We start from the raw sequence: 72,089 nt of genomic DNA on the forward strand, positions 1-72,089 counted from the left end.
AAAACTCAGCAAACATTACAAATACTTTCATGGAAAAACCCTAAACTCTTAATTATTTTGCAAAATAGTACCCTCCTTTCAAAGCTTATGCTTCAAGGGTCTCAAAAGTACAAAAATATTCAAGAAAAGCCATAAAAATCACTTACTTGTGAAGGCTTAAATTTACTGAAATTTCAAGCTCTTAAAACCCCATTTCTTGCTAAAAATTTCGATTAAGAAGAAAGAATAGATGAAAAAGATGAAGGCTAGGCACTTAGGCTATTATTATATTACACCTTATGTCATCAACATACCTAATGTTGACTTTTCAACATTTTTATCTCCCATGGTTAGCCAAACTATTATAGTAGGGTCTAATTGCCCTTTAAAGACCTCCAATTTTTATTCTCTAGCTATTTGGCACCTTTAGCAATCAATTTAGGACTTTTGCATTTTATGCGATTTAGTCCTTTTTCCCAATTGAGCTCACGAACGTCAAAATTAACCCACCAAATTTTTCATACACTAATATAAACATGCAATGACTCAAAAATAATAAAATAATTTATTCGACTTCAGATTTTCCGTTCTGAGACCATTATTCCAACTAGCCCCAAACTCAGGCTATTACATTTCTCCCCCTTAGGGATTTTCGTCCCTGAAAATATTACCGACGAACGGGTACTGATCTCTCATAGTCTCCTCGGGTTCCCATGTGGCTTCCTTGACTCCATGTCTATGCCACAAAACATTCACTAGTACAATACTCTTATTTCTTACCTGTTTGACTTCCCGAGGCAATATCTTGACTGACTCTTCATCATAAATCATATCTGGAAGAATCTCAACCTCTGTTGGCTTAATCACATGCGAAGGGTCTAATCTATATCGACGTAACATGGACACATGAAACACGTCGTGAATCTTTTCCAATTCAGACGACAAAGCCAATCGATAGGCAACCGGCCTTACTCTCTCGATAACCTCATATGGTTTATGAAACGAGGACTCAACTTGTCTCTTCTACCAAATCTGAGGACTTTCCTCCACAGGAACACTTTCAGAAATACCTTATCGCCGACTTCAAACTCAATTTCCTTTCGTTTCAAATCTACATAAGATTTCTGTCTATCCGAGGCAGCATTCAAACAGTCACGAATCACTTTAACTTACTCATCAGTCTCTTTGATTAAATTGACCCCGTGAATCTGACCCTCTCTGAGCTCAATCTAATATAAAGGCGTTCAACACTTTCGCCCATACCAAGCTTCATAAGGCGCCATCTTCAAACTTGTCTGATAACTGTTGTTGTAGGTGAATTCAACCAATGGAAAATGCCTTTCCCAACTGCCTTGAAACTCAAGAACACAACACCGTAACATGTCCTCTGAAATTTGAATCACTCTTTTCGACTGGCCGTCTATTTGCGAGTGAAATGCTATGCTAAAACTCAACTTTGTTCCCAAAGCCTCTTGTAACTTTTTTCCAAAACCTTGAGGTAAATCTCGGGTCCCTATTTGAAACAATTGACAAAAGCCACTCCATGTAGCCTCACAATCTCAAAGATGTACAAGTCGGTCAGTTTCTCGAGAGAGTAATCAATACACACTGGTATAAAATGTGCCGACTTTGTTAGCTTATCCACAATAGCCCAAACAGTATCCTTTTTCTTCAAGGTTATCGGAAAACCCATCACAAAATCTATAGTGATCCTATCCCACTTCCACTCGGGGACCATGATAGGCTGAAGTAGGCCTAAAGGTACTTGGTGTTCAGCCTTCATTTGCTGACACACAAGACACTTGGAAACAAACTCTGAAATATCTCTTTTCATCCCTGACCACCAGTACATTTTCTTCATGTTGTTGTACATTTTCACCCTAGCCAGGTGGACAGACAAACACCTTTTATGTACCTCATCTAAAATTTTTTGAATCAACTCGTTGTTCTTAGGTACACAAACTCTATCTTTGAACATCAAACATCCATCGACACCAACATGAAACTTGGATTTATTTTCTTCCTTACACTAAGCCATTTTAGCTTGCAACTCTTTATTACTTTTTTAGCTTTGCGGATCTCTTGTAGAAATGTCGGTCTAGTTTTCAACTCTGCTAGGACCGAACCATCGCTAAACATAGACAACTAAGTATTCATGGCTCTCAAAGCAAACAATGACCTTCTACTCAAGGTGTTAATGACTACATTCGCCTTTCCTAGGTGATAGTTAATTATCAGCTCATAATCTTTTATTAGCTCCAACCACCTTCGATGCCGTATATTCAATTCCTTCTATGTCATTAAATACTTGAGACTTTTATGGTTAGTGAATACTCAGCATTTCTCTCCATACAAATGGTGTCTCCAAACCTTCAATGCGGACACAATGGCGGCCAACTCTAGATCGTGCGTCGGGTAATTTTTCTCATGTGGCTTTAGCTGTCTTGAGGCATAGGCTATAACCTTTCCTTCTTGCATGATCACACACCCCATACCATTCAAGGAGGCATCATTATAAATCACAAATTCCTTACCCGACTCCGGTTGCATTAACACTGGGGCTTCAGTCAATAAAGCCTTTAATTGCTCAAAACTCTGCTGGCACTTTTCTGTCCATTTGAACTTGACATCCTTTTGCAGCAGTCTTGTTATTGGGGTAGCTATCATAGAGAATCCTTGAACAAAACTTCTATAATATCCGGCCAAACACAAAAAGCTTTGGACCTCTGTCACATTCTTCGGCGGTTTCCATTCAACAATAGCCGAGACTTTGCTTGGGTCAACTCTATTCCGTCATCCGACACAATGTGTCCTAGAAATCCAACCTTCTTAAGCCAGAATTCACTCTTACTGAACTTGGCATACAATTGTTTGTCTCTAGGGTCTGTAATACAGTTCTCAAATGCTTCACGTGCTCACTCTCATCACGCGAGGAAATCAATATGTCATCGATAAAGACCACCACAAATTTATCCAAATACAACCGAAAAATGCGATTCATCAAATCCATAAACACTGTCGAGGCATTAGTCAAACCAAAGGGCATGACGAGGAACTCATAATGCCCGCATCTTGTCTGAAATGCAGTCTTTGGTACATCCTGTTCTTTCACCCTTAACTGGCAGTATCCTGACCTTAGGTCAATCTTGGAAAATACAGTGGCTCCTTTTAACTGATCAAATAGGTCATCGATCCTTGGCAAAGGATACTTGTTCTTCACTGTTACCTTATTGAACTGTCTATAGTTGATGCATAACCTCAGCGACCCATCTTTCTTTTTCACAAAGAGCACTGGAGCACCCCACGGGGAAAAGCTCGATCTCGTAAAGCCCTTGTCCACTAAATCTTGTAGTTGAGCTTTCAACTCCTTTAACTCCGTAGGAGCCATCCTATACTGAGCAATCGAGATGGGTGCCATGCCCAGTATCAACTCAATTCCAAACTCTACTTCCCTCACTGGAGGCAGTCCGGGTAATTCCACTGGAAACAAGTCTGTAAACTCACAAATCACTGGTACCGATTCAATCTTCAACTCAGACACTTGAGTATTCAACACCAAATCTAGGTAAGCTTCATATCCTTTTCTCAAATACTTCTTAGTAGTCAAAGACGATGCTATTATCAGCAAAGTATCCAACTCATCTGGTCCAACTCGAAGAACAATTCCGTCTTCACATTTTGATTCAATAACTTTTCTCCCACAATCCACTACAACATTATGAGAAGTCAATCAATCCATCCCAAGAATTACATCAAATTCATTAAATGGCAACAACATTAAGTTCGTCGGAAAACAATGACCCCTAATTGTCAAAAGATAATTTCTACACACTTGGTTTACTAGGATTGGACACTCTTATCAAAATTTCAGTGGACTCTACTATCATGTTCATTTGAGGTATCAATTCCATACAAATATAAGAGTGGGTAGACCCCGAATCAATTAAACAACAACAGATATATCATGAATAGAAAAGGTACCCATGATCACGTCTAGCGACTCTGCCTCTTCACGGGCACGAAGAGCGTAAGTCTTTGCAGGCACTCTGGCCTCGGACCTCACTACAACATCTCTTGGCACACCCCTGCTAGTAGCCCCCCTTCCAGAATTATTTTGTGGTCTACCCCTCAATGGAGCACTACTTGTCTTCACTTCTTGCTTTTTCTCTCTCTCTTCCATTTCAGGTTAGTCTCGGATGAAGTGGTCCAGTGACCCATATTTGAAGCACCCTCTTTCTTTACTTCAGCACTCGCCAAAATGGCATTTACCAAATTGTGAACATTCTCGCCTATCTAGCCGAGCACTACCAACACTCGTGATAGAAGTGGTTTGGGCTCTAGAAGTTGTGTTCCACCAGTTCTTATCTCTACTCAAAAACCCACTGAAGCATTTAATTGCGTAGTGAATTCCTTCGATCTCTTAGATGAGGACTGATGTGACTTCCCCATCTGTCTTTTCTTTGAATCTCGCAACTCAAAAGCCGTTTTCCTCCTCTCTTTTACCAGCTCCTCTTCCTTACATACTCTCTTAACGAGCACCAAAAATTCTCTTAGTTCTAGGATGCCAAAAAATACTCGAATATCTTCATTAAGACCATTCTCAAACCTCTAGGATGCCAACGAATACTCAAATATCTTCATTAAGACCATCCTCGAACCTCTTACACATAGTGGCTTCTGAAGACACGCACTCCTGCGCATACTTACTGAGCCTCACAAATTCACATTTGTATTTCGTCACTGACATTCAGCCTTGCTTTAGCTCTAGAAATTCCTTCCTCTTTCGATCTATGAACCTTTAGCTAATATACTTTTTTCGAAACTCTTCTTGGAAGAATTCCCAAGTTACTCTCTCTCTCGGTACCATAGACAAGAGAGTGTTCCACCACTGGTAGGCCAAATCTCTCAAGAGCGATACTACACACTTCATGCACTCTTTAGGCATGCACAATAGTTCATCAAATACTCTGATGATATTTTCTAACTAAAATCTGCTTTCTTTGGGTCGTCATCTAAGTTAGCCCGGAAATCCTCAGCCCCTTGTTTTAGAATCTTGTCTACCGGAGGCTTCTCTCTCCTAATCAAGTCTGCGCCCTGCAGAGCTACCAGGGCATACTAAGGAATCGAAGGAGGTGTGGGAGGTGGAGCGTTCGGATTCGCATGAACAAACTCAGTGTACCAAGCATCCATCATTCAAAGATAGGCTTCTCTAGCCCTTCCGTCTTGGCCCATAGTCACGGGCTCACTCTCAACTGGCACGGTCCCTTCAGCGGGAGCCAGCGCGTTACTCTCCACGTCATCCACCGTAGCTCTATCAAGATCCATTTACTATATGAAAATACAATTTTATAATCGTCAGAAGTCGTCACACTATCAATATACAGTTATGGCATGTATTGCTAGACTCGTGCTCTTGCTATGTTAGTCCTAGAACTGACTAAATCATAGCTCTAATACCACTAAATGTAACATCCGACACCCGTACCCTATGCATAGATAGAATACGAGGTGTTACCTAAATCGGTCTCATACAAACAGTCTTCTTAGTTATCATAATTTAGTCAAATTTAAAACTTTTCTGATTCTTTATCAAGGACTTCATAATAAGGGCCTATGAGGTTCCAACTGTCATTTAAAATCATTCGGGAATGATTCAGATCTTCCCACAAACTCTGAAAAACATTACTAAATACAGGGGCACACGCTCGCGTGAGAAGGACAACACGCCCGTGTGGGAGGGGCAACATGCCCGTGTGACTAATTCGGCATGGTCGTGCTGATGGCCTGTGCGGCTCACACTGCCTAAGCTATTCGTGGACTCACCTCTATCCTCCACCCGTGTCGAACTGATTCTAAATGCACACTTACAGCAGTTTTTACACGGCCTAGCACACGCCCGTGTCCCTGGCCCGTGTCCTTCACACGGCCATGGCACGCCCGTGTCCTAGCCCATGCACAACAATATGGACATTCTGTTTCACTTCTACATCCCCAAAATGTCACATGGCCAAGGCACACGCCCGTGTGCTAGGCCGTGCCCATCACACGGTTGAGACACACGGTCGTGTCTCTACCTATGTGTTTTCTATCATGCATACTGACTTGAAATCTTTACGTGCAGGGGACACACGGCCAAACTAGATGCCCATAGGGTAGACCGTGTGTCACACACAGCCTAGAGACACGCCCGTGTGCCTACCCGTATGGACAATATAAGGCTATTTGCCAAGTCCCTTTGCCACTCTTATTTACACTGCTTATACATTAGGAACAAAAACCAATACAAGGCTATCTTGTGCAGCCAATTCAGCCACAATAAGAAACACTCTATATGTGCATTTTACTCACTATGAAAATAACATCTTTGTATACAAATCAAAATGAATGTTAGCCATCATTCAAGGCTTAATACAAAATGAGGGATTTATCCCAAACCAACACATTTGGCCAAACTTATAAAGACACAAAACATAAGTCTAGTTCCCTATACATGCCACATTCAAAAATATAAATCAAACTATACCAAAAGCTTTGATTGATAGTGTGATCGATATCTCTAACTTCTGTTGATCCTTAAGCTAGATAGGCGACACTATAAGAAAATGGAAAAGGAGAGGGAGTAAGCATAAAGCTTAGTAAGTTGCACATAAATAATTATACAACATAACTTTGCCATTCATCAACAAGTATCATAAAACACAAGTGGCATAAGCAAAACTTACTCATCAATAGTCAATACACCTCATATAGCATATATTGAGTTCACATCTCATACATACTAATTAGGTACCTGTGTCACTCATAACAAGGTTATACTTTCCTTGTTAACTTGACATCATACTTTTACCGTTGAATTATTTGGAACATTATCAGATACTCATTTAGCCTCAAACATGGGTGCAGGTGCTGATGCCATGTCCCAGACATGGCTTTACACAAGCTCTAGCATATCTGTATCGATGCCATGTTCCAGACATGGTCTTACACTAACACCTCTCATAGCCAATGCATATCCCAGACATGTCTTACACTGGCTTACGTCTCGAGGTCGATGCATGTCCCAGACATGTTTTTCACTAGCACTCATCTCAATGTGATGTCGTGTCCCAGGCATGGTCTTACACTGGCTCTCATAATGTGGTCGATGCATGTCCCAGACATGCCTTACACTAGCTCACAATAACCCATATGTTATGACATGAATATTTGATTTATTTCCTAAGTTCAAACGAGAACTCTACTATCTCTATTATCATCATGCTTTCTTAATTCCACAATCGAACAATTCATGCTATATTAATCTCAAATACAATTCAACACATACAGTAACATTGTAGTTGTATTATTTACATACAACTTTCCTCGGATTACAAAATGTGGCAACTAGTCGATTTAGTCGATTTGCTTGGCTTTCCCCCGGTCTAGGTTCAGATTCGGCATTTCCTGATCTATAATAAAAAAATTTCACAAATTTAATCACTTTATCAATCTAGGTATTCAATAACCTATATTTTGGAAAAATGACCATTTTGCCCCTAGACTTTTGCAAAATGACCATTTTACCCCTGGGTTTGAAAATTGATTTTTATCGAATTTCTTCACAGCTTAAGCCTATATGAACCTTTTCTACTCTTATAGCAACTCCAAATACCCACTATTTCATACACTTATCATCTATTTTACAACTTATGCAATATAGTCTTTTTTAGGTGTTTTCATACTAACACCTTTAACAAAAGTTGGTCATAAGACACCCAAGACTCATTTTCTTCCATAAAAACTCAGCAAAAATTACAAATCCTTCCGTGGAAAAACCCTAAACTCTTAATCATTTTGCAAAATAGTACCCTCATTCGAAAGCTTATGCTTCAAGGGTCTCAAAAGTACAAAAATATTCAAGAAAAGCCATAAAAATCACTTACTTGTGAAAGCTTAATGTTTCTAAAATTTCAAGCTCTTAAAACCCCATTTCTTGCTAAAAATTTTGGTTGAGAAGAAAGAATAGATGAAAAAGATGAAGGCTAAGCACTTAGGCTATTATTATATTATACCTTATGTCATTAACATACCTAATGTTGACTTTTCAACATTTTTACCTCTCATGGCCGGGCAAACTATCACAATAGGTCCTAATTTCCCTTTAAAGACCTCTAATTTTTATTCCCTAACTATTTGGCACCTTTACCAATCAATTTAGGACTTTTGCATTTTATGCGATTTAGTCATTTTTTCACAAATTGAGCTCACGAACGTCAAAATTAACCCACCAAATTTTTCATACACTAATATAAACATGCAACAACTCAAAAATAATAATAAAATAATTTATTCAACTTCAAATTTTTAGTTTTGAGACCATTATTCTACTAGCCGCAAACTCGGGCTGATACAGCTTCAGATAGACAAAAATCCTACGCATATTTGAAACGATAAGAAATTGAGTTTCAAGTCAGTGATAAGATATTTTTAAAAGCATCCCCATCGAGGAAAGCCCTCAGATTTGGTAAGAAAGGAAAATTAAGTCCACGCTCTATTGGACCTTATGAGGTGACAGAGAAAATTGGACCGGTAGCCTATCAACTAGCCTTGCCATCTGAGTTAGAGAAGAACCACAATATTTTCCATGTGTCGATGTTGTTCCATTACCGTTCTAACCCTTCACACGTTTTTTCACCAACAGAGGTTGAGATTCGATCAAACATGACTTATGGCAAAAAATCGGTTAAGATCTTAGCCCGAGAAGTCAAGCAATTGAGAAATAAAAGTATAGCACTCGTGAAAGTACTGTCGCATCGACATGGGGTTGAAACGGCCACATGGGAAACTGAGGAGACTATGAGAGATCAATACCCTAACCTTTTCACTGGTAAGATTTTAGGGGACGAAAATCCTTAAGGGGGAGAATTGTATTAACCCAATTTTGGTCCTAGTCGGAACAACAGTTTTGAAACAACTAACCTGAGGTAAGGTAAATTATTTTTTATATTATTTTATGTGTTGTAGCATGATTATATGAGTGCATGAAAATTTTGGGGAAATAATTTTAGCGATTGCATGCTTAATTGCAAAAAAAGGACTAAATCGCATAAAGTACGAAAGTTTTGTTCTACTAGCTAAAGGTGTCAAATAGCTATGGAACATTAAACTAGGTTTCTTTATTGAGTAAATAGACCACAAAGTTGTTAATAGCTAATCAAGGGACAAAGAAATTGTAAGGTCAAAGTTAGGTGAAATTGGGTGACTCAATTGACTAGATTTATAATAAAATAAAAAAAAGAAAAAGATATCACCTTTCATGTTACTCCTCTCCATTGAAAATACCAGTAAAAATAGGGTTTTGGAGCTTCAAAATTTTAGCCACTCTTTACCCATACAAGTAAGTGATTTTGATGGCCTTTCTTGATAATTTTTGTACTTTTGGGACCCTTGTAGCATAATCTAGCTAATGAGGGGACTATTTCAAAAAATGATTGAAAGTCTAGGGTTTTTACATGAGATTTTTCATGTTGTTTGCTAAATTTTTATGGAATAAAATGAATCATGGTTGTTAAACAAATAACTTTGGTAAAGTAGTTTTCATGAAAAGCCTAACTAAGGACCATTTGGCATAAGTTATAAATTATGTTGTGAATGTGTGAAATAATGGGAATTGTGGGCTGCTTCTAGTATAAAAAGAATTTATCTAGGCTTGGGACAGATAAAATTTGATAAAAGTCGATTTACGAGACTAGGGGTAAAATAGTAATTTTGTGAAAGTCTAGGGGCAAAATGGTAATTTTGTAAAAATAAGAATTATGTTATGCATTGATTAAAATGATGATTAAATTAGTGAATTTTTATCATTTTAGATCAAGAAATACGAAATCCGAACCTAGATCGGGGGAAGGCCAAGCAAGTAGACTAAATCCAAATAGTCGTCCACTTTTTGTATACCAAGGTAAGTTGTACGTAAGTAAAGCAAATTTATCATTATTATGTGTTGAATGTTTAATTTTGCGTAATATGGTTGAAATTGCTTATGAATAATGCATGATGAAATTCAATGTAGTAGAATCCCGATTGAACATAGGAATAGATTAGATATCTATGCTCTGACATTTGGGTGATATGAGTGCCAGTGTAAGACCATGTTTGGGACATGGCATCGGCATTGATGTGTGTGCTAGTGTAAGACCATGTCTGGGACATGGCATCGACATTGATATGTGCGCTAGTGTAAGACCATGTCTGGGACATGGCATCAGCCTCGACATGTGAGCCAGTGTAAGACCATGTTTGGAACACGGCACTGGCAATTCACCCTCTTGTGTAAAAGCTTTTCAGATATCATTTAGTATTCTAAATGGTTTAACGGGTTATTTTAAAAGTTTATGACAATGATATAGAATGATATAATCATGTTGTGAGTTGTACAGGTTCTTATTCGAAACTCATGAGATATGAGTCTAGTTATGTTGCCTTGATGGTAAGAATGACATGAGTAACTTCTAGCTATGAAAATGATCTTGGGACGATATTGGAATCTTTGGTTTATGCTTGTGATATATATAATCATGTAATGATATTTACCTATGTTCACTCAAGAATGTTGTGTTGATTTATAACATGCATGGTTGATGCTGTTACTTATTTATATGCAACTTACTAAGCTTTATTCTTACTCCCTCTCCTTTCCAATTTCTTATAGTGTCGCCAAGCTAGTATCGGGGATCCAGGGTAAGGGTGGCAAAAAGGCTCGGTAAAGAGCCTTATTTTTTGTTATACGTGTTCTGGTTGGATTGGTTTTGGTTGATGTTGTATAGGTTGGTGCAAGTAAGAGTGGCAAAAAGGCTTGGTAAAAAGCCTAATTTTTGTCTACATGGGAGTGTGACAAGGCCGTGTGTGACACACAGTCTGCCCCAAGAGCGTGTAGTCATGCTGTGTGTCCCCTGCACCTCAATTTCTCAAGTCAGTATGCATGGTAGTAAACACACAAGCAGAGACACGGCTGTGTGTCTCAGTCGTATGGATGAAACAACCTAACACATAGGTGTGTGCCTTGGCCGTGTGCCCTTAAGGGGTTGTTGATGTCAGAAATAGAATGTCAAGGTTTTAGCACACGGACTGCGACACGGGTATGTCATGGCCGTGTGGGGGACATGGGTCATGGACACGGATTTGTGCCAAGCCATGTGAAAACCCCTGTAGGTTCGAATTGAAAAATAAATTCACATGGGCTAGGGACACGGGCGTGTCTCGATATGTTCAGGCCATGTGAGTCACACGGGCCTTCAACAGAGCCATGTTAAGAAGACATACGGGCATGTCGCCTTTCCACAGGGGCGTGTCGCCCTTCCACACCTGCGTGTGTCCCTATTAGCTTGAAATTTTACAGACTTTTCTAAAGTGCACACATTAGTGCCGAATTAATTCCAAAGTGTGTTAGGGCCTCGTAAGCCTATAGTAAGGACATTAAGGTATTGTTAAAAGTTTTAATTTGGAGTGAGATTTCATATCAAGGAAATGAATGTTTGTATGTGTGTAAGTCGGGTAACACCTCGTATTCGGTTCCGGCGTCGAACTTGGGTAAGGGGTGTTACAATTTTCTCTTTAAAATTTTCATACGTGTTTTCTATCATAATACAGAGCATGTAATATTATTAAAATAAATTTTCTTATTGTCTCTGATTTGTGGTCCCAAAACCACTGTTCCAATTTCAATGAAAACGGGTTGTTAAAATGCTTCTTGAAAAGATAAGATTTCTTGTCCTCTAGATTTTGAAACTTTAGCCGAATTTAATGTTGCTTATCTACAAACAATAATCATTTGGCAATGGGTTTATTTCTTTAAAAAGAATTCCTTTCACCCATGCCAACCTTCATCAACCTTTGTATTTCATTTCTTTACTTGAACCTGACCCCTCCAATGAGACCGTTGTTGCTATCAACTCCTATCTTTTGAATACTCCTATTTGTCTCACCCTTGAAAACTTTGGAGAATTTTTAAAACTTCATCCCAATGGTGAATCCATTTAGAAAGGTCCTTCGAATCTAGCCTTAGTCATTCCTAGCTAGAATGCTTCTGAGCTTAATCTTCATGACCAATTTCTTCAACTTATTCTCACTTGGATTTTAAAACCTATTTCAAAACATGTTGTCCTTTGAATTGTTTATTATTGGTGGCTTCATTGTTTTTAAAATAATAAGTGTCTCGACCTTCTTTCATCATGTTTAACGACATTACCAAGGTCGTAGGAAAAGAGTTGTCTAGCACTTTAACCTTACATTTCGGAACCCATCTCTTTTTTATCTTCAATGTCTCAAAATTCCCACTCAAGTTAATCCTCCTTTAACGTTGACTTAAACACTTGGTGTCGGCTCGCTTCGACATCTTGGATACAAGAAGGATACTTGTACTAGTGCATGGGTAAAGTTTGGCCATGTGGAACTCCGTGATGAAGATGCTCAATTTGCAGCTGAGACTTTAGCCATCCTTGGAGCAGTTGGGCCATTCCGAGATGACATTGGCTCATTATGAGATGTAGTTAGTGTCATAAATGTTAGGATGTCTACCATGGAGGAACACATAGCTTATCATATATCATAATTTCCTCCACCGCAACCTCCTCAAGATAGTTAGGACTCATCTTGCATCTCATGCATTTTCATAGTTTCATTGGATATTTTACATTGTTTTCATTTCCTGCTCCTATGCTTGTTTCACTTAAATGTTAACTTAGTATTTTGAGATACTTTGGAGTTTCGTGTTAGTTCTTTGTTCTTTATTTTTTATATTTATCATTGGCCAAGAATTTTCTTTCTCTCTTAAGCTTTATATTGTTTATTTTTGCTATAATAAAAACGGGGAGAAAGGTGGTTAATTTTTTGGTATATTAATATATATATTCATGACCATTTTCAAAACAAAATTGAGCCTTTAATTGAAATTGCTTTCTAGTAAGAGGGAGTACTTTAGTTAAAAACAAAATTTACCAAAGTGTTTTGTTATATCAAAAAGGGAGATTGTTAAACTAAGTTTATTAGATAAATGTTTTGATATAACAGAGATAATGTTTTTGAAAAAAACTTGTTCAATTTCAAGTGACAATTTATTTCAAAATATTTCTAAGACATAAACTTTTAAATCTACACTTGAAACACTTTTAAATGGGTTCAAAATGGATATTAATTTTTTTTTCAAACATTTTTAACAAGTGAAAATTTCTTCGAAGGATCAAAGTACCGATACCCTCACTAAGGTATCAGTACCTTAAACCAAGTATCGATAACCATGCGTGGTATCGATGCCAAAATGAGCTTCGAAGTTCAGAAATATTGAGCAAAAATCAAAAGTATTGAAACCTTTAACAAATTAACAATACCTTCCCCTATTTTTATTGATACATTTAACAAAGTATTGATACCTTCCCTATTTTATCGATACCCCTACCTGGTATCGATCCTAATTTAAGCTTTGATGTTCAAGAAAATTAAGCAAAAATAAAAAGTATTGATACCCTACTCAGTATCGATACCGTTTTGAGGTTCGATGTTTTGAAAAATAAAAGAAATTTTTCTTGAGTATCAGTACCCTCCCCAAACTATCAATACCTAGTAGCAAGTATCGATACACTCCCTATTGTATCGATATTATAAGCTTTAATAGTCACTGAATTGAGGCATTAAATTCCTAAAGTATCGATACCCCTCTAAAGGTATCAATACCTTTTGTTGCAGGAGTCATTAATGCTCTGGTTTTTACACCTCCAATGACTCTATTAATGGATATAAATATCAACTTCCAAAGCTTCTACAACAAGAAGAGAGATTACAAAAGAGACAGAGTTATCAAGAAAGATAAAAAACTCTTGTACCAACTTTTTTTTCTTAAATTCTTCATCCTTTTCTTGTAAACACTTTTGAGAATTTATTGTATTTTCTAAGCTTAAGTGTTTTCATTGGGTATGTATTTAACTTGTAAACATTCGACTTTTGAAAGGATTGTTTCTCTGTTTTGTCATTTGTTTACTCTTTTGAGAGGGTTTAAATATTAAGATTTGAGTAAAAATCTTAAGGGGGTTATTAGGTAAAACCTTGTTCTCAAAGGTTAATCAAATTAGTGAATTTGGGAAAATCCTTAGTGGGGGAATGCTAATGTAGTGGAGTAGGCAATTGGAATTGAACCACTTTAAATTATTTACGTACATTGTTTCATTTGTCTTATCTTAGCTTCCACGAAATTTTTAAAAGCCAATTCACCCCCTCTTAGCTATTATGATAGATCAATTGAGCTAATAATATATAATAAGGGAGAGTTTAGTCATGATACTTTAGTGGAATGATTTTATGACTAAATAATGTTGTAATTAATAGGCACAAATCTAAAATTTAATTAAAAATTATGTGAGCCTTAATTATATATGTTCAATCGATCCCTTCGCTTGTGACCGCTTATAAACATGTTATCGTTTATAGTTAAATAGAGCACCAAAAATATAAGAATTAATAACGACAATGTCCGCAAGTGCACGGGTCAAATTGTAATATACTCTTGTACAGCAAAATACTTGGAAGTATTCCGAGTATCGTACCTAAGAGAGGATGGAATAAATAATGAAAATATTTTTACAATGATAAGACTAAGCAATAGTAATTAATTCCTATATTACTATAAAACATAAAATAGATTAAGGGAATAAAAATAAATAAATAAAAAGAAAAATAAATAGATGAATTATATCAATAAACAAATTGCGAATTAATTCACTTCAAGGTTTGTATGTAATAGCCCATTTTTGGTGAAATCGGAATAGTGGTCACCAGACCACAAATTCGAGCCGAAAATAAAATTTATTTTTATTTTATTACATGGTCCGTATTATGTTTGAAATGTCATGTGAAAATTCTGATAAGAAAATTTTACCGATTATATGCTTAATTATGGGAAGGACCAAATCGCATAAAATGCAAAAGTTGAATTCTAGTAGCTAAAAGGATTAAATTGTAATAGCCCGATTTTAGCTAAATAAGAACAGTGGTTTTGGAACCACAAATCCAAGGTCGTAAAATTATTTTAATATTATTTTTTATGTTTACAGCATGTGATTATATATGTGTGAAAATTTCGTGAGCTAATTTTATTGTTTAATAGCTTAATTTGATAAAAGGACTTAATAGCCTAAAATGCAAAAGTTGCATGCTACAAGTTAAATGTGCTTAATTGCCATGGCTTATTAAATCAAAGGTCCTTATGTTTTTATTATGCCATTGACAAGGTTAATGGACATATATGGTCTTATCATAAGGCATTATAACTGTTTATGAATAAGGATAATTTTGTAATTTAGTTAATTATACATTATTAAATGATAAAAATTTTATATCATCTTTCTATGTTAATCATCATCAACCGAACATTCAAAAGGAAAAAAGCCATTGTTTTGTATCTAGGGTTCGGTCACTTTGGGATTCAATTGGTAAGTGATTTTTTACCCATTTTTTATGATTTCTATGTTTTGTGATTGTTTCTTTTAGTACTAGCTAGCCCGTGCCTTACTTTTTGAATCTGTTAGAGATTTTGAGAGTTTTCATTGATGAGTTATTGTAACATCCTGAAATAGGGCCTAGTCGAAATAGTGGTTTTGGGACCACAAATCCGACATCAAAATATTTATTTTATGGTTATTATGAGGCCTAGAATATGAGTATATGCATGTGTTAAAGTTTCATGAAAAAATTCTTTGACTAAGGTGTTCAATTGGAAATTAGGGACTAAATTGAATAAATTGCAAAACTTGAATTCTAGAAGCAATTTGTATGGAATTGCTTTGGGTTATGAATTAGAGGTCTTGGAGAGTAATTTTCCCAATTTCTAAATTTTTGGACAAAAATGGGCTTGCATGGATGAAATTTTAAAGAAAGGGCATGAGGGCATTTTGGTTATTTGGCTTTTTAATGAAATAAAATGGGAAACAAATCAAGCCAAAATCAGCCATCTTCTTCCCCATAGCTTTTGGAATTCTCTTGTCACCATAGCTAGGGTTTTCAAACATTTCAAGCTCAATAGTAAGTGCTTCCAAGCCCCATTTTTAATGTTCTTTGTATTTTTGGAATCCCGGTAGCTTGTTCTCTTCATTTCTACCCATATTTCATACTAGGGATCATGTTTAAAAATTTGCCCATGCATGAGTTGCTTGTATTTTATGGATTATGGAGGAATATGAAAGTTGAATGTGTGTTAAACATCTTTTCCTAGGTGATTTTCATGAAAAACCCTTGTAGGGACCATTTTGCAAAAGTTGTAAAATGTGTGGTAGAAATGAGAAAATAATGGGAAATGTGGGCTGCCATAAGAGAGAAAAGTGTTCGGCTAAGCTTGGGTAAGATAGAAAGTGCATGTGCTTCATTATACGAGCCTAGGGACTAAATCGTAAAAATGTCAAAGGTTAAGGGCAAAACGGTCATTCGGACCAGGGGTGAGAATTAGATTTCTAATGTATAATGTGGGGTATTAATGATATAATTTTGTTGTTATAGACCCCGAGGACCAAATTCTGGAGGTCGATCCAGGTAAACACACGGTTCTGGAATAACCTAAACACAGCTCCGAAACAAATACCAGGTAAGTTCGGGGAACTTAAAGTAAAATCCTAACATGCACAATTGTATGATTTATGAATGCATATGATTGCATTTATTATTTGCATGAGATATTACCAAAATGCATATTTGATGGTAACATGTGAAAAAATATCTCGGTTGGGGTTAAAAAGGAGAATTCGATGGATAACCCCGATTGGCATGTGAATTAAGATCCTGCATGTGTTGCAGGATGGGTAATCCGTGATCTCAAGTATGAGAAGGATCTAGCCTAGACAGGTGTTCCTTGAATGATCGAGCCTCCCGAAGAATAAGTGTGCATTATAGATTTAGCCGAGATAAGCAATCTGATTAGGGTCTGAATTTAGCCTGGACTAGTAATTCAGATCTGAGCTCATTAAGAGTGCTTGTCGTAATAAGGGATTTAGCCTGGACTGGTAATCCCGACATCACCTTATGATTATATAAAATGGGGGATTTAGCCTGGAATGGTAATCCCGCCATAGGATGTGAGGCTCGCGGGAGAGCATATATGTGAAATGATCATTCGTATGAATTGACGGTTAATGGGTATCCCATCGAGATTTCCTAGAAACTCAACGAGATTAAAATGAGATGTTGAATGATGAGCTCATCTAGTTAAATTATATGATGCTTGATTATGTTACTAACTTATTGTTTAAGTGCATGTAATAGGGAACCATTTCATAATTGTTGGTTTCCTTATCTATCATGGATGCATGTTAAATGTTTGGTAAGTCTACTTTCCTGTTATTCGAGCTTACTACGCATGTAAATGCTTGCCCCCTTACTTTTCCCTATTTTTCAGAGCTCAAGGACTCGTAAAGATTGGAAGACGATAGGAGAGTCAGCACACTATCAAGAAGCCCAGCTTTGGTATATAGACATTTCTATTTTGTTCAATGGCATGTATAGGGTTTTGAGTATTTTGTTATATGTGTCATTTTCTTTGCCAAATGAAGGCATGTAAAAAAAATATATGTTTATTTCTTTTTATATGGCCATGGAAATTGGCTTAACTGAAGTAGGCTATAACCTACGAATCTATGCATGATTTTATTTAAGTGTGATAGGTTGTTACCAATTGGCAATGAGTTGCATGAACGAGCTAATTTCGGACGAATTAAAGTGACATGGAAACCCATAAACACTAAATGGGAAATAACCTTTCATGTATGAAACCAATGATATGAGGTTCCCAAACAATAAGATTTATCAAAAATTTACAAATGCGTAGTCATGTTTGGTTTCAAAAATTGGTAAAAGGCTTGGAAAATAGCCTATTAGGGTACACATGGTTAGACACACAGGCGTGTGTCTAGGCCGTGTGAGACTAGGTCGTGTGAGACACATGGTTCTTTCCCATGGGTGTGGGCTATGGTCGTGTGTCCCCTGCACTTATAATTCTAAATCAATAGTGCACACGGGTAGGCCGCACAGGCGTGTGTACTTGCCGTGTCTAAAAGACAGTGTTGTCCATAGGCAGGCAGCACGAGCATGTGCTATGGCCGCGTTGATAAGTCAGTGTTGCCCACGGCCAAAGGGCATGGGCGTGTCCCTAGTCACACAGACGTGTGTGACCACACGGCCCATCAACACAGGCGTGTAACACTTTAAGATAAGAAAAATTTTCTAAGGAGCCTAAGGGTTTTCGAATGTGCACAAATTAGTCCCGCACTGCGTCTAAGTATGTTTTAGGCCTTGAAGACCTATGTAAGGAACGAAATATTCATGGTTAAAGGGTTTTAAATTTGAGAAAAAATTTGTGATCCCAAATAGTGTGATACAAATGTAAAGTCCCGGTAAGGCCTCGAACCATATCCCTGCGTCGGATACAGGTGAAGGGTGTTACATTTAGTGGTATCAGAGCTACAGTTTAGTCCGTTCTAGGACTACCGTAGAGGATGATAAAGTTCACTATACATCCCATTATTCAAATGTTGATAGTGTGACATCTCTTAATTGTTTAAATTGTTTTGAATATAGTAAATGTCTTCCAATCAAGCACAAGATGAGTCCGAGGGAGCCGAGAGCCACGCTCCAGCTTCTGTACAATGAGCTGTATCTAGTAGTAGTAGAAAGCTTATGTCTGAAGGCTGGGAAGAGGCCCGAGTTGCCTTTTTTGATATGATGGACAAATGGTTTGAGGATTATTTAAGAAATCGCCCCAATATACCAAGACCTCCCCCGCCCCCTAACCAACCTGATGAAGATGTACCACGAGGTTTAACACCAGTGAGAATTGGTAAAGCCCCTGTTGATAAGCTTAGAAAGTATGGGGCTGAGGAATTCAGAGCGAAAGTTGATGATAATGCTAAAAGAGCTGAGTTCTGGCTCAAGAATACTACGCGGGTGCTAGATGATTTGTCATGCACACCCGAGGAATGTTTGAAGTGTGTTGTGTCCCTTTTGAAGGACACTGCATACAACTGGTGGAAGACCGTATCCTCGGTAGTGCCGAAAGAAAATATTACCTGGGATTTCTTCCAAGTAGAGTTTAGGAAGAAATACATTAGCCACCAATTTTTGGATTCGAAGTGAAACGAGTTCCTGGAACTCAAACAAGGGAATAAAACTGTAGCAGAATATGAGAGAGAGTTCGTACGACTAAGTCAGTACGCATCTGAATGGGTCCAAACGGAATCGGAAATGTGTAAACGCTTCGAGGAAGGTCTAAATGATGACATCAAGTTGTTGATTGGGATCTTGAAAATATGGGAATTCGCCGTATTGGCCGATTGAGCCAAGAAGGCTGAGGAACTTAATAATGAAAGAAAATAAGCTAAAAGAGAGGCTCAAGTTGCGAGCAAGAGGTTTAGCGGTAAAACACTCTCGTTCTCCATGAAGAAAGCCAGGAGCCAGCATGAACGCTCCACTTCATCAGTGGGATATTCAAGTAAAGCGAGAAGCTCTAAGCGACGAGGTCAAAAGTCTTCCTCCCCGATGCTGACTAGTGTGGGGAGTGTAGATGACCAAAAACTGAAGTGTACGATCTACAATAAGTTTCATTTTGGAGAGTGCCAAATGAAGAGTGGCGCATGTTTTAGGTGTGGTTCTTTTGACCACTTCCTCAGAGATTGCCCAGAGTGAGTTGAAAAAGAAGTGGATGTAACCCTGAAATTGAGTACTCCTATTCCTCGGGGTAGACCTCTGAGATACCCTGGGAGTGCTAGTGGTAGTCGAGTTGTGACTAAAGACGCTACAAAATCAGAGGTTTGAGCCCCAACAAGAACGTATACAATATGTGCTCGAGAGGAAGCCTCTACTCCTAATGTTATTACGAGTACTTTCTCTCTTTTTAATATAAGTGTTGTTACTTTAATTGACTCAGGGTCGACGCATTCATATATCTGCATGATATTGGTGTCTAGTATGAACATACCTGTAGAACCTACGGAATTCATCATTAGAGTGTTGAACCCGCTAGGCAGATCAGTCCTAGTTGACAAAGTCTGTAAGAATTGTCCTTTGACGATTCAAGGTCATAGTTTCCCAGCTAACCTTATGTTCTTTCCATTTGATTAATTTGATGTAATACTTGGTATGGATTGGTTAGCCCTGCATAATGTAATTGTAAATTATGGTAGTAAGTATATTAAATTGAAATGCCCGGATGGTGAGATTTTACAGGTCGAATCAAGAGAATTGGGTTCGTCGCCGGTTGTAATCATGACAATGGCTGCCCAGAGATATATGAGGAAAGGATACGAAGCTGACCTTGTATTTGTGATGAACACTAAGGAAACTAAATTGAAGATTGAGTCAGTGTCATAGTATGTGAGTATCCAGATGTGTTTCCAGAGGAATTACCCGGATTACCTCCTAAAAGGGAGATAGAGTTTGGTATTGAATTGATACCAGGGACAACTCCTATTTCTATTGCTCCTTACAGAATGGCACCTACCGAGCTGAAGGAGTTGAAAGCACAGTTGCAAGAGCTGACGGATAAAGGATTCGCGAGGCCTAGTTTTTCACCTTGGGGTGCCACCGTATTATTTTTAAAGAAGAAAGATGGTTCAATGAGATTATGTATCGATTATCGGCAACTAAATAAGGTAACCATCAAGAATAAGTATCCTTTACCAAGGATAGATGACTTGTTTGACCAGTTGAGAGGAGCCACTGTGTTCTCCAAAATAGACTTGGGGTCTGGCTATTATCAACTACGAGTTAAAGACTCAGATATACCCAAGACAGCTTTTAGAATGAGGTATGGCCATTATGAATTTCTTGTCATGCCGTTTGGGCTGACGAATGCACCGACCGTTTTTATGGACCTAATGAATAGGATTTTTCGGCCATATCTGGATAAGTTTATCATTATGTTCATTGACGAAATTTTGATCTACTGTAAGGATAAGACAGAGCATGTGAAGCACCTGAGAATTGTATTACAAACCTTGAGGGAAAAGTAGATGTATGCCAAGTTTAGCAAGAGTGAGTTTTGGCTCCAGAAAGTCTAATTTTTGGATCATATTGTTTCGGGTGAAGGCATCCGAGTTGATCCAAGTAAGATTTCTGCAATTGTCTAATGGAAACCGCCTAAGAATGTAACTAAGGTTAGAAGCTTTTTGGTTTTAGCCAGTTACTATTGAAGGTTTGTGAAAGGATTTTCCATGATAGCGACTCCAATGATGAGGTTTCTACAGAAAGATGTTAAATTTGAATGGACAGAGAAGTGTCAGCAAAGTTTTGAGAAGTTAAAGACATTGCTGACCGAAGCTATTGTTTTAGTACTACCTGAACCTAGAAAAGAGTTTGTGGTCTTTAGTGATGCATCCTTAAATGGATTGGGTTGTGTACTTATGCAAGATGGCAAGGTGATAGCCTATGCTTCACGGCAATTTAAGCCTCACGAGAAGAATTATCCGACCCACGACCTAGAACTTACTGCTATTATTTTTTCCTTAAAGATTTGGTGACATTATTTGTATGGTGAAACTTGTCGCATCTTCACGAACCACAAGAGTTTGAAATACTTGATGACTTGGAAAGAATTAAATTCAAGACAAAAGAGATGGTTAGAATTAATTAAGGATTATTATTTGATTATCGACTTTCACCCAGGAAAGGCGAATGTAGTCGTTGATGCATTGAGTAGAAAATCCTTTTCTGCTTTGAGAGCCATGGATACTCGTTTGACATTGCTTGATGATGGTTCAGTCTTGGCAGAGCTGGAGGCTAGGCCGACATTTTTACAGGAAATTCATGATGCTCAGCGTAATGATGATGACTTGCAAGCAAAAAGGGCTCAATGTGAGTCTGGTGTTGAGTCAGATTTTCAAATTAGTCCTGATGGATGTTTGATGTTCAGAGATAGGATTTGTGTACCCAAGGATAATGAACTTATTCTGAAGAATTTGCAAGAAGCACATAGTAGTCGTTTGTCTATTCACCCGGGAAGTACTAAGATGTACAATGATTTAAAGAAAATGTACTGGTGGAACAGCATGAAAAGAGATATTTCTGAGTTTGTATCAAGATGCCTGATATGTCAGTAAGTTAAAGCTGAACATCAAGTGCCTTTAGGTTAGTTACAACCTATGATGGTCCCCGAATGGAAGTGGGATAGAGTTACTATGGATTTTGTGACAGGATTGCTATTAACTCCGAAAAAAAAGATGCCATATGGGTTGTAGTGGATAAGTTGACGAAGTCGGCTCATTTTATTCCAATAAGAACAGATTACTCTCTTGATAAGTTGGCTGACTTGTATGTTTCTGAGATAGTAAGATTACATGGAGTACAACTGTCAATTATTTTAGACAGAGACCCGAGATTCACTTCGAGATTCTGGAAAAAATTGCAAGAAGCCTTGGGTACGAAGTTAAGCTTTAGCACAACTTTTCACCCTCAGACTGATGGTTAATCTGAACGGAGGATTCAGATTCTCGAGGATATGTTGCGATGTTGCATCCTCAAATTTCAGGGTAATTAGGAAAATACCTGCCTTTGGTAGAATTTGCCTATAACAATAGTTTCCAAACAAGTTTGAAGATGGCACCTTATGAGGCCTTGTATGGTAGGAAGTGCCGAACTCCGTTGTACTGGACAGAACTCAAGAAAAATCAGATTCACAAAGTTGATCTGATTAAAGAAACTGAAGAAAAAGTTAAAGTGATACGAGATTGGCTAACAGCGGCATCAGATAGGTAAAAATCTTATGCAGATCTGAAAAGAAAGGAAATTGAGTTCCAAATTAGAGATAGAGTATTCTTGAAAGTATCTCTATGGAAAAAGCTATTAATATTTGGTCGGAAAGGTAAACTGAGTCCACGATTTATCAGACCGTATAAGATCACCGAAAGAATTGGACCGCTAGCTTATCGTTTGGCGCTGCCATTAGAACTGGAAAAGATTCACGATGTGTTCCATGTATCTATGCTAACGCGATACTGATCAGACCCCTCCCATGTGATTTCACCGACTGAGATTGAAGTTCAACAGGACATGACTTATGGAGAGGAACCGGTCAAGATTTTGGCTCGTGAAGTTAAACAATTGAGGAACAAAAACGTGGCTTTAGTAAAATTTTTATGGCATCGGCATGGTGTGGAATAGGCTACCTAGGAGCCAGAAGAAACCAAGAGAATTCAATATCCGAATCTGTTTTCTGGTAAGACTTTCGAGGACAAAAGCCTCTAAGGAGGGAGAAATGTAACATCTAGAAGTAGGGCCTAGTCAGAATAGTGGTTTCGAGACCATAAATCTGACATCAAAATATTTATTTTATGGTTATTATGAGGCCTAGAATATGAGTATATGCATGTGTTAAAGTTTCATGCAGAAATTCTTTGAGAAATGTGTTCAATTGGAAATTAGGGACTAAATTGAATAAATTGTAAAACTTGAATTCTAGAAGCAATTTGTATGACATTGCTTTGGATTATGAATTAGAAGTTCTTGGAGAGTAATTTTCCCAATTTCTAAATTTTTGGAAAAAATTGGGCTTGCAAGGATGAAATTTTAAAGAAAGTGCATGAGGGCATTTTGGTCATTTGGCTTTTTAATGAAATAAAATGGGGAAAAAATCAAGCCAAAATCAGCCATCTTCTTCCCCATACCTACCGAAATTCTCTTGTCACCATAGCTAGGGTTTTCAAACATTTCAAGCTCAATAGTAAGTGCTTCCAAGCCTCGTTTGTAATGTTCTTTGTATTTTTAGAATCCCGATAGCTTCTTCTCTTCATTTCTACCCATATTTCATGCTAGGGTTCATGTTTAAAATTTTATCCATGCATGAGTTGCTTGTATTTTGATGGATTATGGAGGAATATGAAATTTGAATGTGTGTTAAACATCTTTTCCTAGGTGATTTTCATGAAAAACCCTTGTAGGGACCATTTTGCAAAAGTTGTAAAATGTGTGGTAGAAATGAGATAATGAGAAATGTGGGCTTCCATAAGGGAGAAAAGTGTTCAGGTAGGCTTGGGTAAGATAGAAAGTGCATGTGTTTCATTAGACGATCCTAGGGACTAAATCGTAAAAATGTCAAAGGTTAGGGGCAAAACGGTCATTTGGACCGGGGGTGAGAATTAGATTTGTAATGTATAATGTGGCATATTAATGATATAATTTTGTTTTTATATACCCCGATGAACAAATTCCGGAGGTCGATCAAGCTAAACGCAAGGTTTCGGAATAACCTAAACACAGCTCCGAAACAAATACCAGGTAAGTTCGGGGAACTTAAAGTGAACTCCTAACATGCACAATTGTATGATTTATGAATGCATGATGATTGCATTTATTATTGGCATGAGATATCATAGAAATGCATATTTGATGGTAACATGTGAAAATATCTCGGTTGAGGTTCAAAAGGAGAATTCGATGGATAACCCCGATTGGCATGTGAATTGAGATCCTGCATGTGTTGCGGTAAGGATTTAGCCCAGACGGGTAATCCGTGATCTCAAGTATGAAAAGGATCTAGCCTGGACGGGTGTTCCTTGAATGATTGAGCCTCCCGAATAATATGTGTACATTATGGATTTAGCCCAGACGGGTAATCCGATTAGGGTCTGAATTTAGCCTGGACTAGTAATTCAGATTCGAGCTCATTAAGAGTGTTTTTCATAATAAGGGATTTAGCCTGGACTGGTAATCCCGACATCACCTTATAAGTTCATAAAATGGGGGATTTAGCCTAGATTTTCCAAATGAAGTCATGTAAAAATATATATATGTTTATTTCTTTTTATATGGCCATAGAAATTGGCTTAATTGAAGTAGGCTATAACCTACGAATTTATGCATGATTTTATTACGTGTGATGGATTGTTACCAATTGGCAATGAGTCGCATGAACGAGCCAATTTCGGACGAATTAAAGTAACATGGAAACCCATAAACACTAAATGGGAAATAACCTTTCATGTATGAAACCAATGATATGAGGTTCCCATACAATAAGATTTATCAAAGATTTACAAATGCGTAGTCATGTTTGGTTTCAAAAATTGATAACCATTAAGTATAGATGGTAGAAAGGCTGACCAAAGGCTTGGAAAATAGCCTATTAGGGTGCACATGTTTAGACACACAGGCGTGTGTCTAGGCCGTGTGTGACACACAGTTCCTTCCCATGGGTGTGGGTGACAAACGCCAAATTATACATAGTTTTACCCCAAATACTTAGAATATTTATGGATGTTTACTACTAGATTTGTGGATTTTGGTGCTCTTAATTTGATTATTTCATGTTTTGTACTCAGGAGAGCACCAAGAGTCAAAAGGAGCCAAAAACGAGCTAAAAAGGGACAAAACGGACCAAATTGAGAAGATCACACGGCCTAAGCCTTGCCACACGGGCATCTCACACGGCCGTGGCCTTCGGCGGTGTCGACCAAGGTTTACACGATTCACACGGCCTGGCCATTAAACCCATACGGCCATGGTAATTTAACGGATCGAACACGGCCTGGCAATCACATCACACGGCCGTGGTACACAGGCGTGTCCCTTTTTCAAAGAGTTGTATTTTACACAGAAATGGGTACTTAAGAAGGAAGAAATCGAATCCAAAGCCTATATAAACACCCTAAGTATGACCTAGAGAGGGAGGCCTCTTCCAGAACATTTCTGGAATACAGAACCACACGCCAGGAATTACTTGAAGGAAGCCAGATGATCCATCCCAAAAGCTGGAGCTACTCCAAGACTGAAGACTTCTCTCAAAATTCCTTCAGGCGTTTTAGAGTTTTCTTCATGTTTTGTTATTTTTATACTTTTGAGATGTACTCTTTTTTTATTATGAACTAAACCCCTTAGATACCTAAGGGGAATGAAACCTAAGACGAATCTTGTTATTATTTTTGAATCATATGATAAATATTAAACTTGTTCTTAATTATGTGTTCTTAATTCTTGTTTTGATATCCCAAGATACTGATTCAAGACACACTCTTACTCAGAGGAGGAATACACCCTGTTTAAGAGTACATTTTCCATAATTAAGTGGAGTTGATTGCGCGCCTAGAAATGGGGTGACAAGATTTTGCCAGATTAGGGTGAAACCTAATAAGGGGATCCATAGATCGGGTTAATGCAACCCTAGAGTGTTAATTAGAGAAAAGTCTTGGTTATTCAATCTAGGGATTAGACTTTATTAGTCTTGAATAAGGATAATAACATAACTTAGGGATCTCTACGGAACAAGTTGAATGAATAAATCGTTAGATTTGGAGCTAGAATAACAAGTAAAGTCTAGGTGGATTTTTACTTAGGTATTGTCTCAAGTCAATCGATTTTCCCAAAAGCAATTCCCCAGTTCTTTTCTCTGTGCGTTCTTATTTTAAATAATTAGTTAATTAAAACAAACCCTTTTATTCTTAGGCTAGATAACAAAAAGATAGTTATTACTAGTACTTTTGGTTCCCTTGGGTACGATATCCTGGTCTTGCCATTACTATACTGTTGTTCGATAGGTGCGCTTGCCTTTTCGATTTGATAATAGTTAGTCTAGGTTTGATCTTCATTATAAATATTTATTACTTGTTACGAATCACGCGATCAAGTTTTTGGTGCCGTTGCTGGGGAACTGAAATATTAGGAACACTAAATTTTTATTACTTTAGCCATTTATTTTTCTTGCAATTTTATTTTATTTTATTATTTATTAATTTACTTTTACTCTCTCTTGGCAGGTTTTTATAGTTTATGACTAGAAGAAACCCGTCAGAACCATTACTTTTTGACGAAGAAATTGATCGTACAATTCGCAAAAATCAAAGAGAAATAAGGCGTAGCTTACGATACACGGAGAACGAGCGAGAAGACGATACTCAAACCCCAACTGACAACATGGCTAAAAACTAAGGCAATTAGCTACCTCCTGCAATTGCGGCTAATCAAAATCGTGCTCCACGTACTATGTATGATTATGCTAAACCTTCTTTAATAGGAACTAAATCTAGCATAGTTAGACCTGCTGTAGCTGCAAATACTTTTGAATTAAAACCTAACACTATTCAGATGATACAGCAGTTTGTTCAGTTTGATGGTTTACAGGATAAAGATCCTAATGCTCTCTTAGCAAATTTCCTGGAATTTTGCGATACATTCAAAATCAATGGCATTTCTGATGATGCCATTCATCTTTGGTTATTTCCCTTTTCACTGCGAAACAAAGCTAAATAGTGGTTGAACTCGTTACCACGAGGGTCTATCACTACTTGGGAACAAATGACCGAGAAATTTTTACTAAAATATTTTCCGCCAGCTAAAACGGCTAAATTACGTAATGATATCTCTTCTTTTGTCCAGATGGATTTAGAAACACTTTACGATGCATGGGAGAGATACAAGGACTTACTGAGAAGGTGCCCTCACCATAGGTTGCCGCTTTGGCTTCAAGTACAAACATTCCACAATGGCCTGAATCCCTCGACTTGGCAAATGGTTGACGCAGCTGCTAGCAGAACCATAAACAACAAAACACCTGAAGAGGCTTATGAATTCATTGAAGAAATGTCACTGAATAACTATCAGTGGCAAGTCATGAGGACTAAGCCAACAAAAAGAGCCGGCATTTATAATGTCGACTCAGTTACTATGCTGTCAAATCAAGTAGAACTTCTCAATAAAAAGATTGATAGTTTTCTTGGTTCTGCACAGGTACATCCAATAATGAGGTGTGACTCAAGTAGCGGAGGTGTGCATACAGAATACCAATCCTTCAGTCCTACAACTGAAGGAGAACAAGTCAACTATATGGGTAACAATAACTTTCAATCTCAAAATAACTCATATAGTAATACCTATAATGTAGGTTGGAGGAACCACCCAAATTTCTCCTGAGGTGGTTAAGGGAATCAAAAGCCACAAAATCCTCAGAGTTTTCAACAGCCACCTTATCAACAAGAGAAGAAACCAAACCTTGAAGAGATGCTTTCTAAATTCATCTCGGTGTCAGAAACCTATTTTTAAAATATCAAGACAGCACTTAAGAATCAACAAGCATCAATCCGAGGACTCGAAACTCAGATAGGCCAGCTATCCAAACTAATCTCTGAACGACCACAAGGTAGCTTACCAAGTAATACTGAACCTAATCCGAGGGAACACCTCAATGTAATTAGCACTTAAAATAAGGACTGACTCATTGCACCCGAGCCAGAAATACAGTAAGACAACGCGATGAACAAAGGACGAGAAGAGGTAAACAATAATGATCCCAAACAGGTAAGTACGAATCATGAACCTCGTGTGCCATATCCTAAAGCGATAACGAAAGACAGAACAGAAGAACAATTCAGTAAGTTTGTCAAACTCTTAAAAAAATTACATATTAACTTACCCTTTTATTGAAGTTCTTTCATATATGCCCAACTCAGCAAAATTCTTAAAGGAACTTCTGACCAATAAAAGGAAATTAGACGTTGCATCACATATGGAACTCAATACAGTCTGCTCAGCTATTCTAAAGAATAAACTACCTAACAAATTGAAAGATCCAGGGAGTTTTACAATTCCTTACTTAATTGGTAGTTTATCTGTGAATAATGCTTTAGCTGATCTAGGGGCAAGTATAAATGTTATGCCATATAAAATGTTTAAATGACTAGGTCTCAGTAAACCCAAACAGGCTAGGATGAGCATACAATTGGCTGGCAAAACAGTTAGATTTCCTAAGGGTATTATTGAAGATGTTCTCGTTAAAATTGATAAATTTATTTACCCAGTAGACTTTGTCATCTCAGATATAGATGAGGATAACGAGCTACCTTTAATTTTAGGATGACCCTTTTTAGCAACTGCCAGAACCATCATTAATGTAGGCACAGGAGAGTTAACACTTCGTACAGGTGACGACACAGTAACACTTCAAGCACGCGACTCAGTCAAAACCTCTAAAACTCAAGATAATGCTATAAAACCTGTCAATGATAAAACTAATACTCAATCGTCCTTGCAAGAACCTCCCCGAACCAAGACAACAGAGACAGTGCACTACTATTATGTAGAGAACAAAGACACCCATGAGGAATGAAGGCTTTAAATAGAGGAGCTAGATGAATGGCGAGCACACAAACCGAGAACATATGATAAACCGAAACTATGCCAAAACCAGCCCGATACCTCTCCTAATCAACTTTAGGTTGGCGATAAAGTATTACTAGATGCCACAGATCCCCACATTGTCACTACCACACCAAATAAGGAAATCTCTCTTATGGCACTTAGTATTTTCCCATTCCGTACGGTTGAGGTGAGTCATCCCAAGTTCGGCCCTTTTAAGGTAAACAACACCCGATTAAAACCTTATTTTAAGATTGACAGTAGGAATAAGGAGTATGAACTCCTCAAACCACCATGATAAATCAACGGAGAGGTAAGTCGAGCTTAGACTATAAATAAGCGCTTCTCAGGAGGCAACCCAAGCACTAACATATTTTGATTTCTTTATTTTTAATCTCTAACACTTTGAATCTTTAACTTAGTCTTTGAATTATAAAGTTTTTCAGCACACACGGCCAGGCACACGGGCGTGCAGCCGTGGCCAAACAAGGGAAGAGACACGGCCGTGCGATACGGCCATATTGAAGCAGGACATGATTTCCCCAAAACACGGGGTGTGATAAATCCCCACAGCCGTGCGACATGGCCGTGGGTGAACTTGATAGGAAAAACACGGGCGTGGGGATAGAAAACCACGGGCGTACCAGGAACAAGGCTCGATTCTATTTCTTCAACATGCTCGTACCGTTCAGCCATGTACAACAACACACGAGCGTGCTACCATAAAACACGGGTGTGGAAGAAGCGAACAAAGCTGGGCACGGCCGTGTGACATGGCTGTGTTTTACACATACCCAAGAGACATGGGTGTGTGACAGTAGCCGGGCACGACCTAACTCTCAAAATTCAAAAAACACGGGCTCACCCTCAAAGTACAAGGGCGTGGCCCTAGGCCGTGTGCCCCTCCCCTATAGAAGCAAACCACTGTTCATCTTATTCCTCCTTTCAAAACCCTAGCCGAAATCTACCCTCCCCCAACCCCTAATCCCTATTTCAGCCACCATTCTCTAGATTCTCACTTTCCCAACCCCCAAACCACCATCAAATCCACTCCCCATGCATTAATCCCCATTTCCCCTCCCTATACCCTCCATTTTACCCACCACACGGCTTCATCCCCACGTCACACGCCTGTGCTCGCCACCAACACGCCCGTGCACCTCCTTACAACAGCTTTTGGTTCACTTTCTCAACCTTATTTTTCCAATTTGTGTTCCTACATTAGTATTCTACATGCTTTGCATAGATATTGTTACTATTACAAATATGTTTTAGACAAGTTAGGAATTTGCTTTAGAATTTTCTATATTTGAATTGTTTAAGCTACTAAATAGCATATACTAGTTTTAGGCCTCTTGCTTAACTACTGATGTATCTTGGATTCTATCAATGCTAATGTATTTTCAGGAACATTATGTTGTCTTCGAGAGTCAAGAAGGCCGCGGTTCCATCCTCAAAGAGACGTAGAGGACCGGGTTCTTCCTCGGTACGTGCTACAGCCAAAGTTCGACATCCGTTCCTAGAATTTTTGCAAGCTTCGCAGGAGGAGCTATTTCAGATATTACGCGCACGACCCATCACCACAGGTCGCTGCATCGACTGAGCTGTCGTAGAGCAAGTCCAGCTCACTGATGCCATCCATGCCCTCCTGTCTACAGACCCATGGAAATGGTTCTTCGCTATTACCGAGCCCACTTATTTAGAGCTAACTTTAGAATTATGCTCTACTTTTCATTTACAGGTGGTGATGACGAACAATGACGACCCAGACACCATTCACTTCTGATTAGGCGATCTAGTTCGTGCGATGAGTGTCCCAGAGTTTGGAGTTGCTCTGGGACTTTACACCGATGAGTTTATGGAGGAGGAGGACATGAATGCACTACCACGCAATATCCACCTCTCCTCCTCCTTGTGCTGGGATGGCTTTGGCACCACTCTCTTCCACCTACGACCCCAGCCGCTCGAAGGCCTCAGCTCTCCCCCCTTCCCTACGATATCTCTATACCATATAGGTACACACCTTGACCGGAAGTAGGTAGAGCACCGGCGTCGTCAACACCCACGACGCCTACTATTTATGGTGTATGGTGAATGCACATGTGACTGACTTGGCATACTTCATTGTTTTCGCCATTCGCCATCAGATCGAGCGGCATAGGAAGGGAGTGATCTCTATTGGCCCCTACGTGATGCGCCTTGCCAGACACTTCGGCCTCCTCAACACCACGGCCCAGTCATCAGTGCTTACCCTGATAGGTCATATGTCCCCACAGGGCATCACGACTATGTTACACATGAGGATGATCGAGCGCCGACGTGGGACCGGTCCTCCTCAGTACCGTCTCTCACATGCCATTGACGAGGAGGATCTTGAGGACATCCCTAATAATGTTCCCCCACAGCATGATGAGCCTGCCACCGCGCCATCTAGGGAACCACCAATTCATGCGGCTGCTTCATTGGCACATATTTCCGACCAACTCGCCCACTTCAAGCAGTATTGCACTACATAGTTCGAGATGATTCAAGAACGAGATCGCAACGGGACTGAAAGATGGAAGATATGCAGGCCGTGATGCAGCAGCTGTGCTAGCACTTTCACATTGCCACTCCAGCACCACCACCTGAGGGCCCCACCGACGAGGATCATTGAATCCTCCTATTTTTTTATTTATTCTTATTTTTATTTTATTTTATTTATTTTATTTCTATTTTTATTTTCAATTCAATTTTATTATTTTATTTTGAAAAACATATCTATATTAGTAAATTTTACTTTTTCTATTTTCTGGTATTTCTAACAAGTAATCCCACTACGCTCTCTTCCACACCAACTCTTAATAAGCTCTTCATGATTCTACAGACTTCCAAGCAAAGCTGCTAGGAATATTTTACGGAATGAGGAAACAAATGGGAAACAATACCTCACGAGTGCCATGTTCAACGACCCAATTTCTTCATCTAGCCAAGAACAATGGCAGCTACCACTTTCCCCGAACATTCCATCCTCAGAATCAAACTCCACATCCATATAACAGGGAGTTTCACCTCCTTTCCTCTTATGATTTTCTTTCTTTTGAATAATCTATTTTTCTACATTGAGGGAAATGTACATCTTAAGTGTGGGGGGTGAACATGAAACCTAACTTTTTGCATTATTCTCAAATCCCTGAATTTGGTCTTGTGCTTAAGTGATTTTCTCATAATATTGATAGAATGAATTCAGATTGATCTATAATTATTGTTGATATGTCGTGAATTAGACCAAGGGAATTATGCATGATTATTTGATTATAGGACCTTAAAGAATCGAGCATGATAAGTTGATATTTTGAGAAATAAAATATTTATACTATTTTTCCTAAATTGAGGTATTATCTTGAAATCCTAAGTATACAGAAATGACATCAAAAACCCAAATTTTTTGTGAGATTTTTGAGCCTTTTGAGCAGATAGCTTTCTTTCTTGCTCACTTCTTTTGTGGTTTGAGTGAGTCAATATTAAACTGTTATTCTAGAACTTGCTTCGATTATGCATGTCGAGATCACACGTATGATTTGATATACTGAGATGATAAAGGAACTTAGGATTTAACTCATTTACTCCATAAAAAGCCTTCCCACATAATTAAACCCTTAGCGAACCCCCTTTGAGCCTACTAACTTTTTTTATTGATTAACCCTTATCATTAACCCATTAACCCATTATTGTTGAAATCCTCTTAATTAATTTACCTTTTTATCGAGATTAAATTTAATATTATTACCCCACTATGTTCCCATTTTTTGTTACTGAATCATGAAATATGATTTCTCTATTGTATTGACTTGATGAGTTGATAAAAAAATGTAATTCTCAGCAAGCTAAAGTTGTCATGAACTCATGCAAAATAGCTCTAGATATTTGTTTGTGGTTCAGTAATTAAGTTTTTGATAGGGGGTAACATATTGAAATTATCTCGATTCTAACCCTTGTTCTTCAGCTTGTATCTATACCTGTAACCTAAACCCCATTACAACCATGAAAAGACCTTTTGATTAGTGTATCATATCATTTACAAGTGGTGGAGATTTGATTTTCATGCAAGCCTATGGTTATAACTTTTCATGTTAGACAATCGAGTGCTTAATCTTGAACCTTAAACACTTTAAGTGATTTGAGCGAATCTTTAGTTAGGATGTCATCTCTTGTTTATTTAGGACTAAAGTTAATTACTTAGAGGAAGGAGATTACCTATGATTTAATTATCAAAATATCTGATTTAGATTATTTGAGGCTTTTAATGACCCTATAGTTAAATTCTCACTGTATGATTTTTCGTGGAATAGTTTGCAACATTATCAATACTGATCATGTGATTGAAAAGAATGAATTCTGGCAATAACTGAGAGTTTTGCTTGAGGACAAGCAAATGCTTAAGTGTGGGGGTATTTGATAAACGCCAAATTATACATAGTTTTACCCCAAATACTTAGCATAATTATGGATGTTTACTACTAGATTTGTGGATTTTGGTGCTCTTAATTAGGTTATTTCATGTTTTGTACTCAGGAGAGCACCAAGAGTCAAAAGGAGCCAAAAACAAGCTAAAAAGGGACAAAACAGACCAAATCGAGAATATCACACGGCCTAAGCCTTGCCACACGGGCATCTCACACGCTGGTGGCCTTCGGGGGTGTCAACCAAGGTTTACACGATTCACACGGCCTGGCCATTGAGCCCACACGGCCATGGCAATTTAACAGATCGAACACGGCCTGGCAATCACGTCACACGGCCATGGCACACGGGCGTGTCCCTTTTTCAAAGAGTTGTATTTTACATGGAAAAGGGTACTTAGAGAGGAAGAAAGCCAATCCAAAGCCCATATAAACACCCTAAGTATGACTTAGAGAGGGGGGCCTCTTCCAGAACTTTTCTGGAATACAGAACTACACGCCAGGAATTACTTGAAGGAAGCTAGATGATCCATCCCAAAAGCCGGAGCTACTCCAAGACTGAAGACCTCTCTTAGAATTCCTTCAGGGGTTTTAGAGTTTTCTTCATGTTTTGTTATTTTTATACTTTTGAGATGTGCTCTTATTTTATTATGAACTAAACCCCTTAGATACCTAAGGGGAATGAAACCTAAGACGAATCTTGTTATTATTTTCTGAATTGTATGATAAATATTTAAATTGTTCTTAATTATGTGTTCTTAATTCTTATTTTGATATCCCAGGATACTGATTCAAGACACGCTCTTATTCAGAGGAGGAATAGACCCTGTCTAAGAGTACATTAGCCATAATTAAGCGGAGTTGATTGCGCGCCTAGAAATAGGGTGACAAGATTTTGTCGAATTAGGGTGAAACCTAATAAGGGGATCCATAGATCGAGTTAATGCGAACCCCAGAGTGTTAATTAGAGAAAAGTGTAACACCCCTTACCCGTGTTTGACACCGGAACAGGGTATGAGGCATTATCGGACTTAATTACTAATCATCGTATAAAAACCGATTCATAATTTCACTCTAATTTAAAACTTTTTCAAACACATTCAAATTGTCCCTTAAAAAGAGCTTACAAGGCCCATATCATGCTTTAATTCAACCACACACATAGGCAAGCATGCACATTCATAAATTGCATCATTTAATTAATAACATAATCAAGACTATCTACATTAAATGACTTTATACAATAGAGACCTTCAAATAACATAGGTCGTATTTTAAGCCAATTCCTAGCAACTTAATAACAATTAAACAAGTCTCCATACATGCCAAAGACTTAAAATACTTTAAAACCTTTATATATCGATCAATAGTTTGATAATGTGATTTAACCTCCGGCGACCCCCAGCTCGAGCTAACATCTGCGACACTATAGGAAAAAGGAAAGGAAGGGAGTAAGCATTATAGCTTAGTAAGTAAGTATGTAAATATTAATAAACAATACATTATCATACTTTAAACAAAGTCACAATATGTTTCCGGAATATTACCATCACAATCACACATACTTTCACTATTACAATCATAAACAGGTTTAAAATAAGCTATCTAGCAGAGTTCTAGAAACTAAATTATTAATTTATGGAGCTACAGAACTCCAAATTACAAACCGTTAATTTTCCTTGAAACAATATTCACATATATTCTTACCATAAAATTTTTAGAATTTTTTGTCCAGCCAATTAGTACAGTTTATTCATTGAAGTTACCCCTGTTTCACTACTCAACTGTTCTGCCCCTTATTCACTACGAATCAATTTTATCCTTGTACAGAATTCAAAGGATGTTCTCGTTTATTTCATTTCAAACTAAACTCATTAAGTATTTCAAGCATATAAATTATATCCCCTAATTATATTTTTACAATTTTTAATGATTTTTCCAAGTCAGAACAAGGGATCACATAGTCATTCTGAACCAGTCTCTCAAAAACTTAAATATCTCATAATATAGAATTCCTTTGCTTGATCTATTTCTGTTATATGAAAATAGACTCATTCAGCTCTAATTTTATATCTCATTCAGTTCCTAATTCAATTTATACTATTTTTGGTAAATTTTTAGATTCACGTTACTGCAACTATCCAGAACATTTTTATTGTCAATTTTGATCTTTTACACTTCAATTGTATTCATCACTTTCCCATAACAATCTTTCCAATTTCCAATCACATATCGAGCATATTTCTCATAAGTTACACACATATATACTTACACTTATCATCACAAAGTCATACACAATTTCATTTAATCAATTTCCCAGTTGCACGCTTCGGAATAATAACAGATTCACGATGGTATCGCACACAGCCCACCTTTAAAATCGAAGCTCTCTTGTACACATAGTGGCCTTCATTTAGCACCACTCATGTGACCTATCTCGATTGTACACATAGTTTTGGCTCTCTTGTACACATGGTGTACACATAGTATCACCCATGTGACCTAGCCACTTTATCTCATAGCTCTCTTGTTTACATGGTGTCCTTCACCTGCAACCACACATGCAACCTAGCTACATCTATCTCGTAGCTCTCTTGTCTACAAGGTATACACATAGTATCACCCATGCGACCTAGCTACCTCATAATGTCTCGTAGCTCTCTTGTACACATGGTATACATCTCGTATTACACATGTGACCTAGCTACATACCATCTGTATCTTTCGATTCTGAAGTTTCAAACGGGAAGTATCTCACTTTCTAATACTTTATTCCATTCTTCCAATAGTCAATTCTGATTCAAAAATAAGCTAAAATACATAAAATATGCTAAAATATAAAAACGTAATAAAGATAATGTATTATTTACATACAAACTTACATAATTTCTCATTTCCATGTCGAATTAATATTGAGCATTTAAATCATCATAATTATACTTACTTTCAACACCTCGGCAATAATAGTAAATATATTAATTTTATATTGAAACATGCATAAATTAATGCTTATTATACATATGAACTTACCTCGATACTAAAACGGCCATTTTACCAACTTTCCCGATTTTCGATTTTTCTCCCATTCTAGGTTCAAATCTCATTTTTCGGGATCTAAAACATCATATTTTACTTATTTAATTCATGCACTATTCAAAATAGTCCTTAACTCAAACTTTGGAAAAATTACAATTTTTCCCCTAAACTTTTGCATATTTACACTTTTGCCCCTAGGCTCGAGAATTAAACTTCATCCCTTATTCTTATGTTTTATGACATGCGGATCATTTTTCCCTTCTATGGCAACATCAAATTCTCACTCTAACACATCGTTATGAACAATAACAACTTTTACCGATTAAACCGTTTTACTCATTTTTGCTTAAAACCACTTAGCAAAAGTTGTTTAACATAATTTCGACCTTCATATTGTACCATAAAACATCAAAATAAACACATTTCACCTATGGGTATTTTTCCAAATATGAACCCTAGCTTAAATTATTGCTAGAATAAGCTTAATCAAGTTACCGGGATTCCAAAAACATAAAAAACTTGAAAAACGGGGCTAGAACGGACTTACTATTGAGCTTGGAAAGCTTGAAAACCCTATTCATGGCTTTCCCCATGCTAATTTCGGCCTCTATGAAAAAGATGAGTCAATTTTGGCTTTATTTTCCCTTTTTATTTCTTTTAATTACCAAATGACTAAAATGCCCTTAAGGCCTTTCTTTAAAATTTTGTCCTATTCATGCCCATTTTTGTCCAAACGAAATATATTGGACTAATTCCATTTAGCCCTAAAAGTCCAATTAAGCACTTTATCAATAAAATTAATTAACGATATTGTTACATAATATTTTAATCAATAAATAAACCTTAAAACTTAATCGGAATAAATTTTTGACTTCAAATTCATGGTTCTAAAACCATCGTTCCGTTTAGGCCCTAAATCGGGCTGTTACAGCAACTTCCGCAAATAAGCCCTAATAGGAAAATTAAACATGCAATCTATAAAATTTCTTACCAATGCTCTAACACATGCATCTAATCACTCGGTAAATCATAAAAAAAATTAATCGAAATAAACTTTTCTATCTCAGATTTGTGGTTTTGCAACCACTAAATGTAACACCCCTTACCCGTGTTTGACACCGGAACAGGGTATGAGGCATTATCAGACTTAATTACTAATCATCGTATAAAAACCGATTCATAATTTCACTCTAATTTAAAACCTTTTAAAACACATTCAAGTTGTCCCTTAAAAAGAGCTTACAAGGCCCATATCATGCTTTAATTCAACCACACACATAGGCAACCATGCACATTCATAAATTGCATCATTTAATTAATAACATAATCAAGACTATCTACATTAAATGACTTTATACAATAGAGACCTTCAAATAACAAAGGTTAGTATTTTAAGCCAATTCCTAGCAAATTAATAACAATTAAACGAGTCTCCATACATGCCAAAGACTTAAAATACTTTAAAACCTTTATATATCGATCAATAGTTTGATAGTGTGATTTAACCTCCGGCGACCTCTAACTCGAGCTAACATCTGCAACACTATAGGAAAAAGAAAAGGAAGGGAGTAAAAATTATAGCTTAGTAAGTAAGTATGTAAATATTAATAAACAATACATTATCTTACTTTAAACAAAGTCACAATATGTTCCCGGAATATTACCATCACAAACACACATACTTTCGCTATTACAATCATAAACAGGTTCAAAATAAGCTATCTAGCAGAGTTCTAGAAAATAAATTATTTATTTCTGGAGCTACAGAATTCCAAATTACAAACCGTTAATTTTCCTTGAAACTAGATTCACATATATTCTTACCATAAAATTTTCAGAATTTTTTGTCTAGCCAGTTAGTACAGTTTATTCATTGAAGTTACCCGTGTTTCACTACCACTCATCACTACGAATCAATTTTCTCCTCGTATAGAATTCAAAGGATGTTCTCGTTTCTTTCATTTGAAACTAGACTCATTAAGGATATCCAGAATATAAATAATATCCCCTAATTAATTTTTTATAATTTTTAATAATTTTTCCAAGTCAGAACAAGGGATCACGTAGTCATTCTGAACCAGTCTCTCAAAAACTTAAATATCTCATAATATAGAATTCCGTTGCTTGATCTGTTTATGTGAAAATAGACTCATTAAGCTCTAATTTGATATCTCATTCATTCTCTAATTCAATTCCTACTATTTTTGGTAAATTTTTAGAGTCACGTCACTGCAACTATCCAGAACAGTTTTATTGTCAATTTTGATCTTTCACACTTCAATTGTATTCATCACTTTCCCATAACAATCTTTCCAATTTCTAATCACATATCGAGCATATTGCTCATAAGTTACACATGTATATGCTTACACTTATCATCATAAAGTCATACACAATTTCATTTAATCAATTTCCCAGTTGAACACTTCGAAATAATAACAGATACGCGATGGTATCGCACACAGCCCACCTTTAAAATCGAAGCTCTCTTGTACACATGGTGGCCTTCACTTAGCACCATTCATGTGACCTAGCTCGATTGTACACATAATTTTGGCTCTCTTGTACACATGGTGTACACATAGTATCACCCATGTGACCTAGCCACTTTATCTCGTGCCTCTCTTGTTTACATGGTGTCCTTCACCTAGAACCACACATGCAACCTAGCTACATCTATCTCGTAGCTCTCTTGTCTACATGGTGTACACATAGTATCACCCATGTGGCCTAGCTACCTCATAATGTCTCGTCGCACTCTTGTACACATGGTATACATCCCGTATTACACATGTGACCTAGCTATATACCATCTGTATCTTTCGATTCTGAAGGTTCAAACGGGAAGTATCTCACTTTCTAATACTTTATTCCATTCTTCCAATAGTCAATTATGATTCAAAAATCAGCTACAATACATAAAATATGCTGAAATATAAAAACGTAATAAAGATAATGTATTATTTACATACAAACTTACATACTTTCTCATTTCCATGTCGAATTAATATTAAGCATTTAAATCATCATAATTATAGTTACGTTCAACACCTCGGCAATCATAGTAAATATATTAATTTTAAATTGAAACATGCATAAATTAATGCTTATTATACATATGAACTTACCTCGATACTAAAACGACCATTTTACCAAATTTCGCGATTTTCAATTTTTCTCCCATTCTAGGTTCAAATCTTGTTTTTCGGGATCTAAAACATCATATTTTACTTATTTAATTATTGTACTATTCAAAATAGTCCTTAAACTTTGGAAAAATTACAATTTTGCCCCTAAACTTTTACATATTTACACTTTTTCCCTTAGGCTCGGGAATTAAACTTCATCCCTTATTCTTATGTTTTATGATATGCTGATCATTTTTCTCTTCTATGGTAACATCAAATTCTCCCTCTAACACATATTTATGAACAATAACAACTTTTACCGATTAAGCCGTTTTACTCATTTTTGCTTAAAACCACTTAGCAAAAGTTGTTTAACATAATTTCAACCTTCATATTGTACCATAAAACATCAAAATAAACACATTTCACCTATGGGTATTTTTCCAAATATGAACCCTAGCTTAAATTATTGCTAGAATAAGCTTAATCAAGTTACCGGGATTCCAAAAACATAAAGAACTTGAAAAATGGGGCTAGAACGGACTTACTATTGAGCTTGGAAAGCTTGAAAACCCTATTCATGGCTTCCCCCATGCTAATTTCGGCCTCTATGAAAAAGATGAGTCAATTTTGGCTTTATTTTCCCTTTTTATTTCTTTTAATTACCAAATGACTAAAATGCCCTTAAGGCCTTTCTTTAAAATTTTGTCCTATGCCCATTTTTGTCCAAATGAAATATAATGGTCTAATTTCCATTTAAGGACCTCCTCTTTAAACCCCCATTTCAATCAAGTACTTATGAATTACAATACATATTTTGCAACTTTTGGAATTTAATCCTAAAAGTCCAATTAAGCACTTTATCAGTAAAATTACTTAACGATATTTTTACACAATATTTTAATCAATAAATAAACCTTAAAACTTAATCAGAATAAATTTTTTGACTTCAAATTTGTGGTTCTAAAACCATCGTTCCGTTTAGGCCCTAAATCGGGCTGTTACAGCAACTTCTGCAAATAAGCCCTAATAGGCAAATTAAACATGCAATCTATAGAATTTCTTACCAATACTCTAACACATGCATCTAATCACTCGGCAAATCATAAAAAAAATTAATCGAAATAAACTTTTCTATCTTAGATTTGTGGTTTCGCAACCACTATTCTATTTAGGCCTTATTTCGAGATGTTACATTTCTTCCCCCTTTAGGGATTTTCGTCCTCGAAAATCTTACCAGTAAAAAGATTCAATATCTTTTCTCAAAATTTCTTCAACATCTCCAAACAAATTTTCTTCAAAGCAGTACTTTCAAAATCACCCCACTATCAAATTGAAATCCAATATAACTAAGTTTCAACTCTGTATGACCTCTATATTAATCGAAAACTATTTCCAATCCTCACATTTGCTTTCATTTTTTTTGTTTTAACCAAAAACCCTGCATGCAGCTGTTAATACAGTTCAATCATTATTCTTCTGTCTAATTCTATCATTACTAAATCCACATTATCTCATTCACAATCAAAATTTCTTTTTAAAAAATCCAGTAATCATATACTTTAAGCATCATACCTGGATGAGTTAATTAAATAAGTCTAATCTTTCTTTAACTGTAACATTTCAGAATTCAGAAAATCTTCATGTTAACTTGACATTTTTTCTGCAACTGAGTTCATTTATTAAGCCATTCTCAATTGCTACCACATTGTCAATTAATCTTATTGGAAGGGGGTAAGGCTGTAACACTTCTAACTTGCCTCTTATATATTCATGCATATAACTTAACACTCATCAATATATATATAATTTGCTTCAAATAACTCAACATGCATATTCATTTTACACAACCCTCCTATCATCTTATACAAACAAATACACTTATACATGTGTTCATAATTCTCAAATAGAATTACTTATAACATTCATTTAATTTCACAAGTTACACTCATAGCATCACACATTTGCCAATCAACATGTACACTTATCATAAGATAAACTTTCCCTTCATCTCATCTTTCATATTCCAAGAGAAATTCTTATTCATGACTCATTCATTATCACATAAACATCATGAACTAATACTCTTACCTTTTACGAGTCTCATTTCATCTTAATATTATCACAGTTATATAATTCACTTTAGACAGACTTACACACATATTCATATTTTAAAACAAATGCACTCAAACATAAATTCCACGAATTTGAGTAAATCAATTTATCACATTCACTTAGTCAAATAAGTTAGACACATAATATCATGTCAATGTCAAACGAACATGGATGAGTTTATAACGAGGTAAACTTTCATTTCTTTTCACTTTTCTATATTTCTCCACTTATGTCTATTTCATTTTACACTTGATCTCACACATATCATCACAAGTCACCAAGATCAATTTAAGTACACCAATATATCCTCGAAATTATACGAACTTACTTAACACCTTCTTCCACTGTCAATGGTAGCTCGGTTGGAAAATACTTCTATCTCAACAGAACTATTTCATCGGGATCGGGAGGCATCACACTATCACAGGTAGTAATATGGCATGTATAGCTTAACTCTTACACATAATAGGTAAGTCCGAGAACTGACTAAACCATAGCTCTGATACCACTAAATGTAACACCCCTTACTCGTGTTTGACACCAGAACAGGGTACGAGGCATTACCGGACTTAATCACTAATCATCGTATGAAAACTGATTCATAATTTCACTCTAATTTAAAACTTTTTCAAACACATTCAAGTTGTCCCTTAAAAAGAGCTTACAAGGCCCTTATCATGCTTTAATTCAACCACACACATAGGCAAGCATGCACATTCATAAATTGCATCATTTAATTAATAACATAATCAAGACTATCTACATTAAACTTTATACAATAGAGACCTTCAAATAACAAAGGTTAGTATTTTAAGCCAATTCCTAGCAAATTAATAACAATTAAACGAGTCTCCATACATGCCAAAGACTTAAAATACTTTAAAACCTTTATATGTCGATCAATAGTTTGATAGTGTGATTTAACCTCCGGCGACCTCTAACTCGAGCTAACATCTGCGACACTATAGGAAAAAGGAAAGGAAGGGAGTAAAAATTATAGCTTAGTAAGTAAGTATGTAAATATTAATAAACAAGACATTATCATACTTTAAACAAAGTCACAATATGTTCCCGGAATATTACCATCACAAACACACATACTTTCACTATTACAATTATAAACAGGTTCAAAATAAGTTGTCTAGCAGAGTTCAAGAAACTAAATTATTTATTTCTGGAGCTACAGAACTCCAAATTACAGACCGTTAATTTTCGTTGAAACTATATTCAGACATATTCTTACCATAAAATTTTCATAATTTTTTGTCCAGCCAATTAGTACAGTTTATTCATTGAAGTTACCCCTGTTTCACTACTCAACTGTTCTAACCACACTTCACTACAAATCACTTTTCTCCTCGTACAAAATTCAAAGGATGTTCTGGTTTATTTCATTAGAAGCTAGACTCATTAAGAATTTCAACCATATAAATAATATCCCCTAATTATATTTTTACAATTTTTAATGACTTTTCCAAGTCAGAACAAGGGATCACGTAGTCATTCTGAACCAGTCTCTCAAAAACTTAAATATCTCATAATATAGAATCCCTTTTCTTGCTCTATTTATGTTATATAAAAATAGACTCATTAAGCTCTAATTTGATATCTCATTTAGTCTCTAATTCAATTCCTACTATTTTGGTAAATTTTTAGATTCACATCACTCCAACTATCCAGAATAGTTTTATTGTCAATTTTGATCTTTCAAACTTCAATTGTATTCATCACTTTCCCATAACAATCTTTCCAATTTCCAATCACATATCGAGCATATTGCTCATAAGTTACACATGTATATGCTTAAACTTATCATCACAAATTCATACACAATTTAATTTAATCAATTTCCCAGTTGAACGCTTCGAAATAATAACAGATACGCGATGGTATCGCACACAGCCCACCTTTAAAAATGAAGCTCTCTTGTACACATGGTGGCCTTCACTTAGCACCACTCATGTGACCTAGCTCGATTGTACACATAATTTTGGCTCTCTTGTACACATGGTGTACACATAGTATCACCCATGTGACCTAGCCACTTTATCTCGTAGCTCTCTTGTTTACTTGGTGTCCTTCACCTAGAACCACACATGCAACCTAGCTACATCTATCTCGTAGCTCTCTTGTCTACATGGTGTACACATAGTATCACCCATGCGACCTAGCTACCTCATAATGTCTCGTAGCACTCTTGTACACATGGTATACATCCCGTATTACACATGTGACCTAGCTACATACCATCTGTATCTTTCAATTTCGAAGGTTCAAACGGGAAGTATCTCACTTTCTAATACTTTATTCCATTCTTCCAATAGTCAATTATGATTCAAAAATCAGCTACAATACATAAAATATGCTGAAATATAAAAATGTAATAAAGATAATGTATTATTTACATACAAACTTACATACTTTCTCATTTCCATGTCGAATTAATATTGAGCATTTAAATCATCATAATTATAGTTACTTTCAACACCTCGGCAATCATAGTAAATATATTAATTTTAAATTGAAACATGCATAAATTAATGCTTATTATACATATGAACTTACCTCGATACTAAAACGACCATTTTACCAACTTTCCCGATTTTCAATTTTTCTCCCATTCTAGGTTCAAATCTTGTTTTTCGGGATCTAAAACATCATATTTTACTTATTTAATTATTGTAATATTCAAAACAGTCCTTAACTCAAACTTTGGAAAAATTACAATTTTGCCCCTAAACTTTTACATATTTACACTTTTGCCACTAGGCTCGGGAATTAAACTTCATCCCTTATTCTTATGTTTTATGACATGCTGATCATTTTTCCCATCTATGGTAACATTAAATTCTCACTCTAACACATAGTTATGAACAATAACAACTTTTACCGATTAAGCCGTTTTACTCATTTTTGCTTAAAACCGCTTAGCAAAAGTTGTTTAACATAATTTCATCCTTTATATTGTACCATAAAACAGCAAAATAAACACATTTCACCTATGGGTATTTTTCCAAATATGAACCCTAGCTTAAATTATTGCTAGAATAAGCTTAATCAAGTTACCGAGATTCCAAAAACATAAAGAACTTGAAAAACGGGGCTAGAACTGACTAACTTTTGGGCTTGGAAAGCTTGAAAACCCTAGCCATGGCTTCCTCCATGCTAATTTCGGCCTCCATGAAAAAGATGAGTCAATTTTGGCTTTATTTTCCCTTTTTTATTTCTTTTAATTACCAAATGACTAAAATGCCCTTAAAGCCTTTGTTTAAAATTTTGTCCTATTCATGCCCATTTTTGTCCAAACGAAATATAATGGTCTAATTGCCATTTAAGGACCTCCTCTTTAAACCCTCATTTCAATCAAGTACTTATGAATTAGAACACATATTTTGCAACTTTTGCAATTTAGTCCTAAAAGTCCAATTAAGCACTTTATCAGTAAAATTACTTAACGATATTTTTACACAATATTTTAATCAATAAATAACCTTAAAACTTAATGGAAATAAATTTTTTGACTTCAAATTCATGGTTCTAAAACCATCATTCCATTTAGGCCCTAAATCGGGCTGTTACAGCAACTTTTGCAAATAAGCCCTAATAGGCAAATTAAACGTGCAATCTATAAAATTTCTTATCAATATTCTAAGACATGCATCTAATCACTCGGTAAATCGTAAAAAAAATTAATCGAAGTAAACTATTCTATCTCAGATTTGTGGTTTTGCAACCATTATTCCATTTAGGCCCTATTTCGAGATGCTACAAAAAGTCTTAGTTATTCAATCTAGTGATTAGACGTTATTAGTCTTGAATAGGGATAATAACATAACTTAGGGATCTCTACGGAACAAGTTGAATGAATAAATCGTTCGATTCGGAGCCAGAATAACAAGTAAAGTCTAGGTGGATTTTTACTTAGGTATTGTCTCAAGTCAGTCGATTTTCCCAAAAGCAATTCCCCAATTCTTTTCTCTGTTCATTCTTAGTTTAAATAATTAGCTAATTAAAACAAACCCTTTTATTCTTAGGCTAGATAATAAAAAGATAGTTATTACTAGTACTTTTGGTTCCCTTGGGTACGATATCCCGGTCTTGCCATTACTATACTATTGTTCGATAGGTGTGCTTGCCTTTTCGTCGTGATAATAGTTAGTCTAGGTTTGATCTTCATTATAAATATTTATTACTTGTTACGAATCACGCGATCAAGTTTTTGGCACCGTTGTCGGGGAATTGAAATATTAGGAACACTAAATTTTTATTACTTTAGCCATTTATTTTTCTTGCAATTTTATTTTATTTTATTATTTATTAATTTACTTTTTCTCTCTCTTGGCAGGTTTTTATAGTTTATGACTAGAAGAAACCCGTCAGGACCATTACTTTTTGACGAAGAAATCGATCGTACAATTCGCAAAAATCAAAGAGAAATAAGGCATAGCTTACGATACACAGAGAAAGAGCGAAAAGATGATACTCAAACCCCAACCGAAAAGATGGCTGAAAACCAAGGCAATCAGCTACCTCCTGCAATTGCGGCTAATCAAAATCCTGCTCCACATACTATGTGTGATTATGCTAAACCTTCTTTAACAGGAACTGAATCTAGCATAGTTAGACCTGCTGTAGCTGCAAATACTTTTGAATTAAAACCTAACACTATTCAGACAATACAACAGTTTGTTTAGTTTGATGGTTTGCAGGATAAAGATCCCAACGCTGTCCTAGCAAATTTCCTGGAATTTTGCGATACATTCAAAATCAATGGCGTTTCTGATGATGCCATTCATCTTCGGTTATTTCCCTTTTCACTGAGAAACAAAGCTAAACAGTGGTTGAACTCGTTACCACGAGGGTCTATCACTACTTGGGAACAAATGACCGAGCAATGTTTACTAAAATATTTTTCGCCGACTAAAACAGCTAAATTACATAATGATATCTCTTCTTTTGTGCAGATGGATTTAGAAACACTTTACGATGCATGGGAGAGATACATGGACTTCCTGAGAAGGTGCCCTCACCATGGGTTGCCGCTTTGGCTTCAAGTACAAACATTCCACAATGGTCTGAATCCCTCGACTTAGCAAATGGTTGACGCAGCTGCTGGCGGAACCATAAACAACAAAATACCTGAAGAGGCCTATGAATTCATTGAAGAAATGTCACTGAATAACTATCAGTGGCAAGTCATGAGGACTAAGCCAACAAAAGCAGCCGGCGTTTATAATGTCGACTCAGTTACTATGCTGTCAAATCAGGTAGAACTTCTCAATAAAAAGATTGATAGTTTTCTTGGTTCTACGCAAGTACATCCAGTAATGAGGTGTGACTCAAGTGGCAGAGGTGTGCATACAGAATACCAATCCTTCAATCCTACAACTGAAGAAGAACAAGTCAAATGTATGGGTAACAATAACTTTCGATCTCAAAATAACCCATATAGTAATACCTATAATGTAGGTTAGAGGAACCACCCAAATTTCTCCTGGTGTGGTCAAGGGAATCAAAAGCCACAAAATCCTCAGGGTTTTCAACAGCCACCTTATCAACAAGAGAAGAAACCAAACCTTAAAGAGATGCTTTCTAAATTCATCTCGGTGTCAGAAACCCATTTTCAAAATATCGAGACAGCACTTAAGAATCAACAATCATCAATCCAAGGACTCGAAACTCAGATAGGCCAGCTATCCAAACTAATCTCCGAACGACCACAAGGTAGCTTACCAAGTAATACTGAACCTAATCCGAGGGAACACCTCAATGTAATTAGCACTTAAAATAAGGACAGACTCATTGCACCCGAGCCAGAAATACAGTAAGACAACGCGATGAACAAAGGACGAGAAGAGGTAAACAATAATGATCCCAAACAGGTAAGTACGAATCATGAACCTCGTGTGCCATATCCTAAAGCGATAACGAAAGACAGAACAGAAGAACAATTCAGTAAGTTTGTCAAACTCTTAAAAAAATTACATATTAACTTACCCTTTTATTGAAGTTCTTTCATATATGCCCAACTCAGCAAAATTCTTAAAGGAACTTCTGACCAATAAAAGGAAATTAGACGTTGCATCACATATGGAACTCAATACAGTCTGCTCAGCTATTCTAAAGAATAAACTACCTAACAAATTGAAAGATCCAGGGAGTTTTACAATTCCTTACTTAATTGGTAGTTTATCTGTGAATAATGCTTTAGCTTATCTAGGGGCAAGTATAAATTTTATGCCATATAAAATGTTTAAATGACTAGGTCTGGATAAACCCAAACAGACTAGGATGAGCATACAATTGGCTGACAAAATAGTTAGATTTCCTAAGGATCTTATTGAAGATGTTCTAATTAAAATTGATAAATTTATTTACCCAGTAGACTTTGTCGTCTTAGATATAGATGAGGATAACGAGGTACCTTTAATTTTAGGACGACCTTTTTTAGCAACTGCCAGAACCATCATTAATGTAGGCACAGGAGAGCTAACACTTCGTGCAGGTGACGACACAGTAACACTTCAAGCACGCGACTCAGTCAAAACCTCTAAAACTCAAGATAATGCTATAAAACATGTCGATGATAAAACTAATACTCAATCATCCTTGCAAGAACCTCCTCAAACCAAGACAACAGAGACAGTGCACTACTATCATGTAGAGAACAAAGACACCCATGAGGAACGAAGGCTTCAAATAGAGGAGCTAGATGAATGGCGAGCACACAAACTAAGAACATATGATAAGTCGAAACTACGCCAAAACTAGCCCGATATCTCTCCTAATCAACTTCAGGTTGGCGATAAAGTATTACTAGATGCCACAGATCCCCACATTGTCACTACTACACCAAATGAAGAAATCTCTCTTACGGTACTCAGTATTTTCCCATTCGGTATGGTTGAGGTGAGTCATCCCAAGTTTGACACTTTTAAGGTAAACAACACTCGATTAAAACCTTACTTTAAGATTCACAGCAGCAATGAGGAGTATAAACTCCTCAAACCACCATGATAAATCAACAGAGAGGTAAGACAAGCTTAGACTATAAATAAACGCTTCTCGGGAGGCAACCCGAGCATTAACGTATTTTTATTTCTTTATTTTTAATTTCTAACACTTCGAATCTTTAACTTAGTCTTTGAATTGCAAAGTTTTTCAGCACACACGGCTAGGCACACGGGCGTATAGCCATGGCCAAACAAGGGAAGAGACACGGCTGTGTGATATGGCCGTGTTGAAGCAGGACATGATTTCCCCAAAACACAGGGTGCGATAAATCCCCACGACCGTGCGACATGGCCGTGGGTGAACTTGATAGGAAAAACACGGGCGTAGGGATAAAAGACCATGGGCGTGCCAGGAACAAGGCTCGATTCTATTTCTTCTACACGCCAGTGCCGTTTAGCCGTGTACAACAACACACGGGCGTGCTACCATAAAACACAGGCGTGGGAGAAGCGAACAAAGCTGGGCACGGTCGAGCGACATGGCCGTGTTTAACACATGCCCAAGAGACACGGGCGTGTGACAGTAGCCGAACATGACCTAACTCGTAAAATTCAAAAAAGACGGGCTCACCCTCAAAGTACACGGGCATGGCCCTACGCTGTGTGCCCCTCTCCTATATAAGCAAACCATTGTTCATCTTCTTCCTCCTTTCAAAACCCTAGCCGAAATCTACCCTTCCCCAACCCCTAATCCCTATTTTGGCCACCATTCTCCAGATTCTCACTTTCCCAACCCCCAAACCACTCTCAAATCCACTCCCCTTGCATTAATCCCCATTTTCCCCTCCCTATACCCTCCATTTTCCCACCACACGGCTCCATCCCCGCGTCACACGCCCGTGCTCGCCACCAACACGCCCGTGCACCGCCTTACAATAGCTTTTGGTTTACTTTCTCAACCTTATTTTTCCAAATTGTGTTGCTACATTAGTATTCTACATGCTTTGCATAGATATTTTTACTATTACAAATACATTTTAGACAAGTTAGGAATTTGCTTTAGAATTTTCTATATTTGAATTATTTAAGCTACTAAATAGCATATACTAGTTTTAGACCTCTTGCTTAACAACTAATGTATCTTGGATTCTATCAATGCTAATGTATTTTCAGGAACATTATGTTGTCACCGAGAGGCAAAAATGCCGTGGTTCCATCCTCAAAGAGATGTAGGGGTTCTTCCTCGGTACGTGCTACAGCCGAAGTTCGGTACCTGCTCCTTGAATTTCCGCAAGCTTCGCAGGAGGAGCTATTTCAGATATTACGCGTACGACCCATCACCATAGGTCACTGCATCGACTGGGCTGCCATAGAGCAAGTCCAGCTCGTTGATGCCATCCGTGCCCTCCTGTCCACAGACCTATGGGAACAGTTCTTCGCTATTACCGAGCCCACTTATTTATAGCTAACTTTAGAATTATGCTCTACTTTTCATTTACAGGTGGTGATGACGAACAATGACAACACAGACACCATTCACTTCGGATTTGGCTGTCTAGTTCGTGCGATGAGTGTCCCAGAGTTTGGAGTTGCTCTGGGACTTTACACCGATGAGTTTATGGAGGAGGAGGGCATGAATGCACTACCATGCAATATCCACATCTCCCCCTCCTTGTGCTGGATGGCTTTGGCACCACTCTCTTCCACCTACGACCCCAGCCGCTTGAAGGCCTCAGCTCTCCCCCCTTCCCTATGATATCCCCATGCCATATTGGCACACACCTTGATCAGAAGGAGGGAGAGCACCGGCGTCGTCAACACCCACGATGCCTACTATTTATGGTGTATGGCGAATGCATATGTGACTGACTTGGCATACTTTATTACTTTCACCATTCGCAATCAGACCGAGTGGCATAGGAAGAGAGTGATCTCTATCGGCCCCTACGTGGTACGCCTTGCCAGACACTTCGGCCTTCTCAACACCGCGGCCCAATCATCAATTCTTACCCTGATAGGTCAGATGTCCCCACAGGGCATCATGACTATGTTACACATGAGGATGATCGAGCGCCGACATGGGACCGATCCTCCTTAGTACCATGTCTTGCATGCCATTGACAAGGAGGATCTTGAGGACATCCCTAATGATGTTCCCCCACAGCATGACGAGCCTTCCACCGTGCCACCTAGGGAACGACCAGTTCATGCAGCTGCTTCATTAGCACATCTTTCCGACCGACTCGCCCACCTTGAGTAGTATTGCACTACACAGTTCGAGATGATTCACGAGCGAGATCGCGATGGGACCGACAGATGGATGATATGCAGACCATGATGCAGCAACTGTGCCAGCACTTTCACATCGCCACTCCAGCACCACCACCTGGGGGCCCCACCGACGAGGATCATTGAATCCTCTTATTTTTTATTTATTCTTATTTTTATTTTATTTTATTTTATTTTTATTTTTATTTTTATTTTTATTTTTATTTTTATTTTCATTTCTATTTTATTATTTTATTTTGAAAAACATATCTATATTAGTAAATTTTACTTTTTCCATTTTCTGGTATTTCTTACAAGTAATCTTACTACGCTCTCTTCCACACCAACTCTTAATAAGCTTTTCATGATTCTACAGACTTCCAAGCAAAGCTGCTAGGAATATTTTACGGAATGAGGAAACAAATGGGAAACAATACCTCACGAGTTCCATGTTTAACGACCCAATTCTTCATCTAGCCAAGAACAATGGCAGCTACCACTTTCCCCGAACACTTCATCCTCAGAATCAAGCTCCACATCCATATAACAAGGAGTTTCACCTCCTTTCCTCTTATGATTTTCTTTCTTTTGAATAATCTATTTTTGTACATTGAGGGCAATGTACATCTTAAGTGTGGGGGGTAAACATGAAACCTAACTTTTTGCATTATTCTCAAATCCCTGAATTTGGTCTTATGCTTAAGTGATTTTCTCATAATATTGATAGAATGAATTCGGATTGATCTATAATTATTGTTGATATGTCGTGAATTAGACCAAGGGAATTATGCATGATTATTTGATTATAGGACCTTAAAGAATCGAGCATGATAAGTTGATATTTTGAGAAATAAAATTATTAGACTATTTTTCCTAAATTGAGATATTATCTTGAAATTCTAAGTATACAGAAATGACATCAAAAACCCAAATTTTTGGTGAGATTTTTGAGCTTTTTGAGCATATACCTTTCTTTCTTACTCACTTCTTTTGTGGTTTGAGTGTGTCAACATTGAACTGTTATTCTAGAACTGGCTTCCATTATGCATGTCGAGAACACACGTATGATTTAATATACTGAGATGATAAAGGCACTTAGGATTTAACCCATTTACTTCATAAAAAGCCTTCCCACATAATTAAACCCTTAGCGAACCCCCTTTGAGCCTACTAACTTTTTTTTATTGATTAACCCTTATCATTAACCCATTAACTCATTATTGTTGAAATCCTCTTACTTAATTTACCTTTTTATCGAGATTAAATTTAATATTATTACCTCACTATGTTCCCATTTTTTGTTACTGAATCATGAAATATGATTTCTATATTGTATTGACTTGATGAGTTGATAAAAAAAATGTAATTCTCAGCAAGCTAAAGTTGTCATGAACTCATGTAAAATAGTTCTAGATATTTTTTTGTGGTTCAGTAATTAAGTTTTTGATAGTGGGGTAACATATTGAATTTATCTCGATTCTAACCCCTGTTCTTCAGCTTGTATCTATACCTGTAACCTAAACCCCATTACAACCATGCAAAGACCTTTTGATTAGTGTATCATATCATTTACAAGTGGCGGAGATTTCATTTTTATGCAAGCCTATGGTAATAACTTTTCATGTTAGACAATCGAGTACTTAATCTTGAACCTTAAACACTTTGAGTGATTTGAGCGAATCTTTAGTGAGGATGTCATCTCTTGTATATTTATGACTAAAGTTAATTACTTAGAGGAAGGAGATTTCCTATGATTTTATTATCAAAATATCCGATTTAGATTGTTTAAGGCTTTTAATGACCCTATAGTTAAATTCTCACTGTATGATTTTTCGTGGAATAGTTACAACCATGGAATAGTTTGTAACATTATCAATACTGATCATGTGATTGAAAAGAATGAATTCTGGCAGTAAATGAGAGTTTTGCTTGAGGACAACCAAATGCTTAAATGTGGGGGTATTTGATAAATGCCAAATTATACATAGTTTTACCCCAAATACTTAGCATATTTATGAATGTTTACTTTTAGATTTGTGGATTTTGGTGCTCTTAATCCGGTTATTTCATGTTTTGTACTCAATAGAGCACCAAGAGTCAAAATGAGCCAAAAACAAGCTAAAAAGGGAGAAAATAGACCAAATCGAGAATATCACACGGCCTAAGCCTTGCCACATGGGCATCTCACACGCCCATGGCCTTCGGGGGTGTCGACCAAGGTTTACACGATTCATACGGCCTGGCCATTGAGCCCACATGGCCATGGCAATTTAACAGATCGAACACGGCCTGGCAATTACGTCACACGGCCGTGGTACACGGGCGTGTCCCTTTTTCAAAGAGTTGTATTTTACACGAAAAAGGGTACTTAGGGAGGAAGAAAGCCAATCTAAAGCCTATATAAACACCCTAAGTATGACCTAGAGAGGGGGGCCTCTTCTAGAACTTTTCTGGAATACAGAACCACGCGTCAGGAATTACTTGAAGTAAGACCTCTCTTAGAATTCCTTCAGGGGTTTTAGAGTTTTCTTCATGTTTTGTTATTTTTATACTTTTGAGATGTACTCTTTTTTATTATGAACTAAACCCCTTAGATACCTAAAGGGAATCAAACCTAAGACGAATCTTGTTATTATTTTCTGAATCATATGATAAATATTTAACTTGTTCTTAATTATGTGTTCTTAATTCTTGTTTTGATATCCTAGGATACTAATTCAAGACACGCTCTTATTCAGAGGAAGAATAGACCCTGTCTAAGAGTACATTTTCCATAATTAAGCGAAGTTGATTGCGCGCCTAGAAATAGGGTGACAAGATTTTTTCGGATTAGGGGTTATTAGTCTTGAATAGGGATAATAACATAACTTAGGGATCTCTACGGAACAAGTTGAATGAATAAATCGTCCGATTCGGAGCCAGAATAACAAGTAAAATCTAGGTGGATTTTTCCTTAGGTATTGTCACAAGTCAATCGATTTTCCCAAAAGCAATTCCCCAATTCTTTTCTCTGTGCATTCTTAGTTTAAATAATTAGTTAATTAAAACAAACCCTTTTATTCTTAGGCTAGATAATAAAAAGATAGTTATTACTAGTACTTTTGGTTCCCTTGGGTACGATATCCCGGTCTTGCTATTACTATACTATGGTTCGATAGGTGCGCTTGCCTTTTCGTCGTGATAATAGTTAGTCTAGGTTTGATCTTCATTATAAATATTTATTACTTGTTACGAATCACGCGATCAGTGGGCTATGGCTGCGTGTCCCCTGCACTAAAATTTCTAAATTAATAGCGGACACGAGTAGGCCGCACGGGCGTGTGTACTTGCCGTGTCTAAAAGACAGTGTTGTCCACGGGCGGCAGCACGAGCGTGTGCTATGGCCATGTTGATAAGTTAGTGTTTCCCACGGCCAAAGGGCATGGGCATGTCCCAAGTCACACGGACGTGTGTGACCACACAGCCCATCAACACGGGCATGTGACACTTTAAGATAAGAAAAATTTTCTAAGGAGCCCAAGGTTTTTTGAATGTGCATGAATTAGTCCCGCACTACCTCTAAGTATGTTTTAGGCCTCGAAGGCCTATGTAAGGGACGAAATATTCATGGTTAAAGGGTTTTAAATTTGAGCAAAAATTTGCGATACCAAATAGTGTGATACAAATGTAAAGTCCTGGTAACGCCTCGAACCCTATCCTGGCGTCGGATACGGGTGAGGAGTGTTACAGTTATTATGTTCTTTGGTATTTGAGTTATGATATTAGCCATGAGATTTGGCTTGTAAATGATGGTGTGTATGGCGATTCAAGTTAGCTTGAATTATGTGTTTGATAAGTGATATATGTGATGTATATATATATGGTCTTGTGTTTTGGCATATTTTGTGATGGTTATATGTTTGCTTGTATAGCTATTTTTCGATTGGTGTATTAAGGTTTCCAAGATGGCATGTTGTGGCTTGGTTTTGAGATGATGAAATGGTATGTTTTGAAACATGAAATAGATGATAAGATGATGAGGAAATGCATTTAGAAGTTATGTAAGTTTGATGATTTTAGCATATTGGTTTGGTATGTTTTAGTTATGGATTTGAGTAGTGAATTAGTTGATTATAAAATGGCATGAATTGTGTATGAATTGTGAATTTGGTTGATGATTTTGGGATCCATATTGTTTGATGAATTGGTACCATTTTGATTGCTAAGTGTTCATGAGAAAAGGGTGGCAAATTGGCTTTGCAAATAGCCTATTTTTGTCCACACGGGCAAAGACAAGGGCATTGTCTCAGTCGTGTGCGGCACATGGTCATGCTACATGGCTGTGTGTCCCTTGGGATACCCTTCGAATTTAAGTCAGTATACCTTACAGGTTTGACACGATCAAGACACGCGGGCGTGTCTACTGGTTGTGTTTGGCACACGGGCTGGCACATGGGCGTGTGACCCAAGTCAGTAACCCCTCTAGTTTTCCCATGGCCATGAAACACGGGCATGTCCTCGGCCGTGTGGTGCAAGTCAATATGTATGCCCTATTTTCACACGACCTATGACACAGGCGTGTCTGGTGGCCGTATGAGGCACACAGCCTGTTCACACGGGCGTGTGCCCTTAAATGTATGAAAATTTTCTAATTTTCTCAAAGTTTTCAAATGTTATTGGTTTAGTCCCGAACCACTTTTAAGCATGTTTTAAGGTCTCGTGGTACGTTATAAGGGACAATGTGGATGAGTTGAATGGATATTGATTATGAATGCATATATGTATGTGAATGATGTGTATTATCCGATAATTCCTTGTAACCTTATTTTGGCGACAGATACAGATTAGGGGTGTTACATAAATAGCTATGGAATTCAAAAACTTGAGGTCCTTATATGGTAGTTAGACGATTAATGAAAACTTAGTAGATATTTTTGCATGATTCATCCATGGAAAATTAGAAAAATGCTAAGGACTAAATTGGAAATCAATAATTAAAAGATGATAAATTATTAAATAGAAATAAAAATCATTTTATATCATTTCTTCCCCAAATATTCCAGGAAAAACCTAGGAAAGAGAAAGCAAGCTTTCTTGGCCAAATTAGGTAAGTTTTCTTGCCCTGTTTTTAGTGATTTTGATATTTTTAAAACCGGGATAAATTAATCTATCTATTTGGGGGATCAATTTGAAAAGTTATCAAATTATGGAAGTTAGGTCATGAATGAATATGCTGAAAATTTGAAATTTATGGTAGAAAATGAAAAATTGTTGATAGATAAACAACTTTTACAAAGTTATTTTTGATGAAAACATGATTTAGGGACTAAAATGTAAAGTTGTGAAAATTGAAGAAAATTTCTTAAATTTATAGAATATATGTTCTATAAATTGTATATTAAAATTTCGGTTGGGCTTGGAATAGAGAATAAATTTCATAAATTTTATTTTCCGAGCCTAGGGACGAAATTGGAATTTATAGAAAAGTTAGGGGCAAAATTACCATTTTGCCTAGGATGTAAATTGAGTCCGCTTGAATATGAAATGTGATAAATTGATAAATTTACTCGTATAGATCCGGATAGACCAAATTCGGAGCTAAAATGAGAAAAAGAGGAAAATGTCGGATTAGTAGATTTTACGTACACAAACATTTGTCGAGATAAGTTCATGTAACTAAATTGTGTATGTTTATATGCTTGAATTAAATGTTGTGTTTGTGATGTATAAATATAGTATATATGACATTGAAAATATATCTGACGAAGCCCGATCAATAATAATGCCCGATAAATGATAAATAATAAAAATGTTACTTATATACTTGAAATGAATGTGAAATGTGTTTATTTGAATTATATGAATGCTATAGATGTATGAAATAATCACATGCCTAATAATGCTTGAAAAATGTAAAATCCCATTTGAATAAATGAGAAATCGATGGATATGTGATTTCCCGAAATGAATGAAGTCCTGCATTTGTTACGGACTGGCAATTCTGAAATAAGTCCTCTCAAGCATATGTTATGGATTGGATTTAGCCCGGACGGGTAATCCAGATCAAGCTCTTTAGAGCATATGTCATAAAAAGGATTTAACCTGGACTAATAATCCTGACTAAGCTTTATTGTGTAAATATATATATTGGAGACAGGATTTAGCTTGGACTGGTAATCCTGTTGTATACATGTGTGGCTCGAGAGTGTACTCTCTGAGATAGTACCTTATGGGTACCATCGGACATGAATTGACGAATCCTAATTTGTACACCTCGAGTGTACTACCTGTGTATTTATCGATATTCCAATTAAAGTTCGACGGGTAAAACTCTGGACATGAGAATATATGAATAGGAAATGAGTTATTACACGTATTTTTCTAAAATACATGAAAATGTGGATGCATGATAATTGATTTAACACCCCGTACCCGAGACCGTTGCTGGAGTCGAACGCGAGGTGCTAACAGACTTAACTACTTTGTTTTCACAGTCCATTTAAAAAAAATTCCAGACAGGCTGGCTAACCGCATCACTGTCGCCTTAAAAATCATATCTCGAGTTCCAAAACTCTAAAACTGATTCCGTAAATTTTCCCTGAAATTAGACTCATATATCCATCTTTGGATTTATTTCTAGAATTTTTGGTCGGGCCAATTGGTACAGTTTATTAGTTAAAGTCTCCCCTGATTCTGGGTTCGACTACTCTGACCTTCACATATTACGACTTGGATATCTCCCTGTACAGAGCTTCCATACTCATGCCGTTTATTTCTAATGAAACTAGACTCAAATGGTAATCTATACATATAAGGCATGACTTCTAATTGTCTCTGGATAATTTATGGTAAATTTTAAAAGTCGAAACAGGAGATCCAGAAACCGTTCTGGCCCTGTTTCACGAGAACTTTAATATCTCTTAATATACTGTTCATATGATTGTTTCGTTACTTTCATATGAAAATAGATTCATCAAGGTTCGATTACATAATTTATTCACTATTTAATTCCATTCCTACAAATTTTAGTGATTTTTCAAATCCACACCACTGCTGCTGTCAGCATCTGTTTTCAAGGTAAACTTTATCTATTTCGTGGTTACCATGGACCAACTAGAGTTTTGTCATACATAGGTCCACATATGATCATATTTAGCCATTCCAATGGCTGATCATTTACCCAACACTTCCGTTCCAGTCCATAGTCACATCATGAAACCATATATATATACATAAACACAAATGCTCTAATGCCATACTCCACTTCTACGAGCCATTTTCGCATGGCTGTACACACATACATCACAAAAATTACTTGAAAAAAACAACAAAGGGTAGTCCTATACATGCCATATCCAGAGTTCAACTAAAAGAGTACCAAAAGGGCTTTGATAGTGTGGATGACTTCAACTTCGATGATCTCGAATCCGATAGCTAACGAACAAAATCTATAAAACAGAGAGCCAAAGCAACGGGGTAAGCATTTTAAAGCTTAGTAAGTTTCAAGTAATGAAATCGGCTTTGACTAAAGTATTACATTCACATAGCTAAATGAATCACTTTATTAATACACATTCTCATAATCATACTTACTTCGCACTTCATCAACATATACACACACAAGGTATCAACCTATCTAAAAGCCGAAAGTTCGTTAGTCGATTGAACGAATACTATTTAAAACGAATCGACTTTTCCGATGCACATGCAAACATACCTTATCGTTTGGGTTTTTCAAGCGTATTAATTGAATTTATTACAGCACAAAACGCTCACCTGGATATAACCACAAGCACAATTGCCTTCGGGTCTTAACCCGGGTATAGCAACTCGCACAAATACCTTCGGGTCTTAGCCCGGATATATCAACTCGCACAAATGCCTTCGGGTCTTAGCCCGGATAAAATCACTAGCATAAATGCCTTCGGGACTTAGCCCGGATATCATTCAAATGCTCATGCACACATATATCAATAATCATGACACATCGATATTTCATTTTCGTTACTAAGGCTCAAACACAAAACATTTATTAAACCTTTCCAATTTCGGCTCAATAGTCACACACAAAGAGCATGATTTCAATTGGCTTTATAACATAGTCTCTATGCACATTCGGCTATCCGTCATAGTATGACTAATCATTTCAATATAATTCAAGTAGGGTCATTACTCGAAGACTTACCTCGGATGTTGTCGAACGGTTTCAACGGCTATTCGATCACTTTTTCCTTCCCCTTATCCAACTTTGGTCCTCTAAGCTCTTGAGCTTAATTCAAACAGATAGAGCTTATTTAATAATTTATCAATTTAACTATTCGATTAAATACATTCATATTATACAATTAGGTGCGAATAATTTTATTAACTAGTTATTCAAGCATTATACATGTGCTCTACTCATGCACCACCGAATAATAGGACTAGCTTAATACCTTGCATTTTCGAATTCATATACATCATTTAGTTCCTCATAACATACATTTTGTCCCTAACCAACACAAGAGCCCAAAGCATCACTTACAATGCCGAATTCCAATTAAGTCTACCATCATAGCATTATCATATTTATGCACTTGGTAAGTTGCGTTTGAACACATTCGGCACTAGGTGTCCAAACCAGTGTTCCTCGAACACTAAACCCAATTTATAACCAACTCAAAACTCCTTAACAACAAGCATTTAATAACAATGTACTTAACCAATTCCTTAAACATGCATTTGGCAATTACACCAAGACCATCTTAACTCGTTTCTCATCTTGCTAACAAAAACATAGTAAAGCAAATCTTCATACACAATGGTTACCAATTCATCCATTCACTAGGGACATGACCTAATGTTCAATAACAACCCCTCCTTTACCAAGTACACATTCGGCCTTGGTACATAATAAGGTAGTCGATTTCTTTCCCTTTAGCACCCATTGCTCACATATGATTATTTGTATAGTTCAAACACTCATCTATCTTTGCTCATCTAAATTTAACATGGAACAACAAAATTCACCATTGTCAAATACCATAGCCGAAAGCCTTAGTCCATAACACAAATCAAAATTTCTACATGGGTTACAAAAGTAGTTTGATATCTTACTCAAGATTAACCAAAATTTCATGAACTAATATAAACTTCTTACCTTGCTATTAGCCTAAGATGACCGAATGCCTCCCTCCCTACTTCCTCTTCACAATCGGCCAAGAAGAACAAAATGAGAAAGACTTTTTGTTCTTTTTTTTTCGGTCATGCATGAGAATGATGAACACACTTTTTTTCTTTGTTTTCTTCCTTCAATTTCTTATTAGTTTATTGCCCATGCTTCTTATTTTATTTTTCCATTAACACAACATGTTTCATGACATGTTTTGCCCATCATCCCTTGTCATGGCCGGCCACTAGTACTTAAATGGGGGGAAATTGACATGCAAGTCCACCCCTTTGATTACATGCACTATTAGGCCACTTGCATTTGCCTAGCACATTTCTAAATTTTCTCACATAAGTCCTATCAACTAAATTCACATGCAATTAACTAAATCGAAGCTTAAAACTTTCACACATTTATATTCACATATTTTAGGCAATAATTATCACATTCAAATAATTTGGTGACTCGATCTAGCGGTCCCGAGACCGCTTTCCGACTAGGGTCACTTTAGGGCTGTCACAACTCTCCCCCACTTAAGAAATTTTCGTCCCCGAAAATCTTACCGGTAAATAGGTTTAGGTATCGTTCTTTCATCGAGCTCTCGGTTTCCCAAGTAGCTTCCTCGATCCCGTGTTTGAGCCATAACACCTTTACAAACGGAACCCTTTTGTTTCGCAACTCTTTCACTTCACGAGCTAGGATACGCATCGGTTCTTCTTCATAACTCATATCGGCTTGAATTTCAACCTCTGATGGGCTAATTATGTGCGATGGATCAGATCTATAGCGTCGAAGCATCGAAACATGAAAGACGTCGTGAATCTTTTCAAGTTCAGGGGGCAAAATCAATCGATACGCAACTGGACCGACTCGTTCGGATATTTCGTATGGCCCGATGAACCTCACACTCAATTTGCCCTTACACCCAAATCTGAGTATCTTTTTCCAAGGTGAAACTTTAAGAAACACCTTATCTCCCACCTGATACTCAATGTCTTTTCGTTTCAGATCCGCGTACGACTTCTGGCAATCTGAGGCTATCTTTAGACTTTCACGGCTTACTTTTACCTTCTGTTCAGCATCTTTAATCAAATCCACTCCGAAAATTTTACTTTCACCGAGCTCGGTCCAAAACAATGGTGTACGGCATTTACGCCCGTACAAAGCCTCGTAAGGTGCCATCTTAATACTTGATTGAAAACTATTGTTGTAAGCGAATTCAATCAATGATAAATACCGTTCCCATGAACCACTAAACTCAAGGATGCAACATCTCAACATATCCTCAAGTATCTGAATTACCCGCTCGGATTGACCATTGGTTTGTGGATGAAAAGCGATGCTAAAATGCAGCTTGGTACCCAAAGCTTCTTGCAATTTCTTCCAAAATCGCGAGGTGAATCTTGGATCTCTATCCGACACAACAGAAATCGGTACCCCGTGTAATCTCACAATCTGAGAAACATACAATTCAGCTAGTTTATCCAATGAAAAATCCGTACGCACGGGGATAAAGTGAGCCGACTTAGTCAATCTATCAACAACAACCCAAATCGCATCCTTCTTACTTGCTGACAATGGCAGTCCGGACACAAAGTCCATTGTGACTCGATCCCATTTCCACTCGGGTATCATGATCGGCTGAAGTAATCCTGAAGGCACTTGATGTTCCGCTTTCACTTGTTGACATATTAAACATCTCGAAACAAAGTCGGAGATGTCTCGTTTCATACCATGCCACCAAAATCGACGTTTCAAATCGTTGTACATTTTCGTACTCCCCGGGTGAATTGACATTCGGCTACAATGGGCTTCGTTCAGAATCATCGAAATGAGTTTCGAATTCCTTGGAACACACAAACGACTTCTGAACCTCAAACAATCATCATCATCAATTTGAAACTCTGATTCCTTGTTCGGAACACACTCAGCCCGTTTTGCAACCAATTCATCATCGACTTTCTGAGCTTCACGAATTTGATGAATCAATAATGGTTTGGCTTTTAATTCAGCTACTAACACATTGTCGGGTAGAACAGACAAGTGTACATTCATCGCTCGCAAAGCAAACAGTGATTTCCGGCTTAAGGCGTCCGCAACCACATTAGCCTTTCCCGGGTGATAATTAATGACAAGCTCATAATCTTTCAACAACTCAAGCCAACGCCTTTGTCGCAGATTCAAGTCTCGCTGGGTCATCAAATATTTGAGACTTTTGTGATCCGAAAATACATAGCACTTCTCACCAAACAAATAATGTCGCCATATTTTCAAAGCAAATACAATGGCGGCTAGTTCGAGATCATGGGTCGGATAATTTCTCTCGTGTGGCTTCAATTGTCTCGACGCATAGGCCACAACTCGACCTTCTTGCATCAATACGCAACCCAACCCAAGTAGGGATGCGTCACTATAAATGACAAACTCTTTGCCTGATTCGGGTTGCACTAAAATTGGAGCTTCAGTCAAATAAGTTTTCAGTTGATCGAAACTTTTCTGACATTTCTCCGTCCATTCGAACTTAACATCCTTTTGAAGTAGCTTCGTCATTGGTGTGGCTATCATCGAGAAACCTTTTACAAATCGTCGGTAATAACCGACGAGCCCCAGGAAGCTCCGAACTTCGGTAATATTTCTTGGAGGCTTCCAGTTAAGTATGGCTGAAATTTTGCTCGGATCAACTCGAATGCCCGATACAGATACTACATGACCCAAAAAGCTAACTTCTCGTAACCAAAACTCACATTTACTGAACTTGGCATATAACTGCTTATCCCGTAAAATTTGTAACACTAATCTCAGGTGCTCAGCATGTTCGGTCTCATCTCTTGAATAGACCAAGATGTCATCAATGAAAACAACTACGAACCGATCCAAATATGGTCTGAAGATCCGATTCATCAAATCCATAAATACCGCAAGGGCATTAGTGAGCCCAAACGGCATCACTAAGAACTCGTAGTGACCATATCTTGTTCTGAAGGCAGTTTTGGGTATGTCCGAATCTCGAATTCGCAACTGATAGTAGCCCGATCTCAAATCTATTTTTGAGAACACTGAGGCTCCCTTCAGTTGATCGAACAAATCATCGATACGCGGTAACGGATATTTGTTCTTTATTGTCACTTTATTAAGCTGACGATAGTCGATGCACAACCTCATGGTTCCGTCCTTCTCCACAAACAACACTGGTGCACCCCAAGGTGAAAAACTCGGGCGAGCGAAACCTCTATCCACCAACTCTTGCAACTGAGCTTTCAACTCCTTTAATTCCGTTGGTGCCATACGATACGGAGCTATCGAAATCGGTGTGGTCTCAGGTACCAGTTCGATGCCAAACTCTATTTCCCGAACAGGTGGTAAACCCGGTAATTCTTCGAGAAAAACATCCTGGTATTCACAAATTACTGGTACCGACTCAAGTTTCTTTTCTAATTCCTTGTTATCAAGTACATACGCAAGGTATGCTTCATACCCCTTTCTTACATATTTCTGAGCCAACATTGAGGATATTACAGCTGGCAACCCATCCAAGTCCGTAGACTCAACTCGGATTACTTCGTTATTTGCGCACCTCAAATCAATAGTCTTGCTTTTGCAATTCACAACCGCATCATGCACGGTCAACCAATCCAAACCGAGAATAACATCAAATTCATCAAACGGCAAAAGCATCAAGTCCCCCGGAAAACAGGAACCTCGAATTACTAGGGGACATTTCTTACACACTTTGTCGACAAGCACGTAACGACCCAAGGGATTTGACACCTGAATTACGAACTCAGTAGACTCAATAGGTAAAGTCTTACTGGATGCTAAGGTTTCACATATATAAGAATGAGTAGAATCGGGGTCAATCAAAGCAATTACATTAGTATCAAAGAGAGTAAAAGTACCGGTAATAACATCAGGCGAAGAAGCATCCTCACGGGCACGTATAGCATAAGCTCTAGCAGGCGCACGAGCCAAGAATCTGGTTGTAGCATCTCTAGATCCTCTCTGACCGCCACTAGCATTGCCCGTGTTTCTAGACGGTCTACCCCGAGCAGTAGTAGCACCTGGTTTCCCACTCTAACTTACATTTTGTTCAGGCAACCTCGGGCAATCCTTGATAAAGTGGTCAGCTAATCCACACTTATAGTAGGAGCGGTCATGGAACCTACAGCTCCCCGAATGCCATTTACCACAATGCTAACACTCTGTTCTGTCTCGACGTTCATTCCCAACACTGGCGACCGAAGTGCCGCGTGTACCCACAGGGGGTCGATCACGATCTCGTCTAAAAAGGCCCGAAGTGCCTCTAGACCGGCCCACATCATCTCGAAATTTCTTCGATGCCTGTTGAAGAGACTTTCCCGAGGATCTTTTACGAAACTCTCCAGTTCCCACATCAACTTTTTGTTTTTCTTTTCTAAGCTCTTCGGCTTTACAAGCTCGCTCGACAAGTACTACGAACTCTCGTATTTCAAGAATGCCAACGAACATTTTTATATCTTCATTCAGCCCATCCTCGAAGCGTTTACACATGATAGCCTCGGACGAAACACATTCCCGAGCGTATCTACTAAGTCTAACAAATTTTAGCTCGTAATCAGTAACTGACATAGAACCTTGCTTAAGCTCAAGAAATTCCTTCCGTTTTTGATCAACAAATCTCTGACTGATATACTTTTTCCGAAACTCAGTTTGGAAAAACTCCCAAGTTACTTGCTCTCGGGGAACAACAGAAGTCAGAGTACTCCACCAATAGTAGGCAGAATCGCGTAGCAAGGAGATAGTACACTTTAGGCATTCATCGGGTGTACAAGATAGCTCATCGAGTACCCGGATAGTGTTGTCTAACCAAAATTCAGCTTGCTCGGCATCGTCGCTATCCGTAGCTTTAAATTCAGTAGCCCCATGTTTTCAGATTCTGTCAACTGAGGGCTTATTTGACCTTATTTGGTCAGTTACCGGAGGTATTGTAGGTGCGGGGGTTGTATTAGTCGGGAATGGAGGTTGTGGAACAGCCGTATTAGTTCGAATGTATTGGTTGAACCAATCATTCATCACGCTATAAAAAGCTTGCCTAGCCTCATCATTCGGATTGCTAGCAATAGGTTGAGAGTCCACCGGCGCTGTCCCTTGTGCGGGAGCAGGCTCCACACTCTCCACATCATCAGCTATCGCTCGTTGTGATCGGGATCCATTACTATAAATAAACACAAATTCAAATGTCAGAAATCACCACACTATCAATTAATCACATAATGGCATGTATAACTAGACCCAAACGTATTGCGGTAGTCCTAGAATCGACTAAACCGTAGCTCTGATACCAATAAAATTATAACACCCCGTGCCCGAGACCGTTGCCGGAGTCGAACGCGAGGTGCTAACAGACTTAATTACTTTGTTTTCACAGTCCATTTAAAAAAAAATTCCAGACAGGCTGGCTAACCGCATCACTGTCGCCTTAAAAATCATATCTCGAGTTCCAAAACTCTAAAACTGATTCCGTAAATTTTATCTGAAATTAGACTCATATATCCATCTTTGGATTTATTTCTAGAATTTTTGGTCGGGCCAATTGGTACAGTTTATTAGTTAAAGTCTCCCCTGATTCTGGGTTCGACTACTCTGACCTTCACGTATTACGACTTGGATATCTCCCTGTACAGAGCTTCCATACTCATGCCGTTTATTTCTAATGAAACTAGACTCAAAGGGGAATCTATACATATAAGGCATGACTTCTAATTGTCTCTCGATAATTTATGGTAAATTTTAAAAGTCGAAACAGGAGATCCAGAAACCGTTCTGGCCCTGTTTCACGAGAACTTTAATATCTCTTAATATACTGTTCATATGATCGTTTCGTTACTTTCATATGAAAATAGATTCATCAAGGTTAGATTACATAATTTATTCACTATTTAATTCCATTCCTACAAATTTTAGTGGTTTTTCAAATCCACACCACTGCTGCTGTCAGCATCTGTTTTCAAGGTAAACTTTACCTATTTCGTGGTTACCATGGACCAACTAGAGTTTTGTCATACATAGGTCCACATATGATCATATTTAGCCATTCCAATGGCTGATCATTTTCCCAACACTTCCATTCCAGTCCATAATCACATCATGAAACCATATATATACATAAACACAAATGCTCTAATGCCATACTCCACTTCTACGAGCCATTTTCGCATGGCTGTACACACATACATCACAAAAAGTACCTGAAAAAAACAACAAAGGGTAGTCCTATACATGCCATATCCAGAGTTCAACTAAAAGAGTACCAAAAGGGCTTTGATAGTGTGGATGACTTCGACTTCGATGATCCCGAATCCGATAGCTAACGAACAAAATCTATAAAACAGAGAGCCAAAGCAACGGGGTAAGCATTTTAAAGCTTAGTAAGTTTCAAGTAATGAAATCGGCTTTGACTAAAGTATTACATTCACGTAGCTAAATGAATCACTTTATTAATACACATTCTCATAATCATACTTACTTCGCACTTCATCAACATATACACACACAAGGTATCAACCTATCTAAAAGCCGAAAGTTCGTTAGTCGATTGAACGAATACTATTTAAAATGAATCGACTTTTCCGATGCACATGCAAACATACCTTATTGTTTGGGTTTTTCGAGCGTATTAATTGAATTTATTACAGCACAAAACGCTCACCTTCAAACCCAAGTTTCTTCAGAATTTAGCCGGATATAACCACAAGCACAATTGCCTTCGGGTCTTAACCCGGGTATAGCAACTCGCACAAATGCCTTCGGGTCTTAGCCCGAATATATCAACTCGCACAAATGCCTTCGGGTCTTAGCCCGGATAAAATCACTAGCATAAATGCCTTCGGGACTTAGCCCGGATATCATTCAAATGCTCATGCACACATATATCAATAATCATGACACATCGATATTTCATTTTCGTTACTAAGGCTCAAACACAAAACATTTATTAAACCTTTCCAATTTCGGCTCAATAGCCACTCACAAAGAGCGTGATTTCAATTGGCTTTATAACATAGTCTCTATGCACATTCGGCTATCCGTCATAGTATGACTAATCATTTCAATATAATTCAAGTAGGGTCATTACTCGAAGACTTACCTCGGATGTTGTCAAACGGTTTCGACGGCTATTCGATCACTTTTTCCTTCCCCTTATCCAACTTTGGTCCTCTAAGCTCTTGAGCTTAATTCAAACAGATAGAGCTTATTTAAAAATTTATCAATTTAACTATTCGATTAAATACATTCATATTATACAATTAGGTGCGAATAATTTTATTGACTAGTTATTCAAGCATTATACATGTGCTCTACTCATGCACCACCGAATAATAAGACTAGCTTAATACCTTGCATTTTCGAATTCATATACATCATTTAGTTCCTCATAACATACATTTTGTCCCTAACCAACACAAGAGCCCAAAGCATCACTTACAATGCCGAATTCCAATTAAGTCTACCATCATAGCATTATCATATTTATGCACTTGGTAAGTTGCGTTTGAACACATTCGGCACTAGGTGTCCAAACCAATGTTCCTCGAACACTAAACCCAATTTATAACCAACTCAAAACTCCTTAACAACAAGCATTTAATAACAATGTACTTAACCAATTCCTTAAACATGCATTCGGCAATTACACCAAGACCATCTTAACTCATTTCTCATCTTGCTAACAAAAACATAGTAAAGCAAATCTTCATACACAATGGTTACCAATTCATCCATTCACTAGGGACATGACCTAATGTTCAATAACAACCCCTCCTTTACCAAGTACACATTCGGCCTTGGTACATAATAAGGTAGCCGATTTCTTTCCCTTTAGCACCCATTGCTCACATATGATTATTTGTATAGTTCAAACACTCATCTATCTTTGCTCATCTAAATTTAACATTGAACAACAAAATTCACCATTGTCAAATACCATAGCCGAAAGCCCTAGTCCATAACACAAATCAAAATTTCTACATGGGTTACAAAAGTAGTTTGATATCTTACTCAAGATTAACCAAAATTTCATGAACTAATATAAACTTCTTACCTTGCTATTAGCCTAGGATGACCGAATGCCTCCCTCCCTACTTCCTCTTCACAATTGGCCAAGAAGAACAAAATGAGAAAGACTTTTTGTTCTTTTTTTTTCGGTCATGCATGAGAATGATGAACACATTTTTTTTCTTTGTTTCCTTCCTTCAATTTCTTATTAGTTTATTGCCCATGCTTCTTATTTTATTTTTCCATTAACACAACATGTTTCATGACATGTTTTGCCCATCATCCCTTGTCATGGCCGGCCACTAGTACTTAAATGGGGGGAAATTGACATGCAAGTCCACCCCTTTGATTACATGCACTATTAGGCCACTTGCATTTGCCTAGCACATTTCTAAATTTTCTCACATAAGTCCTATCAACTAAATTCACATGCAATTAACAAAATCGAAGCTTAAAACTTTCACACATTTATATTCACATATTTTAGGCAATAATTATCACATTCAAATAATTTGGTGACTCGGTCTAGCGGTCCCGAGACCGCTTTCCGACTAGGGTCACTTTAGGGCTGTCACAACTGATATATGAAAACATTACATGATGATATTTGTACATGGAATTCATTTAAAAAATATGTTCATCCTTGATTATAGACTTGTACACTTTGAGTGTACTATTGCTCATGTGACATTGATATTTCGAGTAATATAAGTAAAGTTCTGATATGAAATAATCTGAACTCGAGATGAATTATATGAAATTATACTTGTAATATAAATAGATGATTTATACATGTTAAATGAATACATGTTGTGAAAAGCTTACGTTCCTGGAAACTTGATCGTTGTTGAGCCCACATATGTTTTGATGTTATTATGGAATATATGACTAACAAGGGCAATGAAGATACATGTAGGCTTGAGGTCAAATTGATTGAGTATGCCTTGCATAGTTACCTCAAAATAGAATGAATGGTAAGTTAAGTACCATGTTATACGAACTTACACTATTTTATAGTAAATCGGAAGCACATTGGAATGGAAGCTTGGCGGAGATCACTCGCACTATCCATCGGCCTATTTTGGTACATATAGTAAATCAATTATGGTTATAATGGCATGTATAGGTTAAATTGGTCATTTTGTCATGTAAATGCAAATGATTACTGTAATCTAGCAATTGGAATCGCTAGTGATGATTATGTTTTGATATATGTATATATGTATTACATTTATTTGATGGAGATAACATAAGTGTTTATTATTGATTGATTGAGAATGGTTAAATGAGTATGTAAAAGGTAAGATTAAAAGCATGAATGAATGTAATAATGTATCATATTAGATATTATAAATTGCTTGAATTCAATGCTTGGATTGGATAGTGTTTGGATGTAATTTTGGTTCAGGAACTTAGTAAAAATTTTGGTGAGAAATGAAGCTAGAAATGGGTTTATTTTTTCCACATGGGCAGACGCACGGGTGTGTGTCTAGACCGTGTGTGACACACGGCCTCATACATGGGCGTGTGGTTAGGCTGTGTGTCCTCTGCACCTTAAATTTGAGAAATAGAATGCTCAGGATTGAGCACACGGGTGTGTGTCTCAGCCATGTGTGCTACACAGCCTATAACACGGGCGTGTGTCTTGGCCATGTGAAACCTGTACCTAAACTCGAAAAATAAAATTAACCACAAGGCATAGCACACGGGCGTGTGGCATGGTCGTGTGCACAAGTCAGAAAGTTACACGGGGTCAAAAATAGCCTATAGCATGGGCGTGTCCGAGGGTCACACGGGCGTGTCCCAGGGTCACACGGGCGTGTCCCTTGGACCACATGGGCGTGTAAGCCCTGCACCTTGAAAATTTTTTGAAAACTCACGAAAAATTTTTAGAGTTTCTTATTAAGTCCCGACCCGATTCCATAGCTTATTTTAGGCATCGAGGGTTCATTTACAGGACGTTTTGAATAATCTCGAAAAATGAACAGTGATGGACATGATTTATCTAAAAATGTTCTAAAAGTTTCGGTAATACTCTATAATCCTGTTCTGGCGACGTACACGGGTTAGGGGTGTTACATTGTAACTAACTTCATATTAGGGTTTTAGGGTGGATTAGCTACTGATTAACCAATTATTACCTCCCGACCTCTAATTAACTCATCTATTGGTTGATACTTGCTTATCTTCTAACCTCACTTTCTCAACTAGGATAAATTACTATTTATTCGGCTTGACTTATCTCCTGACCTCGTCATGCCTATAATAATTTCATAAGGTTGTTAGTTCTAATTGTTTAAGCACACATAATTCATACCAACTAATCCTTCTTAGGAAACCCTAAATTCTCCATTAATCAAATCCTTATCCACTCCTTAATCTCCTCTAAGGGATTTAGCCACTCATGTTATTCATGATCTCTCTCAGATTGAATAAACCATGTAAAGAACACGACTGATTCAGAAGAGAAAAAAAGATTTGAATAATCGTGGATTGAATATCAAATGGGGAACGGAGTAGCAAATCTCTCGATTGGAATAAAGTAATAAATCAAATGCAAAAGAACATAAACTAAAATACTTGAATAATATAAAAAACTCTTAAATCAAAACTAATTCAAGAGGAAAAATAAGAAGGTTATGAAAACTCGAAAAGAAAAATAAACTAAATATATTCTAAACTACTAAGGTTTTTGAAGGCGTCTAGGATGACTTAATTGCATTCAACCCCTCATGTCTTATTTATAGAGGTGTTGGCAGCCTAAATTAGGTCTTTGGCACATCTTAGGTCTTCGTATAAGTTTGATTGCATGGATGAAAATAACCTTAATAAACATGGGCAGAACGTCGACATGTGTCGTGCCACACCTTTTAAGTGGCACAACACGACACCCACTTCTTGTCTTGTGACATTTTTTTGTGCTTTGATGTCCCAAAAAGCTTATGCATCACTTGTCCCTTGCCTTCACGTCAATTGGGCCTCTATATCTTCATCCTACAAACTTAATTAAACATATTAGCTCAACCTAAGGCTCGTGTTAGCCTATTGGTCACAACACTTACAAAATGTGCTTAAAAAAACACTACTACATTTGACGGCAGGTCAAATACCTCTACACTTAAGTCTTTGCTTGTCCACCAGCAAATTACCCAAAACAAAATAAAAAATCGATAATAACTAAAACAGGAAATAATAAATAATCATGCAAAGAAAAGAAAATGTAATTGAGCTAGCTTGATACACAAGATTAGATTGGAGCAGCGACACTAAAAAGAATTGCCTAAATATATAACTCTATCTATAAATTTAAACAATTCAAAGTTATTTACCCCTAAACAGATTAGTTCAATAAATTACAAATTAAACAAGCCAAAGAAGATCAAATATATAGCTCAATCAAAATTTATATACGAATATAGTATTTATTTTAGTACAGTACAGTTAGTTCAGATATTTTTTTCCTACTTGTTAATTGTTATCCGTGAATTGAACTCTAATGCAGTAATGTTTCGTGGTAACCCCCTATGATATTTTTGTGCCAATACTATCAAGATTGTTCTCAGGCACTTTTTATAAGGGTTATACTAATCATACTATACTATTTCAATAACCATAGATTTTTTTCTGAATAGTTTCTTTTTAATTAAAAAATCTTATAATTCTACAAATACATTACATATTCGTATCTACCTTTATAACTTGGTATATTTAATTACTTTTCTATTTATAATTCTACAAATACATTACATATTCGTATCTACCTTTATAACTTGGTATATTTAATCACTTTCCTATTTATAGTCTAATAAACTGAGTTAATTAGTCTAATATAAACAACCTAAATTATTCAATTTCAGGCTAGATTTACAATTTAAACAAATCGCCAAGG

The 72,089-nt window shown here is 37.1% G+C and overlaps 2 non-coding genes across 2 annotated transcripts; both read right to left on the minus strand.

The window, feature by feature from the left end:
- Nucleotides 1-27,312: 27,312 nt before the first annotated feature.
- Nucleotides 27,313-27,419, minus strand: LOC121205734 (small nucleolar RNA R71). Its single transcript, XR_005900809.1, has one exon. It is a non-coding gene; the product is annotated as a small nucleolar RNA R71 (small nucleolar RNA).
- A 19,334-nt stretch (nucleotides 27,420-46,753) lies between these two features.
- LOC121205724 (small nucleolar RNA R71) lies at nucleotides 46,754-46,859 on the minus strand. Its single transcript, XR_005900799.1, has one exon. It is a non-coding gene; the product is annotated as a small nucleolar RNA R71 (small nucleolar RNA).
- Nucleotides 46,860-72,089: the final 25,230 nt, after the last annotated feature.

This window comes from Gossypium hirsutum, chromosome A08 (genome assembly GCF_007990345.1).
Source record: "Gossypium hirsutum isolate 1008001.06 chromosome A08, Gossypium_hirsutum_v2.1, whole genome shotgun sequence".
NCBI classification, from domain to species: domain Eukaryota; kingdom Viridiplantae; phylum Streptophyta; class Magnoliopsida; order Malvales; family Malvaceae; genus Gossypium; species Gossypium hirsutum.